The sequence below is a fragment of the Neltuma alba genome, unplaced genomic scaffold (genome assembly GCF_004799145.2).
Source record: "Neltuma alba isolate B1F8T4 unplaced genomic scaffold, ASM479914v2 tig00010885_pilon, whole genome shotgun sequence".
In the NCBI taxonomy this organism is placed as follows: domain Eukaryota; kingdom Viridiplantae; phylum Streptophyta; class Magnoliopsida; order Fabales; family Fabaceae; genus Neltuma; species Neltuma alba.
In genome coordinates, this window is record NW_021635673.1 from 250469 (window position 1) to 322557 (window position 72089).

Genomic DNA, 72089 nt, shown 5'->3' on the forward strand with positions numbered 1-72089 from the left:
AAATTTGGGACACATAAAATAATAAGCATTTCTTTGAGTCTTGACCTAATATTTGGCAGACTTATAGATCATATTTTTAACTTTAAATCAAGTGGTAGAACATTGAAATCGGAGTTTTGTGTAAAGAGTTATGCCCTTCCAGAGTTTGGCTAAAATACTAGAAATTCAAAAATTGACCATATGAACAGTGTACTTTGTCAAATTTTCTGGTACTATTTTAAATGGAAATAAGTCCAATGAGTTTTTTTTTTTCCCCTAAAGTACCCATGACAAGCTTCGTGTGAAAATTAGAACCATCCCGTTTCAATTTTTCTAGAATTAGTTATGAATTTTCAAAGTTAGCCCAATTTCAGATAAACAGTGTACGGATAGAATTAAATGTAAAATTTTGAAGTTGAAATTTTTTATCCGAAAACGTTGGAAAACAAGTCATAATGATTCCAATTGATGTATAATGGATAATAAAGGAGGTGTGACAGAAAAGTCTTTACAGCTCTTTAAAGAAAAAAATACTCATTGACATCCAGAACTCATTTATTAATCCCATATTTCGTTCACAGTGGTACTATTCATTTGGTAAGTTTACAATTTTTCAGAATTTATGCCCAACTTTGGAAGGCATTCCAAATTTAGTGAAATATTACTTATTTTAAAGCTAAAAATAAGATCTATAAACCCGTCAAATTTTAGCTCCAGACTCAACCAATTACATAAAATTTCGTTGGTCAAATTTTACCTTTAAAAGTCAACCTTTATCCCTTTAAGCCATTCTTCGTTTTTTCTTTCTTTTTTAAACCATGCACCTCTTTTGATCACTCATACCACATAAAAACATGACTTCTTGGTCAAATATACACATACATTCCATTGTTGATCACCAAAACAAATATCTAACGTAATTTACAATAATCCATAATAGCTACAAACATTATTTAAAGAGGCATTTTAATCAATTTTCTCCCAAAATGACCTCCTTCCCTTTGTCTTTGCTTGGTCCAACTCCTAGATGGTGAATTTTAAACATAAAGAGTGAGATTTCATAAAAATCTCAGTAGCAAAGAACCATAATCATCATGCAATTCATGCTATGTAAAAATGTGACATGTGCACATAAAATCAACATCATTATGCAACAATTTATATGCATATCATTTGCCATGGAAAAAGAGCAATCAATCAAGTCATCAAGCCATTCCTCATATATTTTCCTAAAGCACATTCAACATATAATTTCATACATAATCACATAATTTGTTCAATCACATCATAATAACATCAAACAAGTCACACATATACATTTAAACAAGCAAGAAAGTAATTAAATTATGAGTTCAATGGTACCTATTGAAAAGTCAATTTGGCCTCTTCAGAGAAATTGTGTTCCGCTTTGATCTCTTACAATATGCTTATCATTCTAAGCACAAACATATTCCAAATTACTAATGATTCAAGTATAAACACTAATATTTGACATTGAGCTCAATTAAAACCCATTTTTCCTTGGTTTTTGTCATAATTATTTATTCTTTGTTTCAATCAATCTCTTGGGCCATTTGTCACATCTCAAGAAATTTCATCTAGACATAGGGAATTGAAAATTAGGATGAGGGCTAATGTAAAAACTAGATGGGGGGATGAAACAAATTTTGATCTGAAACTCCGATAAGGTCCGGGTTGGCATTTTTGGAATTATTAGTCTAGGAAGGGCAAAACAGAAAAATTTGAGAAAATTTTTAGAAAATTCCTGAAAAATAGAAAAAGTGTAAATTAGAGGTTTTAAAAACTCAGTTGAGGCTCAAAAGGTGAAATTATGGTGAAGATAAATTGTTACGGAATTTTCCGTAAACGGAGGTTTTTTGAAAAAATATTGAAAAATAGGAAGAAAATAATTATTTTAATTAGTTAGAGGCCTCAATAAATTTGGAAAAAATAATGGATAAATCATATAAATATTTATTTGAATTCATAAAATTATTTTTAGACCTTGAAAACTTAGGAATTTAATTTTAGAGAATTTATTTTTTCTCAGATTTACCAATAAAGGCCTAATAGGAGAAAATTCAAAATAAACACCTAGAGGTGGCAAAAAATTCTGAAACTTTTCAGATCATGTTTTCATATTAAAAGGTGAATTATCATGAAGAGAGATGAATTTTTGGATGTCTGAAAAATTATGGAATGTTACTGGTAAATAGTAACCGATAAAATTCTAAATTGGTTTGGGATTTTTATTTTGGGATGTGGGCCATCTTTTGGGGTCAGACCAAGTCATTTTTGGGGCCCACATTGAGTCCAATAAGGGCCCAATTTTGTTGCTTGCTGGCTGCTCCACATAATTAATTAAATAAAATGCAAAATTAAGGGATAATTGTTGGAAAAGTTTAGAATTTGCACTTGGATTAATCTGATTTATTTTTGCTCTAAATGGCTGCCACATACCCCCCTTGAGGTGTCCCATGTTCGGCCAACAAGAGTAGGGGAGGGGCTGATTACAATTTTCTATAAATACCCCGTCCTAAAATACAAAAAAAGTTGGAAAAATAGAAAAACAAGAGGAGATTCTGTCACCTTAGTTCTAGCTCAAGTCAACCAAAAATCTTGGGGTATTTGGGCAAGGAATCACTCAGTTTTTATCAAGAGAACATCAAGGTGTGTTTAAGCATCCCTATTCCTAAGTTTCAAGCTTGTTTAGTAAGGGTTTTGGCTTAGATATTTCAAGTTGTGATGCTGCCAAATTTAAGCTAGATTATGGAAGGTTTAGGGAAGGATAGAAATCTTAAATATCATATGGAATAAGCATGTATAAGTGGTGTATGGATTGATTTTTGGAAGAAATCCAACCTAGGGTTTCTAGGCTTCATTTCGGCCTAGCACTGTTCATGTTGGAGGAAGTTGTTTTAGTTTGATTTGATGATTCCAATGGATTTAAAACATGTTTTTGTGTAGGGATATACTATTGGGAAGTGTTTAAAATCATTGGAATCAAAAATGAAATTTTCGGAAGTTTATATACCCTATTCAGCCAAGACGAATTCATAAGGAAGAAGTTTGATTTTTGAAAATCTGATTCTATATTTGAATTCCTCATGAAAAATTGTGTAGAAATGAGTCATGAGGTTATTGATTCTAAAGGAAGAATTATTTTGTTAAAAATCCAAGAAAAGGGGGGAAATTGTTAAATTAAAGATAAAGCGTTATGTTTGAGTGGTTTGGCTATTAATGTGGGCTATTTTTTATGCTTGATTTAATAGGCTTTGTGAGGAGGAATTAAGGAGGATCATTGTCCCCTGAGGAGACCAAATTAATCAAGTGATAAAAGGTAGTTTTGAATTATAATTTGATTGTTTATCTTGCTTGTTTAATGTGACTTGTTGTTTACTTGGATTGAGGAACTTGTATTGTGATATGGGTTAGTTGGATAACCTTGGTTTATGCTTTGGCCAAATGCATTGAATTATGTCATTTTGGAAGTGTTGATGTTCCTCTCCTAGCATGGGATTAAGCATGATTTTATGTTATTTGATTGTGCCCTGAGGTGTGATAACATGTCATATTGTAACTTGCTTGATTTACATGATAATTATAGTTCAAATGCTACTGAGATTTCTATGAAATCTCATTCCCCCTATGTCAATTTATTTATCATTTAGAAAGTGGCTCATCCATGGATCAAGGCAAGAAGTTGGTATTGAAATAAAGAAGCTTGATGATTATTATGTTATTTTGGAATGTCATGTAATGTGTTACCAAACTTTATGTCAAGTTTGTAATGGATTATGAATGATAATATGTTGTAAATTATATTGGTACGACATGCCCAAGTGTTGAAATATTGAATGGTGCAATGTCAAAAGAATGTGGAAGGAAGAAAAAGGGAAATAAATTCAAAAAATGGAATTAGGAGATAAAATTACCCTAAAAGAGGCTAATTTTGTGACACATAAAATAACAAGCAATTGTTGGAATTTGGGCATGAAATTTTACAGGAAAATAGATCTCATTTTTTATTTTAAAACAAGTGATAAACCATCAAAATTAGAATTTTGTGCTAAGAGTTGTACCCTTCCAAAGTTGGGCGAAAATACTAAAAATTCAAAAATTCACCATATAAACAGTGCACTTTGTCGAATTTTTTGGTACTGTTCTTGATGGAATTAAGTCAAATGAATATTTTTTCTCTATATAACTCTTAGCAATCTTCATGTGGAAATTAGAACCATACCTTTTTAATTTTTCTAGAATTAGTTATGAATTTTTAAAGTTGGCCCAATTTTGGATGAACAGTGTACAGACAGAATTAAAGGTAAATTTTGGAAGTTGCAATTTTCATCCGGAAACATTGTAAAACACATTACAATGGTTCCAATTAATATATAATGGGATAGTGAAGGAGGTGTGACACCATTCCTACACAATTTTTCATGTAGAATTCAAATATCAAATCATATTTTATGAAATCACATTCTTTCCCTTCCATTTCAGCTTGGCCGATTAGGATAGTATTACAATCCAAAATTTTTATTTTTTGATTCCAATGATTTTAAACACTTTCCCTTAGTGTTTTCCTATAGAAAAGCACTCTTTAAACTCAGTGAAATTATCAAATCACATTGAAACAAACTCTTATCCCAAGATATCATAGTGAATGAATAGGGGTTATATAAACACTAATGTTGATTTCTTCCAAAATTTAATCCAAATATCAATTAAACATATAATTCCAAGCTTATATTCATAGTTTCTATCCTTTCTTAAAGCTTTCTCAATTAGGCCGAATCATGACAGCATGACATCATGGGATTTGTCATGAAATATCAATCAAAACAACTCTTAAATCCAACAAAAATCATGTTTAGACATACCTTGATGGATCCTAACTTGAAGCTTGATAATGTTTCTTGAATTTGGAGTGTATGAGAAGCTATTTGGAGTTGAGTTTTGATTTTGGCAAAATTTCCCCCTATTTGGCCGAATTGTGCATGAAATGAGAGGGTATTTATAGACCAAGAATCTGACCTTTCTTCCCTCTTTTGTGGTGTCAGATTTGGCCACCTAAGAGGCCATGTGACTGCCATCAAATATCCCAAAGTCTATGATTTTGCCAAGTGTCTTGTTTCATGATTTTACCATTAATATTTTGACTTTGTTTGGGCTTAAGACTCCTTAATTGTTGGGCCATAATTTGCATGAAATTTTTGGGCTCTCTTGTCCCAATATGAGGCCTAAATCTGATTTTAAAAAAATTTAAAAAAAGTGGGACCCACATATAATATCAATTTTTGACTAAAACTCACTACTTTGGTTGCTATTTTCAAAAATATTTTTTGGGCCTCTAAAAATTCATTTATCTCTATCAAAAACTCTTTTCTAATATAGAAGAGTCCCTTGAAAAATGTCAGAATCTATCTCAACCTCTAACTATTTATTTTGAATTTTCTCCGAAATAGGGCTTTGCCAATAAGATTTTGGTAATAATTATTCTAAAATTAATTCCTGTACTTTCAAGGCCTAAAATCAATTTTAGAAATTCAAATACACCCTCACAACATTTTCCATATTTTTTCAAGAATTATTGAGGCCTCTATATATTTAAAATAATTATTTTCACTCAATTTTTACTATTTTTTTAAAACCTTTGTTTTCAGAAAATTCAGTAATAAGCTATTTTCCCTCCATTTTCATCTTCAGGGCGTCCATTAAGATTCCAAAGCCTCTAATTTATAAATTTTTCATTTTTAGAGAACTTTCTAGAATTTTTCTCAATTTTTTTCATTTTACCCTTCCTAAACCGATAATTTTGAAAATATCGGTCCAGGCTCTTTCTGGATCTCATATCATGCATGGCTTCCTCAGCCAGTCTTCTTTTCCTGGTGGCCCTTAATCTAATTTTTCATCCCTCTTATCAATATTAAATTTTGTGGGATGTGACAATATGCAATTAAGATATGTGATATGCAATAAGATACCATATGCAATTAGGTATCCACAATATCCCATTATAATTAGCAATATGTAAGTTTGAATCAACGATATGTAATTAGAATCTGTAACATACAATAAGATCTCATATGCAGATAGGTATCCACCATATGCAGTTAGGATCCGTGATATGTAAGTGAGGATCCGGCATATGTAATTAACATCTGTTCGGGCAATATGGTCTTGTTTCTACCACATCTACTGACATTTCAAGGGCCAACTCTTTTATATTTATTGCAAGTCTTATTTTCCAATTAATTTGTTAAGGAGGGACTTCTAACTAATTTTCCCTAGAAAGAATTGATAATGTTTTTGGAGATTGAATATGAAGGGGAAACAATTAGGGTAAGTTTCCAAATAAATAAAGGGGATGATATATCAATTTGGGAAATGAGTTGACATGATTTTTTTTTTGGCTCAATCGCATATTCGTGTATTATATGAGACTTGAAGAGTAAACTGTACTAGTGACAATTTGTTAAGAAAATTATATTTTATATTGACTTAGGAAATGTGATTATAATATTAGGGAAAATGACAAAAAAATATGTTTAAAATTTATAAACCCTAAATCAAATATTCAAATTTCAGTAATAATACCCAATGATTCCACTGGGTTGATTTGAAATTTGGACAAAAAATATCACTGCCCCTCACTATTTTTAATGCCACCTAAGCAACTCTCGCAAGCAGCCGGTGATTGGCCGACAGAGATCTAGCAGGCGGCAAACCCTACCTCATCGGCCACCGACCAAGTTCATATTACGATTTCTGACTTTTCAAAACAAGAGTAGTAAATATTCAAGTAAATGTAATAAATAGACAATAACAAGTATTCTGCATTAATTTATTGGAATGTAGATTTCCTGATATATTTTTTGAATTATGAAACAAGAGTATGAAACAAGAGTAGTCAATAATATAATAACCAAAGTAGCAAAAGTGAAAGTAAATAGTTAGCAGCGTAGGGCCTTCTCCATGAGTTTATTTAAGCGTGGGAGTAGTAAGGGAAGTAAATGTGATAATATAGTTGTGGCAGCATGGGCTTCTCATGAGAGTTCCTAACACATTTTTCAAATTTTCAAAATAAGAGTAATAATTAAACAACGAGGTAAATGTCATAAATATAGTAACAAGGGCCTTTTGCATGAATTTATCTAAGTACGAGTTTTCCTATTAGATTTTAAAAAAATTTCCATAAATAACAAATATAGAATAGTATATAGCGAAATAAACGTAGTAAACAGTTGGCAATAGGAGTCTTCATAAATTTTGTTAAACTGTGGGAGTTCCTAATATATTTTTCAAATTTTCAAAACACTAGTAGTAAATAATGAAATCAGACCAGTACACAACAAAGTAAATGGAGTAAACATGGGCTTTCTCCATGAATTTACTCAAATGTGGGCGTTCCTAATACATTTTTAAATTTCCGAAACAAGAGTAGTAAATGTAAATAGTCACTCCCTTTGCTTTTAATACTTTGCTTTCTCAATTTATTACTCTTGTTTTGCTATATACTACTTATTTTTCAAAAACTTGAAAAATATATAAGGAACACCAACAATTGAATAAATATATTTATGTAGAAGGCCCTTGTTGTTGAATATATACTATATTTAATTACTTCAGCATTGACTATAATTTTTTTTAATAGCTACTCTTGTTTTGAAAATTTAAAAATATAACAAAAATTTTGTTACTAGTCACTAATGGATCATCGGTACGAGAGATCCAGCCACTGGTCTCGAAGATGTGGCGCCGGTGGGGGGGCCAAGGGCAATATTTATAAAAAAAAAAAAAAGATAGGATGAAGTGGCATTCAAACAAAAGGAAAAAAAAAAATCAGTGGCGTAAAGGTCACTTGACAACATTTTCAAGTACCAAATTCGTCAGGTAGACGGATTTGGTATTTTTGATATTGAAATTACTTATTTGTCATTTGCAAATTTTAAAGCATTTTTTGTCATTTTCTCCTGCCTCTATATTTACTAAAGATGATTTCTATAACATAGGAATAATTGAATGAAAACAAAACATTTTACCCGTTTGACACTCGTTTTTTTTTTTTTTGAATGGAACAGAAAACGTGAATAGCATAGTCTTTATTAGTTTGCTGGCATTTAAATAAATAAAGATTTTATTCCTATAATTGTTAGCTGGGCATGTCTTTATTGCTGGCTTTGTTTAGCCTAATTATGAAGTTAATTATATAACTTCCTAATATTACTAACCACGTGTTAAATGTTGATTTTCTTTACTTTTGTTGTCTATATAAACAGAAGTTATTAGAAAGAATCTCAGGCTTCTTGGCAAACAACCTTGTCATAATATACCATTCAATGGTTATTAGAAAATATTGCTCGATATTTAATCAACGGGGCGAGTCAAGCTTAATAAACTCAATATTTGGATGATACCAAAACTAAACAAATGTTGTTTTGTGGATCATTAACTAATTAAATATGTCATTACACACACACACACACATATATGTCTTACATGTTATCATTTCTCAATTTGAGTTACATATCCATCCAACTCAAGTCACATAATCACATCACAACAGTTTTTGGAACAACGTCTATACCGTCAACATAATAAATTAGAGAATTTAACGGTGACCACACGACCGCCGTGATAAGTGACTTTCCATGTGATATTTAGAAATAACCATAGTGGGAAGTTCTCAAAATAATGCATTAGGGGTGATCCATGGCTCTATTAACTGTTGTGGAAAAGCAATTAATTACCGCAACAAGTGTAACTATCGTGGAAAGTTTAATTTTTTTATATAATTTTTCTTATTTCATCTGCAACCTCTTTGTTTTGAGTCAAATCAAACAGAGCAATTTCCAGTAACCCAAACAAGCGAATGTAGTAAAGAAATAACTACCATAAACATTCAATCTTATTTCAAAAACCAATTAGAGAATACCATTTGATAACTAAAACCCAAATCCAATAATAAGATAACCAAAATTTCTAATCTTAATTCAACCAAACCTATTCATCAATCAGTACAAAACCTAAGGGTGAGCATTTGGCTTCTTAGTTCGATTTTCCATGATAACCAAATTAACCTAAAAAAAAATCAAATAGAATCAATTTTAAATACTGAACCAAAACCGATTAACCAAATTAATTGAAACCAAATTAACTAAAATATTTTGGTTCAGTTATTTGGTTAACTGAAATATATAAATGTGAAAGGTGATTTTAGATTAGAAAACATGATAAAACATAATTACAACCATTAATTAATGATATTTCATTATTCAGTATGGTTTATTATAATAATATTTATTATAACCATATTTATTAAATATAATTATATTTAAATGCACCGTTCAAGCTCACATACACCCATATATATATATATATATTTATTATAACAACATTTATTAAATATAAATATATTAGATATGTATTTGGGTTTTTCGTTTCAAGTCGAATTTGTGTCCCAATAATCAAACCGAACACTAAAAGCCAAATTGTTAAAAAATAAAAATCAAATATTTGATCAAAAACCAAAATAACCAAACTTAAAAAATCAAAATTGAATTGAATTCAGTTCAGTTTTAGTTACGGTTCGGTTTTACTCATCCCTGGTTAAACCAATTTCTAATTCAACTAAACTATAATCAACTAAAAAACCTAATCAAGAATCAATACCAAAGTTTTGAATCACAATTCAATTACAGTAATTGTTCATTAACCTATCAACTCAGCTTGTTTTTGCCAAACCATCCCTTATTGTGTTGATGTTATTAGCTTCATATTCCTCTTCATTCTGAAATGCTTGCAAATTAGAAGGAACAAAATAATTAGCCAAGAATTAAAAATGTGAAAAAAAAAATTTTAAAAATCACAAAAATAATAGTGTCACTTCTATTTACCTCATGTAGTTTTTAAATGACTCATGTCTCAATGATGTCATTAATATAGCAGATCACATGGCATCCATATTTAGCACTCCCAGTTTGATGATGGTACTAGCAAAATGAAAAATAAAATTGAATACATTAAAAAATATTTAACGTTATATCTAATAAATTTATAAACATAAAACTTAGTTAAAAACAACTCACTTTATATCGTTTTTCTTGGTTTTATATCTCGAAGTGTCACATTTAAAGCTCTGAGTTAGCCCTTCATGCTCCTTTCAATATAGTATGTAGTTATTAGGGCACACATGTATCCTCTTATAGTCCAAACACATCAAACATAAAATTTTCTTTGCCGCATATATTCCTTTTGGAGGTGAATTCCTTTTAGGAAGTATATCACTCAACAATTCAAGAAATTTCGTAAAACTAACACTAGTCCAACCATTTCTTTCCTTAGAGTTCATGAATTTCAATATAGTTGTCAACCTTATATAATTATCTTTACACTCAGAGCACAAAAGCTTCTCTACAGTGACAAGCTTTCACATGCCAAAGGTAACTATGTAAAGGACTTTGTGTTAATATTACTTAAACATGTTTAGAATTATATCACCAAAGTTATCTTTCACAACTTTCTCTTTTTCAGATAAATAAGTATTTCTAATTTTACCATGTCATATATTCAATTTGTATATCTCAAATTTATCCTATCATAAATAAGATGCTCTCTTATCTCAAAACTAACTCCACTGGCCATTACTTAAGCACTTAACACAAGGATAACAATACAACCCATCACTTTTATTAGGCATATTTCACTAAGAAAATTCAAGAAACTTTTTAACCCTGTCACACCTCCTTTATCACCTTATTATATCACAACTGGAACCATTCGGAACCATTATATAAGTCTTAAATATGGAAAAATTTAAATATGAAATTTTCATTTTTGGTTGGCTATTCAATGTGTTCATAGCATTTTTGGTCAAATTTGAAAATTCATAACTAAATATAGAAAACTCAAAATGGAGTGGTTCTAATTTCTATTTGAAGCTTGTTATTCCTTCTATAAGGGAAAAATACTCGTCTCATATCATCATGAAACAGCACTAGAAAAGTTGACAAGTTGCACTGTTCATAGGATCATTTTTTGAATTTTTAATATTTTAGCCCAACTTTGGAAAGGCATATCCCTTAGCACCAAACTCCAAATCTAATGATCTACCACTTGTTGTAAAGCTAAAAATGAGATCTATAAGACCATAAAATCTCAGGTCCAAATTCAATCATTTGTTTATTATTTTATGTGCCACGAACTTGTCACTGTTTAGGGTATTTTTATCCCCTAATCATGGTTTTCTTGATTTTATCTTCCGTTTTCTGTGCATCACACCATTCAAGCATTCCATCATCAACATTTCCAGCATTGGGACACATCATATATACATAAGTATAAGTCAACATTATCCAAAACTCATCACTACATTATACTAAATTTCATCAAAATATTATATAAGCTTTACATAATATCATAAAATTCCTAAAGCTTCCTTAGCCCAACACTACCTCCTTGTCCTTGTCCATCCTTGATCCATTCCCTATTTGATACATAATTTACTATAGGAAGGAATAAGATTTCATAGAAATCTCAATAGCAATGAACTATAATCATCATGTTAATCAAGCAATGCATAATGTGATATGTCATAAAACTTCAAGACATCCTCAAGTCATATAAAATCATTTTATGCATCATATCAAGAGAGGAAACAATCACACTTTCACATTGGCATATTATTTTGCATTTGGCCAAAGCATATCAAGTATCATAAAATCAAAAAATTTCCACAATATAAATTCATCAAATCAAAGCAATCAAATAACACATGAAGCAAGTAAGTTAAACAATCAAATTATAAGTTCAATACTACTTTTCAGGCTTAATACAATTCAGCCTCCTTAAGGAATTATTGTTCTACTTGGTTCTTCTCCTCAAAACCTATCAATCCAAGCATAATTACAAGCTACATTAACAATCATTCAATTTGAATACAACACTTAACCTTAAGCTTTCTTAATTCCCATTTTTCTTTGATTTTTAACATAATTGTTCCTTCTTAGATTTCAATAATCTCTTGACTCATTTCTACATAATTTTTTCATATAGAATCCAAATATCCATTTAGATTTATGAAAATCAAACTCCTTCCTTCTCATTTAGTCTTGGCCGAAATGGAGTATATGTTTCTCTAAAAATTTCACTTTTGATTCTAATAATTGTAAACACTTTCTCTTGGTGTTTTCCTACATAAAAACACTTTTTAAACCTATTGAAATCATCAAAACACATCAAAACCAACTCCTACATCACGATTTCTTCTTGGCCAAAATATAGCATAATGAACCCTTCTTTGATTTTCTTTCAAAAATCAATCCAAACACTACTTAAACATAATGATTCCAACTCATTTTTAAAGTTTCTGTCCTGCCCTAATACATAGACAATTTACCCAAATTTATGGCAGCAAAACACCTCAAAAAATAATTCAATTTTCTAACCAAAACAAGCTTTAATCTTAACTAAACCAAAGCTCAAACATACCTTGGTGAATCCTTGATTAAATCTTAATGATTCCTTGTCCAAATGCACTCAATAAGTTCAGGTTTGAAAGTCAAGAAAACATTTTGACAGAACCTGTCCTTCTTTTGCTAATTTTCTACCTATTTTCATGTATTTAGGAGGTATTTATAGAAAAATTTGCTGCCCTCTCCCCCTTCACTTGTGGCACAAAATTTTGCCAACAAAATGGCCATATGGCTACCATCTAGTGTCCCAAAATTTCAGATCATGACAAGTGTCCAATCTCCAGAACATTCCTACTGATATTTATATAAAATTGGGCTTAATAGGGCTTTAATTGATTGGCCAGATTTTTGCACAAAATTGGGCCTTCTCCAGGCCCAATGTGAGGCCCACTTATGATTTAAGATGGCCCACAAACCAAATCATAATTCCAAACCATTTTGAAACTTTATCCGTTATTATTCACTTGTAACATTTCATAATTTTTTTAGGCCTCCAAAAATTCATTTCTCTTCATAAAAAATTCTCGTTTAATATAAGGATATGATCTGAAAATTTTTAGAATTTTTCTCCAACTCTAACTATTTATTTTGAATTTTTTCCGATTAGACCTCTATTAGTAAAACTGCAGGAGAATAAATTCCCTAAAATTAATTCCTGTGCTTCTAAGGTCTAAAACCAATTTTATAAATTCAAAAAAAAATATTTAAATAATTAATCCATATTTTTCTCAGAATTATTGAGGTCTCAAACTAATTAAAGTAATTATTTTTCTTTGATTTTTCCTATATTCCCAAAAAACCTCTATTTACGGGAAATTCCATAACAAATTATTTTCATAATAATTCCACCTTTCAGGTCTCAACTGAGATTTCAAAACCTTTAATTTACCTTTTTACCATTTTCCAAAAATTTTCTAGAATTTTTCTCAAATTTTTCTGTTTTGCCCTTCCTAGAGTAATAATTCTGAAATGTCAGCCCGGACCCTATCAGGGTTTCACATCAAAAGTTATTTCATTCCTCTGTCTACTTTCTATATTGGCCCTCATCCTAATTTTTAACTTTCTATGTCTAGATGAAATTTTTCAGAATGTGACAAACCCCATCCTTGTACTCTTTACTAATTCTCCTAACTTTCATCTAACTACAATTCATTATTCTACATAGTCAAAGAGCATAATTGTCAAGCTTAATTCTAAGTATCTAGTTTAGATATTACTTTATTTGAATCAAATAAATGAAACACTTAAGTATTAGTCAATAAGTAGACTTGACTAATACTTAGTTACAAATCAAATGTGCTGCCTTTTTTTTTTAAGGAATCCCAAATAATTTTCACAATGTTCAAATTGACCAACGAACCAACCAACAATATAAGAAATAATGCTCAAAAGCCATATTCTAAATAATTTTCACAATGCTCAAATCAACCAACTCATTATATAATTGTGCAGTCGAAGGGAAGAATCGAGTACTTACTAATATAGCTTGTGCGTTGGTGAATGAGAAAAGAGTTTATCAAGTATTTTGGGCTGATACCATTAACAGTACATGCTATATCTAAAATCAAGATTATATCAAACCCTATTGGACCTGAATACACCGATCCTTTGGTAGTTCTTCAAGCTCTAGGAGATGGAATAAAACTACTTTTCCAAGAGAATCCTATTCCATCTAGGGGAGATATTCATTTATTCAGTATTGGACCATCTATATCAGTCATATCAAATCTCATAAGCTATTCAGTAATTTCTTTTGGCTATAACTTTGTTTTGCTAATCTCAATATTGGTGTATAAGCTATACAAAGGAATGAAGCCTAACCTTACTCATTTACATATTTTTGGGTGCAAATGCTTTGTTCACAACAACAACAACAAAGAGAGCCTTGGAAAATTTGATCCTAGATCAGATGAAGGAATCTTCTTTGGTTATTGAAATCGAAGTAAATCCTTTAGAGTCTTCAACTAACATATTGGAGTTATTGAGGAATCTATAAACGTTGTGTTTGCTGAAATTGACCTCAAACAATTCCTCAAGATGAAGTTGAAGCTGAAATTATTGATAAGCTTGAAAATCTAAAACGTGATCAATTATCTAGTACATCCAAGTCTTAATAATCAGAAATCAAAGAAGATGACTCACAAGAAATTGCTACTCAACCTGAAACTTGAAAGCAACACAAGAATCATCTAATAGACCAAGTAATTAGTGAGTCAGGTGAAGGAGTAAACAAAAGGACTAAGATCCAAAATGAAGTACAATTTTTCACATTTATATGTGAGATAGAGCCTTCAAGTATTAAAGAAGCTTTATCAGATAAATTTTAGTTCTTAGCCATGCAAGAAGAGCTGAATTAGTTTGAAAGAAATCAAGTCTTGAACTTGATACTTAGACCTGATGATCATCTTATAATTGGAACCAAGTGGTATTCAAAAATAAGTTTAATGAATTTGTTGTTGTAACATGCTAATTTTTAATCCGAGGATTAGAATTAATTAAGCTTTGATTGGTCTGAAAAATTGAGGTATTGAGTACTTGAAATTGGAAGTCAAGGCCTAGAGACATTAAGATTGATGATTTGAGGTTATATTTCTAAACCTTTTTGAGTATTTTTAGAAATTGGGTACTTTAAAGGGATAAATGATCTTGTTTTTAAGTGATCCTTTTTGCATTGGAAAATAGACATCTCAAGCTTTTCTGAGAATCCTAATTTGTAATTTTTAGAGATTCTTAAAGTTAGTTATGAATTTTTGAAATCAAACCTTTTTATCTGTGTTTTGTTCGATGTTTGCTACAGCAAATAACACAGTGTATTAACATTGTCATTTCCTAAAGTTTCTCTAGATGTTCACTATAACAAAAGCGTCAAAATCTAGATTTATAAATTAGTTTTAGATGTGATTTTCGGGCGATTTAGGGAGGGGAACTCATAAGACTCCACTAGAGTTTAGTGTTTTTGGGCAAGGAGAGTATATTTGAGCTTCCAAATATCAAAGTAAGTATTCCTAACCTCATTTCTACCCTTTTCTCTTAAATTTTTCAAGGTTGAGATAGTTAAATCTTACGGTTCTTCAATAATTTTGAATGGACTGAGGTTTTGACCAGTTATTTTGAGTTTAAATAAATTTTGTGGACTAGCCTAAGCATTTGATTGGTTTAGTTTTCTTGGATTTGGATCTTGGAGGAATTTGAACTTAGAGTTTGTGATTTGTAGAAGGTTTAGTATGGTTAATGAATTTAGATTAAGAATGTTAGGACTTTGAATCAATTAGTGTAAATAGGAGACAATTAAGGATTCTATGAGTTGTTTGATTTATTAGGATAATGTATTCAGTTTTGGATTAGTCAGTATGAAATTGAGAGAAATTTTAGGCTAAGTTAGTATTTTGAGTCCTCAATTGTCATTGTTAACCACTTGATTAGTTTGTTAACTAATATGTGATGATTGTGCAATTGTGTAGATTGCTTGTGATTGGTATTCTTTTCATGAGGCAACTTGTTTATGGTAACTGACACTTGCTTAGGCAAGAGGTAGCTACTTTTTACTCATTATATATGCTAGTATGTTGTTTATGAGCAGTTTTATTGTTTTGGAATCATGAAAGTTATTTTGATGTACACTTGAAATTATGCTGATATATCAAAAATGAATATGTCTTGTAGGATTGAGTTTTAGAAATGTAATCCTTAGATTTGGGGACAAATGCTATCACTTTGGGTTTGATTTGGAAATAAATTATGAAATTTGAAACTGACCACTTGTTGAATTCTTGAACATGATGCATATGATAAGGTTTGGTGAGTGAATTGTATCTATTACCGTCACATGATGAGTGCCTCCATTAATATATGATGGTTGGTTCCTTACATTTTCCCCAAAGTGAGGGAATGTCCTTCTTGGCTTTTATCCCCCATACTGAAGGATCAGCCTTTGCTTTATTTTCCAAAGCAAGAGATTAGCCATTTTGACTTTTTACTTCCTCCATAGTGAGAAAATGTGGCAATTAGGATTACATTTGCATAATAATATTGATGTTTTGAAACTTAAGAATTTAGATTTGAGCCTTAAGAATATTGATATTGAGATATATATATTTATGTATATGTATACATGTTTTTATAATTGTTTCACTTGACATCTCATGAGTACATATCAATTTGTATGATGAGTTAGATTGTTGGTTACTGAGGCTTATTTCCCATCTCATGGTTATTAATGTTTCTATGTGAAAGTTCTAGGATTGCACTACAAGGGAAGAATCGGGAGGCCTAAGCTTTTACAGCTCCTTGTACTGCCTCCGTCTTTTTTTGTATGTGCTAAATGATTGTATATTGTAATCTAGGACCCTTTTATTTTACGTACTCTCTCGATTAGAGATTTGATTATTAAACTTGGATTGTGGATTTTTGAATTGTGTATAGATTAAGTGCCGGTGATATCATATCCTATTAATTCTAATATGGAAAATAAGGAATTTGGGATTGACTGAGGGCTAAGCAGCGTCGTAGGAAATATAGACGAAACAACTTTTGAAATGAAACCCGAGAAAGGACCTGAATGGCATTTTGAAAAGTTTTGGTTAAGGAATGGCAAAATTAAAAATTATGCCCCAAATTCCTAAAAATTCGTAGAAATTCATGAAAAATAGAATGAGGGGTGCAAGATAGTGTTTGAGGCCAGAAAGATGAAAATAGTATGAAAATAATTTATTTTAGAATTTTTTGTAATTTCAAGGAATTTTGGCTAATTAGGAGAAAATTAGCCAAAATGAATTATTTAAAATATATAGAAGCCTCAATAATTCTTGAAAAAATGAGAAAAATTATTTGAGAAGTCATTATGAATTTTAAAATTGTTTTTAACCTTTGTTGATGCAGAGGTTAACTTTAAAATATTTAAAATCAAATTATATTGGTAAAAGGCTTATTTCAGAAAAAATTAAATTGAAGGAGTTTTAGGTCTAAGAAAATTAGGGGAACCTCTTTTCATTGAAAGAAAGCCATTGGCATGAAGAAATAAAATTTTGGAAGTACTAGATTTAACAAGGTCTAAGAAAAATTCAAGCAATATTATGAAATTATGTAGTGTAATAATCACAAGCTTGGTAGGACAAAATTTTTTTCCCATTTTTGTAGCTGAAATGGCACCAAAAATGAAGAGAGAGGACCTAATTGAAATAATACATATTGTTAAAGGTTAAGTTTGGAAGAATGAAATTATTGAATAGAAAATTTTTATTTTTCCACATATGTGATAACTAGAACATGAGGTGTCCTATAAGATGGCTTGGGACTTGAATGAAGAGGACACCTAAAAGGCTAATGTGGTGTGATCATAAGGGGAGATTGAGCAAGATTTGCACAAGTGTTTTAAGGTAAAGGTTAATAGTGAATTTGAAAGATTACCATAACGTAAATTAGCTTGCATTAGAAATACCTCATCACCTCCTTCATGGCCAAAGTTTCAGCCAGTCCAAAAGCTAGGGAAAGAGAGAAGAAACTTGGTTAGGGTAGAAGGAAGAAGGAGGAAGAGAAGTTCAAGCAAAATCTGGGTCAAATCAAGTGCTTAACAAAGGTAAGAGCTTGGATTTTCTTCTAGTTTATGATGTTCTATGATTTGATAGTCTTAAATATGGTTTTGGTAGAAGTTAAAGGTTAGAAACGCTAGGATTTGGTGTTTTTCAATTTGGTTCATAATGAGATATGAATAATTTAAAGGCTGTATATGGATTAGGAGATAGAGAATGTTTATAAAATGGTGTTTAAACTTTGTTCTTGGAAGAATTTCAATTTGTGAAATTTAGGGTTATGTTTTGGCCATGTCACATCCAATTAATTTTAACCCTAGAAATAGGGAATATAAAATAGACTAAGGGTCAAGCAATGTAGTAGACAGATAGACGAAACACCTTTTGAACTAAAATATCTAGTTAAGATAAAACAGACTGAGAAAGTATATCAAAAATTCCCAAAAATAATGAAAAATAGAATAAAGGGTCTAAAATAGTTTTTAAGGCCTGAAAGATGAAAATAATATAAAAATGATTTATTTTGAATTTTTTTGTAATTTCATGGAATTTTTGCTAATTAAGAAAAATTGGACAAATTGAATTATTTAAAATATATAGGGTCTTTAATAATTCATGGAAAAATTAAAAATATCATTTGAAAAATTATTATAAATTTTAAAATTCTTCTTAATCTCTAGAGATGTATAAGTTAGCTTTAAAATATTTAAAACCAAATTATATCGATAAAAGGTTGATTTTGGGAAAAATTAAATTAAATGAGTTATAAGGCAAAATAAAATCTAAGAAAATTATGAAAATCTCTCCTCATTAAAAAAAAGCTATTAGTATAAGGAAATAATTTTTAGAGACAGTGGATTTAACAAGAACTAAGAAAAATTTAATTAATATTGTGAGATTATACAGTATAATAACCATAAACTTGGTGGGGAAAACTTTTTTCCTCATTTTTATGGTTTGTATGGAACCAAATGAGGAGAAAGAGGACCTAAGTGGAATAATACGATTTGTTGAGGGATAGACTTGGAAGAATGAAATTATGAATAAAAAATAGATTTTTCCCACATGTATGCTTAGATGTCCCATGAGGTAGCATCTTCATTTAATGGGAGGACACCTAAGTGGGCATATGTAGCAAAATCTTGATGGAGGAGAATGCAAGATGAAGCCAAGTGTGCAAGGGTTAAAATGGATGGTGAAAAAGGTTGCCACATGGTAAGATTTTGAGCCAATTTTATATACACAATTCCTCTCTTCCTAGCCATTTTTTTGACCAACTTAGCACGAAGGGAGGTAGAGAACTTTGGGCAAGGTGAGAAGAAGAAGAAGGAGAATAAAAACAAGGCAAACCAAAGTATATTCAAGTCCTAAATCAAGGTAAAAGCTTAGTTTTTCTTCCTAGTCTATAAAACTCTTCAGATTGATGGTTTTAAGCATAAGTTTAAGGGAGTTTGATGGTTCAAAATCCTAAGTGGAATTTCTATCTAAATTGGTTTGTGATGAGATATGATTGATTAAAAGTTTATATATGAATTAAGGGATAGAAAATAGTTGATTAATGGTGTTTAATCCTTATTGTTGGAAAGATTTCAACTTGTGCAACTTAGAGACACTGTTCGGCCAAAGCTGGTTCATTATGCTAGGGTTTGATTTTTTTTATTTTGATACTTTCAATGAGTTTAGAAGGCGAATTTTTGTAGGATATGTGGAGAATATGTGTTTGGAAGTATTGAAATTAAAAATAAAATTTTTAGAACCCTATGGATGCCTCTCAACCAAAAAGAAAAGTAAGGAAAAGAGTTGGATTTTGAAGTCTAAGTTCATATATGGATTCTACATGAAAAATCATCTAAGAAAGCATGTGGGAATTATATTAAAGAAGATAATACTAAAATCCTAAAATAATAGATAAAGGGTTAGGATTTTAGAGTTAAGTGTTTGACGAAATTATGTAATTAATTTGGAATGCCATTGTTGTTGTTGTTTGATAGGAATTATTGTTGATCAAGAAAGGGCTTAAGAATAAGGACAAGAGACTAAGGAATCAAGGGCATCAAGAGGTAGCATAGAACTTACAATTTAATGTTAGCTTGTATTGTTTATTGTTATGTGTTATTCCTTATTTATATGCTATAATATGGTAGAGCTAGATATGTGATAATGTGCTTAACTTCTTGCATTTTATGTCTTGGCAATATGCACTGTTGAGTTGATTATTGATGTGTTATATTTCTCTCTTTCCATGGCATGAATGTTAATTGTCATCTTGAGAAGAACATGTGACATACTTTATTTGTTTAATGTGATTCTTTGCTACAAAGATTTTTGTTAAATCTTGCCCCCCTTTTTATATTCAAATTATCACCATTTAGGGGTAGCAAGTACTCAAGGAGAAGGTAAGGAAGTGGCCTTAGCTTAAAGGGTGATTTTGATGTGTTTTGTATGAATTTATGAACAATGTGTGACAAGGATGTAATATCTATATCTTTTGATGACTTGAAATGATATGTAGCATAAGTAAAGAATAGTTTATATGGTGTGAAATATGGTTGAAGCATGCTTTGGCTTGTTATGGTATAATTGTTCAAAAGTTGACACTTAAAAGGAATGAATTTGACCTAAAATGAGCCAATAACAGAGTCCATGTGATTTTAGGCAAATAGAAGAGTTTGTTCATGAAATTTGGCAGATCAATAGATCTTATTTTTAGCTTTAAAATGAGTGGCAATTCACTAAAATTAGAGTTTTGTACAAAAATTTATGCCTACCCAAGGTTAAACATAAATTCTAAAAATTGGAAAATTGACTATGTAAACAGTGTACATTGACATAAAAAATAGACGCACATGAGATGAATTTATAAGCTAGAAGTATTTTTTTCCTTAAAGATCTTTCAGAAAGCTTCAAATAAACTTGGAACCATCTCATTTCTATTTTTCTATATTTAGTTATGATTTTTTTAAAGTTAGGCCAGTTTTTAGGTTTACAATGAATAGTCACTTGAGAATATTAATTTCAAATTTTGAAATTTTCCAACTTAAGGACTTAATGAGTGGTTTCAATTGCTTCTATTTTATATGAAAAAGGGCTATAAGATAAGGTGTTACAAACTACACCTAATTCATTGAGCTAGGATTTGATTTTTGTTATTTTGATACTTCCAATGAATTTAGAAGGTGAAATTGTATAGGGATATGTAGAGAACATGTGTTTGGGAGTATTAAAATTGAAAATAAAAATTTTAAATTCCAATGGTACCTCTCGACCAAGAATAGTTATGGGGGAAGGAACTAGATTTTGATAAATCTAAGTTTATATATAGATTATACACGAAAAATCATGTAGGAAAAGCATGCAAGTTGAAGAAGATGATACTAAAACCTTGAAATAAAGGTTAAAAGGTTAGGGTTTTTAGGTTAAATTATTTAATAGAATTGTTAAGTTGATTGGAATGTTATTGTTGTTTGGTTGATAGGTATTGGCATTGAGCAAAAAAGAGCTCAAGAACAAGAGGAAGGAACCAAGGAATTAAGTTTACCAAGAGGTAGCAAGAACTTATAAGTTTAGTATTAAATTGCATTGGTTGTTTATGTTATGTGTATATGTCGTGATGTGGTTGAGTTATAAATGATGAAATGTGTTTACCTCCTTGCATTGATGCCTTGGAAAATATGCAAAGTTGAGTTGTTAAATGATATGTTATGTGCCTTTTTTCCATGGCGTATTATTGGCATATTAATAACATAATAATGCATAAGTTAAATGTTTGCATATGACACAAACTAACCTTACATTTTGATACTATGATTGATATTCTTTGCTACTAGAATTTCTTTGAAATCTCACCCCCTTTATATGAAATTGATTAATAGGGGTTGGCTCAATAAGGGAGAAGGGAAAGAATGTGGATGCTTGAGGAGTTATGTTTGAATTATTATGCTTTCCATGTATTATGTATTTACGGATTTTTGTAAACCTTATGATAAATGCTTGTATGGATGATGCTCCCAACCCTTGGGAGGTATTATGGTGTTGAATACTTGCTTATTTGGATGGTTGTGAATGATTATGGAAGGTAAGAAATTAATTTCACAAGTTAAGGTAATTAAAAAGGGGTTTAATTGCCTTGTAAGCCCTAAGTTTTGGCCTGCAACATTTCTATGCAAATGATAGAATTTGACCATGAAATTTGGTGAGCTTATAGTTCATACTCTAAGCTTTAAATGCAGTGGTAGATCACCAAACTTGGAGTTATACATGAAAAGTTATGAATTTTTGATATTATGGTAAAAAGCTGAAAAATTAAAATTGACCAAATGAATAGTAATTTTTTTAAGCAAAATGGAGCCTGAATGGAATGAGTAATAAACTAGTGGCTATTTTTCATATATAAAGAATTGGAATAGCCTCAAGTAGAACTTGGAACCACTATATTTCTTTTTTTTTTTGGGATTAGTTATAAATTTTCAAAGTTGGCAAAATTTTTAAGTTACCAAGTGAATAGTAACCCGAGAATGAATTTTTCAAAGTATAGGTTTTTTTAAACGTAATCTCATACATTGTGGTTCTCGTTGACCTGTGTTGACTCGATATATGGTCTAAAGTTAAGATCTTATAGGAGGCCTTGAGTTTGTGCTTGTGACTATTATGAAACTTATTGATTATTTATGGTATATGATGTAGGCTATTAAGTAATCTCTTTTGTGTTTTAGGCTTGGTATTTCTTTTATTCCTAGGTATGACACTCAGAGGCCCAATTCAAGATGTTTGGAATTATGTTAATTGTGTTAATCAGGGCTTATTTCCTATAACCATTTGTAGGGATTAAATCATTTCTAACATGGTTTTGCATGTTCTTGTGATGTTAAGGTCCTTATTCAAGTATACTTTCATAAGTAAATTTATTCCTTCTTCTAAGCTTTGATTGTATGAAAGCTAACGAGGGTTTAAATATCTATGATAGACTTTCTAAGTTATTGATCACTTGTTTTCTATCATGGATTTTCTTTTGAAAATGAGTTGAATCTTTTCTACTATAGTAGTTTCATTAAACTATTTCCCTTTTCTATTAAAATAGTGATTTAAAGAACTTTAAAAGTGAGTAATAGTTTGTTTTTAGAAGGTGATTTTATAGCTATCACTATTAGAAATAAAGGAAGATTAGTGGTTAAGGGATACAGTTAAGAAGAAGGCATGGATTATGAAGAAACTCAAGACGAGAAGCTATTCGAGTTCTTCTAGCCTTTTCTTGTACAAAAAGACTTCAAACTCTTCCAAATGAATGTCAAGATGGCATTTCCTGATAGACAAATCATGGATGAAGTTTATGTTGAACAAGCTTAAGAAATCACTATATGGACTAAAGCAAGCTCTAAAAGCATGGTATGAATGCCTTAGAAATCTTTTTTGTAAAACAATGATTCGTTCGAGGTAAACTAGATACCACTCTTTTCATAAAGCATTTTAATACTTATTGTTCAAATTTATATTGATGACATAATTTTTAGTGTTACTAATGATGATCTATGTCAAGAGTTTACCAAGATGATGTAGGGAAAATTGGAAATGCCCGTGATGAGAGGATTAAATTTCTTTCTTGGATGTTAAATCAAATAGACAAAGAAAGGCATTTTCTTCTCTGAAACCAAATATCTAAAGGAATTACCCAAGAAATATGGAATGGATCAAGCCAAAGGAATGACAATTCTAATGAGTTTAATAATCTCTGTTGATGAGAATGAGATAACTATGAACATCACTAAATATAAAGGAATAAGTGGATCACTATTATATCTTACTTCAAGCTGACCTAACATTCAATTTAGTATTGAAATGTCTGCACGATATCAATGAGCACTAAATAAGTCCCATAAAGAAGCTGTTAAAAGAATATTTAGATATCTAGTTGAGACAACAAACCTAGAAATATGGTCTCCAAAAGAAGAAAATGAATACCTACTAGCATACCTGGACACTAGCCATAAAGAATACAAAACAGATAGAAAAAGTACTAGTAGATAGTGTCAATTCCTTGGTAGATCTTTAGTCTCATGGTTTAATAAAAAAAGCATAACACAATAGCTATATCTTCAACTGAAGCTAATTACATGGCTACAAGAGCTGTTGTGCTCAAGTATTATGGTTAAGACAACAATTACGAGATTTGGGAACTAATCTTAAAGAAATTTCAATTCTTTGTGATAACCAAGCAAAATCAGTCTCTCTAAGAATCTTGTACTTCATTCAAGAATAAAGCACATAGATATCATACATCATTTTATTCGATATCATATCCAAAAGAAGGATGTCAAAGTAGAATTCATTGCTACTAATCTTCAACTCACAGATATCTTCACCAAACCTCTTACTTAAGAACAATTTACTTTTATTCAGAAATAATTGGGAATGGTAAATCCCAATGAAGTGTAAGGAGTTATTTATTAGTCATTTATTCTATTATTTGTTCACTAGTTAATGTTTTGATGACTTTGTTACTAAGTTAATCTTCAGTATTTTACAGGATTGACTCAAACAATTAACGAACATCAACAAAGTTAAAAACAACTAGAAAATATTCAAACACAATCAAGATATGATGAGAATACACCTTCAGTTAATAGCAAGTTATTTTAGCCTTGCTTCAGGTATTATTTCTATTCAAGTTGTACCCTTTTTATCTTTTGCACCTTTTCTTTTTTCTTTTTTTACTTTTCCCACTCCTAACATCATATCATCTGTACTATGTCTCCGCTATCTTCCCTGAAACATAACATTTTGTAAATCTTTCTTCAGTTCTGAACACTCAACTCTCTAATAATTTTGTGGCACTCAATACACGATGATGACTTAGTGCCGGAACGTCTTAACCCTATCCATCATTTCATTTCACTCACCTATAAAAACCCCTATTAGAAACTGCTCTTTTTCTCACCCAAAAATTTCCATCTCTAAGAAAACTTCTCTCAAGCCTCTTTCAATGGCCCCCAAGCATCACCAAGAAGACTAGAGAATAAAAACTATCTCCCTGACCCCTTTATTACTGCCTTTGTCCTCCCGAACTCATTCAAAAGGTCGAGGAGATGCTTGAGAGTCTGAACGAGTTCAAGAAAATTGTCTCTTCCACGGAAGAGCGAATAAATGACTCGTACCACAAGTTTTTCCACCATACCAAGCGTATTCAGATTAACCTCTCACAACTCTTCGAGGATGATGACTCCCAAAACCACAACATTGATGATGATGCCCCCTAGGACCCTTTAGATCCCCTATCCCTTTCTCTTTTTGATGTATGACAAAAGGGGAAAATAGAGAAAGTAGTTTTTTTTTCCTGTTGAATTTGTTTTTTGTGAAAAGCATGAGAAAAGTTGTTGCACTTTTCTTTCATTTTGTTGCTCTGAGAACTTCTTGTAAAAATTTATAGTTTCAAAGCAAAAAGTTTATAGCTTTACTAATTCTCTCTATTTTTGGTTCTTTGTTCTCTACCATTGCTTATTTACCTTTTTTTTGTGTTAAGTTTTAAAAATACCAATCAACTTATATCTAAAGTATACTAAACACTATATAATTTTCTTGAGTGCAAATCTACCCATCAAAGGCGCCATCAATTCTCTTTACATTGACCATTTATAGGATTATGTTTAACTAAAAATTATGAGATAGATCTAGTTGACAGATACCTCATACCGCCTCTCCTTTTCTTTCTCCCCTTCTCTCTTCCTCCCTTCGTCACTACTCACTATCAAACTCTCTCCCTCCTATCTTCAAAAATTCCAATCTCTCACCCCCACCTTCTACTTTAACAAACTTGAGAAATTAAAGAAAAGATTTTGATGAAATCCATAACTTTCCCCTTCCAGATCTGCTGTTTTAGAAACTCCACGGTGGTGGTTATGGGTACTTCACGGCGATGACTCTACTATCATAAAGTTGACCTAGGTACACCGACCCAAACCCGTTTTTGCCAATTTTGTATTTCAGATCTGCATTGTTGTTATGCTATTCAGCCTTGAAATCCAACCAAGGACAAGATCGTACTCATATGGGCCTTCTTTGATCATGACTGGAGCTGAATGAGCAAGATGACTAGACCAGAGAGGGGAGAACGCGATTAGGAATGGAGACTGGTTGAGCATTAGCCTTAGCATCTTCAATGCGATCTGAGACAGAGGTGAGATGAGAGAACAATGTTGCCATTCTATTTTTCCTCTTCTACAATGAAAAGAAAAGAAAAATGGAAGGACCCTTTGTCTCCCGCAAAGCTTTGAATATATCAAAATATGGTTGCATTCTTTTCCTTGGTTTGTATCAAAATAAGCCCGATATCAAAATATGTTGGCATATTTTTTTTTCCTTTATTCTGGGTTTGTACCGAAATAAGCTCCAAGTTCATGAAAGCTAAACAATGAGAAACAATGAAAGAATTAAGGAAAAGAACCCATAAATTTTTTCCTCTTAGGTTGTGAAAGTATGTAGGAATTTATCAAATCTAAGGGAATGGAAAAGGATTGACAGGGTATGGGGGAAGAAAAGAAAAGTAGATCAAAATAGTTGTAGTTGAGGGCAAAACATGGAAGACTACTCGCGAATTTGAAGAGAATTTTTTTTATTTTTTTAAATTATAAATTAATATTAGTAGGGTTTTTATTTTTATTTTTCCCTCCACTATCGTTTAGGACGTTTTTCTTGCCATAACTGCTTCTAAATCAGCATTTTCAGTCAAGTGGGACCATTAAACTAAAAGAAATGAACATTTATTATAATTAATGGAGTTGTCATTTTTTCTCTCATTTTAAACTTTGATGGGTGTATTTGCACCTAAGAAAAGTATATGATATTTGGAGCAATTTTGGTATAAAATAATGAGTATTTTTGCACGGTTAACCCATTTTCTTATTCTGCTTAAGTTTATCTCCTGCCCTGTTTATTTTATTTGTGATGCTCTATGATTACCTGCTTTCATGCTAACGAGTTGCGTCTAAGTTTTGTCATCATCAGAAAGGGAAAGAATCTTAGACCCAATGTTCTGATTATAACAAAATTAGAAAAGGATTTATTTTGCAAGGAACTTAATTAAGCTAATTAATTAATTAATTAAAAGTTTATATAAAACTTATTACCTTTCAATACGTTTCAAAAGGCCATTTAATTTGTTTACAAGTCTTAAAAAATTCTACCTAGTGTTGAGTATTCAACTCACATGAATTCAAAATATGAATCGAGTAGAAAAATGCCTCATTCTTTATCCACACATATATATTTTGCTTGTATTAGTAACTGAGTCGAACATATTAAAAATTGTTTTTAACCCTAGTTCTATTCGAGTTCACTTCAAAGTTCTTCATTATATACTTGAGTATTTGACTCGAAAATATTCAAAATAGAGATCAAGTTAAAAGTGACTCTAATTCTATCCAAGTTAGACTAAGCTTTACACATTATATCTTATTTGCTTAACTCCATATATACTCCTAGTATTAGTTCTATATTGAAGAATTATTTTTTCTGGATTTGAAAAAGTTCTTAAAAATATTTTAAGAGTGACTTAGCAAAAATTATTTTCAAAAGATATTAAAAAACTCTACAAGATATCAATCTAACGGAAAGTTTAAAAGGAGTATATTGTCAGATAGCATCACGTTGAGCCGACTACTCTATACTTAAGCTTGAACGAGAAGTTTTATTTAACGTTCTCACCTACCTCAGACATAAATTTCAACAGAAACATTGCTTTGTGTCTAACAAACAAATTTAGAGAAGGACTACAAATAAAAGAACATATTAAATGAAGAAGAAGAGAGCAAGAAGTGAGCAAGCGAGATCTCAATCTATAAAAAGAACATTCTTTGCAACATTCTCTAAAAAAATTATTGAGTCTCAATGATTAGTATTTACTCTATTTAGAGGGCGATAGGAATCTAGAGGACAATTCTGTCAAATATCTTGCATGGAATTCAACTTCGAAGAAGCACATATTTTACTTGGTCATCCGTGGCAATTCGACAAGAAGGCTAGGTATGATGATTATAAAACTTGTTATTCTTTTCTCCTCAACAACAAAAAAGTTGGTTTGTCTCCTCTTAGTTTTGAGCAAGCATGTGAAAATGATTGGCAATTTTCTCTTGAAATGAGAGTGAAAAAGAAAAAGAAAGTGAGAGTGAGAAGCATATGATTGAGGATGATTTGAGTACAAGTAAAAAGGAGAGCTCCAACTACCTTTCTTATAGCATGGTTGTTTCACCTTTTCAGATGCGATAAAAGATACTTGATCCTTAGGCATCCCTTGAAGACTCTCAAGAGTTGAGGATGACTCTCTTTTAAGAGGGGAAGAATGATAGGAATCCAGAACGTAATTCTGTCGAATATCTTGCATGACATTCAACTTCCAAGAAGCACTTGTTGAAGAAAACAAATGAAAGATTTGCATAATAGGGCTTCCAATTAATTCATTTTATTTCTATTTTTATGTGATTTTATTATTTAAAATAGTCATTTTTTTATTCAGTATATTATTAGGAAGATTTGATATATGGGATATTAATTTAGGTAAATAAGTTTCCAAATAGGAATCTCAATATACTCATCTGATCCTATTTATAGGACAGAAATAGAAGACTTTTTTTAATCCTATTTATAAGACACATGGAAAATTTTTTATATGGATGTACAATTTTACCCTTTATTTATTATTGTGTTGACTTTGTTTACATAAGGTATAATGTATATTAAATAGGGATAAAGTTGGAAAGTTGTTAAATTTTAAATAAAAGTTAATGAAATTTAAGATTTTTCTTGGTATGTATGAAACATGTTGGAAATGAGTTATAAATAGGATCAAAAGAGTATTATTTAATATCTTGTTATTGTGTCCTAGATTTGAAATTTAGATAGATAGCATATTTTTAGAATATATATATTTTAAAAAATTTAGAGTAATTTAGGATTAGAAGTTTTGTCTGTTTAAAAACCAAGATGTACTCAATTATTTAGAAAATTGAATGTTATGATGAGAATTTTCTTTGACAAGTATTTACTTGTGTTCTTGTATTTGAGATAGGATATAGTTAAGTTACAAGAGTCTGATCAACTATTTGTGGAGCCTCTTTATAGCTATAGATCTAGAGACAAGTTCTTCTAGGATTTTAACTAATCAACTTTTATTATTTTCAAGTCTTTTTTATTTTTTTTATTTTTTAGGATCCTAGAGGAATCCGCATCAAAATACACACCATCCTGATATATTTTTATTTATTGCATAGAATCATTGAATTCTAAGTAGGATTATCTTTTACACATTGTAAGGGGGAGTGAGTGACTCAGGTATTGAGATGTTGCATCTAGTATAGAGGTGGTTGATATACTATGACATTAAAAGCCCGCTAAACCTTGGAGATACAATAAAATTCTTAGGTGAAGCTTGGGAACTAGACGTAGGTCACGTCGGATTCAACCATTGTAAATCCCTATATGTATTTTCTCCTATTCTTCCTTCAAATAACAGGTGATATCCTCTCCTCTCTACTCTGACTATATTTGTTAAGTTCAATTATTTTATTAAGTGAAAAAATTTTATTGACACTCAATTCAACCCTGTTCAGTCATACTAATATATATGGCTTGATGGATGGAGTAAATTGATTAAAAGTAGAAGATGAATTGTTTACTAACGATATTAGTATATGAATATCACATCCCAAATTTTGGGTCTAAAAGTACCAGAATTAGCCTAAGATGGATAGGCTACCAAACCTTTTTTGGCAGAGATCCCAGAGATTTCCAAGAATGACAGCAGGATTCCCAAGGACTAAATCACAAAGAGAAAATTTTCTAAGACTGAGAAAAGAGAAAGTTAGAGACTCTAGTAAAGTCTCAAGGCCTAAGAATGAGAAATAGAGATGAATGTAGGCCAATAGTTATGCTGGAGGCCTCAATGAGGTGAATTTTGAGGTTCAGCCAAACCATGGGCAAAATCGTAATTTTGCAAAGTTTCAAGCTGGTAAGGGTAAAAATAGAAATGATGTCTGAAAATCCCAGAAAAAGGGAAATGGTAGGTTAAGGCCTGAACACTTCAGAAAAATTCCAGAAAAATAGGAATAAGGTTCAGAGGCTTATATAAGGCTAAAAATGATGAAAATGCTCCTAGAAGGAAATTGTGGAATTCCCAGGGTTTTGACTAATTTGGAATATTTTCAAAAATGAATTATTTAAGTTATAGGGAGGCCTCAAATAATTGGAATAAAATGAGAAAAAATACTTGAGAAATTATCACAAGTTTTAAAAATAATTCCGTCCCCCAGACAGTGAAAAGGTTGGCTTTAATAGAATTTAAAGCATATTTATACACTATCTAGGGAAAGTCAAAGTCAACTGTCTAGAGGTTGACTTTTGACTTAAGAAAAATTAGAAGAATTCCTTGTGATGAATAAATACTATGGATACCCAGATATAGATTCTCGGAGTTATGGACTGTAGAAAGAATTCGGTTAAGATCACTCCAAAATAAATATGATCACTTATTCTAATTATTTTAATGGAAGAACAAGGGAAGAGCATTACTCTCTCTTTAGGCATGTTATATAATGCCATGTAGATTTATTTGAGGTGAGAAAATGATGCCATAATATGTCCTAGTGGTCCCGGGAAAGTGAGGACCCTAAAAAGTACCATATATGGTGCAGAATGGCAAGATAGGTGGAGGAATGCCTAAGGGTTGCATTTTGCACGAATTTTATATTAATTTCCTCCCTATTTTAATGCCTTAATGATGAAGGAATATGGAAGAGACAAGTGTACGGTTAGATGGGAAAAAAAAAGTATTACGTGTATGGCTAGATGCAAAACACGTGTACGGTTGGATTATAGGCATGTGGCTTGATGATGTAAGCATGATGTTATCAAGATTATGTAAGCATGATGTCATGGGACACTTGTCACCAGATTAAAAGAGAAATGGACGGTCCAGATCAAGCCACATATTTTTAAGATCAACGGCCCAGATTTAGTCTTATTTACTATAAATACCCCCTCCCCACTCCTCATTTTAGTGTAAGCTCATGGAACCATGGGAAAACTCTTGCAAAATGGATTCTAGAGAGAGAGAAAAGAAGGAGGGAGAAAGGCCAAGTGACCCCATGCAAGATCAAGTTTTGAAACAAGGTATGTTCATGATTTTTTATATAGTTTTCAGTACCCTTATTGTTATTGAGCTTGGTTATGGATTTTAATAATTTTTGGGAGCTTGAAACCCTAGGGGGCATGCTGCACGAAATTGTTAAGGATAGGGGAAGATGAAATTGATGTTAGAATAATGTTTAAAGGCTTGAGAGGAACAAGAATCAAGTGGTTTTATGTTGAAATTGGTTGAATTTCATGATTGTGCAACTTGAGTAGTAATTTGGCCAGGCCTGGTTCTTATACCTAGGATGTTGTTTTGATAATTTTAAATGCTTCCAATGTGTTTAAAATGAAAAATTATGTGGGCTAAAGGTAAGAAAACAAGTTTGTAAGCATTAGGATTGAAAATGAAAATTCTAGACCCTAAAGGCATACTATTCAATCAAGACTGGTTCATGGAGAAGGAGTTTGATGTTGAGCTTGGAAATGGATTCTATATGCAAAATTGTAAAGAAATAGCATGTGGAATTAATTTTAGAAAGATTGTAAATCAAGCTCAAAAGTTAGAAGTTAATATAGTTCAGAGAAAACAAAGTATTGATTTTGTTGATTACCATGGCTCTAATGAATGAATTTGATGCATTTAGGGCCATGAGATATTGAGAAAGATAAATGGAAAAGGTTGAGCAAGCAACCTTAATGGCTGGTAGCAAAGGGAGCAAGAGGAAGTAAAGAGAAAGTTTAAAGACATAAGGTAGCAAACTTGACCTTACTCTTATATGCTTGGTATTTGCTTGCATGTATGACATGTTTCTATGTTATATGATGTTATGAACTCATGTGTTGTGATTGTGAACGCGTTTGAAATATGTCATAGGCCTATATGTTTTATGATAAATGCATGATGATTTTCAAACATATCATTATGTTATAAAGATGTGAAGTTGCAAGCATGTTATGAATGCCAAGCGTCATGTATGTTTGGGTGGTTATTGTTTGCTACTGAGATTCTCCCGAATCTCACCCCTCCCTAACCAACCATTTTGGTCAAGTATGATGGGCAATGATTGCATGAAGGAGAGCATGAGAAGGAAGGAGAAAAAAGTGGAGAATTATTTATGTTAATGAATCAAACTATTGGTTAATGTATGATTCTCTTATTATGTAAATCATGTATATAAATGCCAATGATGCAATGTATTTATTTAGAATGTTTATGATATGAATGCAAATGTATAAGAATGAATGGGAAAGGATAGGGCCAAGCTATGCATGCCAAGATAATAAAAAGAATTAAAACAAGAATTGTCTAATAGATAAAACGTAGGACCTAGAGCAATCAGCTTCCAGCTCTAGTTTGATCTATCAAATGTATGAGTTAAGCCATGAAACTTGGCAAACTTATTATACACATCCCAAGCTTTAAAATGATAGGTAGATTACCTCAATTGGATGTGTACACTAATAGATACGAATTTCCAATGTTGAGCCAAGAAAACTAAAAGTTCTAAAATTTACCAAATAAACAGTGAATTTCATGGATTAAACTGTATGAATTGGCTTGAGATAAGTCCAGTTTGATTTTTTTTTCCTGTAGAGAATTGAAAGAGCTTCGAGTAAAATTTTAGAACACCTCAATACGATTTTTATAGAATTAGTTATAATTTTTCAAAGTTGAACTAAAAATCTGAAATTTAACCAATGTACAGTAACATGAGAACCAGTTGCAAATTTTTAATCTACGAGCTTGTTTCGTGAATCGCGTAAACTGTAACGCTTCTGAATACGTGTTCTGAGAGGTTAAAAGAAGAATGTTTCAATGAAGGGAGAACGAAAGTGATAGAGATATGTTATAGAAGTGCAAAACTAGTAATATAAATGGAGACATCATTGAAGTGAGTAAAGTAAAAATGAAATAAGGAACTTATTGGGTGATGAGTAGGGTGTTGAATTTTGGGGATAAAAATTTTTTAAGGAGCGGACAACATCTTACTTTTAGAACTTGGAAATTTAATTGTAATACAGTGTACATGAAGGATATATTATGCTTTATGAAAAACACCGTATCATATCAAATTAATTCTACACATTAGTATGTTTATATGGGAAAATGTGTATAAAAAAAAGCAAATAAAATATCTTATTAGAATGAAAGGTTAAGATACAAATTTTTTTGGAAAGTTTTTACTCAAAAGTATTGGATCATGAGCCTTTGTAGTGATTACCTACCAGCACTACTAATCTTATGGCAACTTAGATCCACATGCGTAGCTGTTCAGGTGATGACTACAAAATCGCTTGCCATGACTTATTTTATTTTAGCAGTAGTTGGTGTCACTACTACACATCTACCTTGTAGCACTTATTACCACTACTAAACTACCAAAATAATCACTACAAAATTATTGTTTTTAGTAGTGAGAGTACTCGTCATTAGAAAAGTTTTTACTCTTATTTTACATTGAAAAAAAACTGTTATTTCTTAAAGTAAAGTAATAACAAATCTCATGGTACGAAATCTATGTTGTCACTAATAAAGGTTTGTTGTTTTATACAACTAAAGTTATGTTTTAAAGTGAAGTAATCATTGATTTCATGGTGAAAAACCTAACTATTCAATATAGTATTTTGTCACTGATGAATGTGTTATTATTATTTTAGATAATTAAAATTGTCGATTGATAAAGTGAATTAGTTATTTCATATAATTTGAATTTGATAGTTATTTTCATATACAATTTTACAAAATATTACTTAAGACATTTAGTTGCCTGATTGTCATATGACTTTTTTGGAAAACCAAAATATGTAAGATCAAATCCCACCAAAACCACTCATTACTCAAAAATTCTCTAACCACCTCCAATAGTTGGTTGACAATGTGCAGCGACTAGAGTTCAAGTGTTATTTGAAGGAAGATCAATGACAATGATAACTTGGAGGAGGAAGCTTTTATTTACAAAAGAAAAAGTAAAGAGACTTGTGTAAATGCATCCACCTTAATTTCATTCAAGCCCCTTAATATTACATCTTGTTTGGTTCCCTCAATTGGAGAGAATGTAATATAGTGTAATACAATGTAATATAATGATAATTACATGCACTTGTTTGCTACACAACTAAGAAAAGACAATGCATATGCATAAAAATATTTGATTGCATTAGCACGAACAAGAAAATAGATAGGAATAAATAATAAGTTAAGAGAAAAAACTACCCTAATCAATAATGAATTAAAATGATGTATTTGTTGCCTAAATATATAATAATTTTTTTGAGTTAAGATACAAAAATACCTATTAACTTTTGTCAAAATGTGCTTAACACCGTATATTTTTCTTAAGTGTAAATCTAACAATACAAGTGTAGGTGCAAAAAAATCAAGACAGTTTAAACAAACTAAAACCCGTTTATTTTAATGGTGGGGCCCACAATATTTTTATGAAAGTACAGTACCCCAACTAAAAAAGCCTCTCATCTCATCTCCAACCCCTCGTTCGCTTGTCCAAAAAAAAAAAAAAACCTCTCCTCTCCAACATCTCCAATCGCAGAGCAACTATGCCTCATTCTGATCGAGATCTGAGACGGCAGAATGCCGACGATGACGGCGAGGTCGGAGACAATAGAACACCGATGATAATGGCAAGGTCTGAGACGGCAGAACGTCATTGGTGATGACAACGAGATCTGAGACGGTAAAACGCGGGGTAAGACGGTGAGATCAAGATGGCAGAACCATGGCCTCTGCAATTTTTGTCGAAGGTTGAAGAACACAGCCTAACTACCACTGTTGCATCCCAACGATTTGAAATCCCAATAGTGTAATCATTACCTCCATGTGCCAACTCCCTCTCTCTCTTCCTTCTCTTTGGAGGTACAATTACCACCTTCTTCTTCTCCTCCTTACCTCGATCAATGAATTATTTTGGATTGGGTTCAAGCATTATTTATCAAAGGTTGAATCTTTAATGCTGAAGGGTTTAAGTAGAGGTTGAGTTCACAAAATGGGCTGGAGAAACATTGTTTTTTTGTTGATTCCCATGTCATTTCTCTCTCTTCATTTTTCCTTGTGAACTTTGTAATTCACTCTTTCTTTCCCTTTCTCACGGCTAAGAGTGATGCAGGTCACTTTTTGAAGATCCTTCGTGTGTCTATGCTTTATCTTTGTATGTGGTATCTCAATTGATAATCCATTTATGAGTTTTGAAGGGTCATTGTACCCCTTTCACTCATTATTTTCTTTCTGGGTGTGGTTTCTATGTATCCAAAGTTAGATGAATTCGAGAGGTTGGGGAAGGAGAGGTTTTTTTTTTTGGGGGGTTCTTTTTTTGGGGATTGAGGGCATTCCAATACTTTCATAAAAATTATGTGGACCCTACCATCAAAATAAACGGCCGTTAGGTTGTTTTAACGGGGTTAATATTTTTGTATCTATTTTGAGCTTGTATTAGCAGATTTGCATATGAGAAAAATATATGATGTTAAACACGCTTCTGAAAAAAGGTGGGTATTTTTGTACCTTAACTCTAATTTCGTTCATACATATATATACTTTTTTTATTCTAAATATAAGACGTATTTTGTAGTATAATATATTTAGGAATATATAAAATAAATTAATAGACAAAATTAGCCTAGCTAGTTCATATATACAATGAAAAATTGAAATTTGAACCGAACCAATAACTTAAGTCATTGCACGTAGGTACCTATATACGTACATACATAAACTGATATACACACATATGTAGTAGCTTGGTTTGTATATTGGTACAATTAGATTGTCCATTTATCTCATTATTTTTTTTCTTTTATTAACTTGTATACAAAAAATATATAATTGAATTAAAGTATAATGAAATTTTTATTAATTAAAATTGTGTTATATATATGTTATCTAACAATCAATATAATTTCTATATAAATTGAAACTGAGTTAATAAGTGATCGATAGCTTTATGCATCTTTCATTAAGGGCACTTTAATTAATTTAAAAAATTATGATAGCGATAATGTCTTTTCTGTTTGATTATGAGAAGTACCTCATTCATTAGTTCTAACACTGTAATGCCCTTTACATTATTTAAAGTAATTAGAAGTATAAAATATAATTCCCTTTACATGAGTCAAACCAAATACTTGGATAACTCTGTTTCAATTATGATTATATGTAATCCTTTTTCGTGTAAACAAGGCTATTAAGTTACTTATTAAATGGAACCATTTTATCATATCTATATTTTTGTGGTATTTGTATGCCATTCTCCTTTTTTTTTCATGCAATTATATGACATCCAATTCCACTAAATCAGAGTTGAAAAGTGTAGCATTATTAAAATAAGGAGATTTTTTTTTTCCAATTTACCAGATTCCAACAATAATCTTGTTTTTTTTTCCCACCAAAACGCTAATCTTCCTTTTTTCGCCCAAAAAATATTAGGGCTTAAGAGAAATCTATTTTTTTCTGCAGAAAAACCCAATCCCATTTACATCATCCAATCACCATTGTTTCCTTCATGAAAAACCTAACCTTAACATGGACCGTTACAGCACTTGTTATATTTTTTTATTGGGAAAATTACTGTAGAGTCCCACAGAAGACAATTTACTACCAGAAGGTCCTATGAAATCCCCAAATTCCTCATAAGTCCCCAGGGACCTCTGGGTAAATAATTTGAGTTGTGATATTACGTACTTGCCCTCAGTCATTGATAAAGGAAAGAAAAGAGGGAGAGACGCTGATTGGCTTCATTTAGTGCGGTTGTTTGTTATGCATGCACAAGGAAGAGAAGCTTCTGAAAGAAAGAAGGGAGTTATGCGCTGGTACTCCATCGCAGGCAAGCGACATTATTTCTTCATCTTCTTGGTACGTCTCATCATTAACAACATTTCTCTTCTTCTGTACACAACCAGTGTCAAGTTTAATGTTGGTCTGAAAAGTTGATTGTGTGTTGATATGTGGGTATTAAAGATGTGATTCAACTCACTAGAAATATTAAGGGAGGCTCATTTTAGTCATATGTGGTTTTAATCATGTTAGGTGTGGTTTTACTATGTGTGGCTAGGGTTAGAAAGCAATGCTCTGTTTTTCGGTGAATGAGGCTCTGTTTTTCGGTCACTGATGCTGTGTTGCTGATGAAGATGAGTGGAAAATAACAGATATTTATTATTGTAACCCCTCAAATGCGATGGTTAAATGTGTTGTTAATGGGTACATCGAAGGTTGTTAACATAACTGTATGACTTGTTATTAACAACCAGTCGCAGCTTTAATGCTGGTCAGAAAAGTTGATTGGGTGTTTATACGTTGGTATTAAGCATGTGATTCAGCTCTCTAGAAATATAAAGGGAGGCTCATTTTAGTCATATGTGGTTTTAATCATGTTAGGTGTGGTTTTACTATGTGTGGCTATGGTTAGAAAGCAATGCTCTGTTTTTCGGTGAATGATGCTCTGTTTTTTGGGCAATGATGCTGTGTTGCTGATGGAAATGAGTGGAAAATGACAGATATTTATTATTGTAACCCCTTAAATGCGATGGTTAAATGTGTTGTTAATGGGTACATCGAAGGTTGTTAACATAACTGTATGAGTTGTTATTAACAAGTGATTGTGGCAGGTTGATATCCAGGATGGCAACTTCCAGTGCAAAGCAATTGTTTTGCTACCTCCATATAGGAGGACAATTTATTAATGGTGTAGAAGGTGAAACGCAGTATGTTGGAGGTGGTGTGAGAACAAGAATGATAAAGGAAGGGACATCATATGGAGAATTTAGAACAATGGTGGCATCAATTGTGGGAAAAGAAAGTAATGGAATGGTTATGAAATTCACAGTAACCTTTGATGAGTGTACATTTGTGGACCTTGTAGATGATGAAGGAGTAGAACATTTGATTAACTTCAATGGCGACAGTGGTCATGTATATATAGGAGAAAATGGAGATCAAAATTCACAACTAACAAGGGATGTTGTAATAGAAGAGCAACATGTGTAAGTTGTGTTATTTAAATTTCGAAGTAATATTAGCTATTGTCAACTGTTGTGCATAAGTTGTTATTATAGTGATCGAAGGTTGTCATTAACGACCCCTTGACCTGTTCTGTTATGTAGGATGGAAGACTTGTTCGGAGGTTCAGATACATTGTCCATGTCTCCACCTAATGTGGTTAGTGAAGACCCACTATTGTTGCCATGTGGTTCAGAAATGATGCCAACCCCAATTCCGGAAATGAATTCAACAAAGTGGAAGGGTTTGGTTATCGGAGAAGGACAGATTTTTCCTAATGCAGTGGCTCTTAGGCAAGCACTGTATAGGTACAGTATTGCTGTGAAGTTTTCATACAAGTTTGTGAAGAACAATCAACAAAAGATCATTGTGAAGTGTATGGCGGAGGGATGCCCGTGGTATATGGGTGCATACTCAATGGGACAAAGACAAGATTCTGAGTTGTTAATAATTAGAACCTTAAGAAGTGAGCATGTGCATTATGCACAGGACAGCTTGGTTGTATCTCACTCTAGAGGGTCAAACTTAACATCATCAATCATGATAGATTCTTTGAGGTGTAATATAGACAAGAATGCTAATGAACTTAGAAGAGATCTGTATAGAGAATATGGGGTGCGACTGAATTATAGTCAAGCATACAGGGGTAGAGAAAGAGCATTGAGGGAAATACATGGTCGTGCACAGGATTCATACATGGCGATTCCCTGGATTTGTGAAAGGCTCATTGAAACTGATCCAAACACAAGTGCTCGATGGGAAGGGTTGGATAGTAACAGATTTCAGAGGGTGTTCATTGCTTATGGATGCTCAATTAATGGATTTTTAGAAGGGTGTCGACATATACTTTATATAGACGGCTGTCATCTAAGTGGTCCTTACAGGGGGACATTGATTTCAGCTAATGCATATGATGCAGACAATGAACTATTTCCATTAGCATATGCTATAGTTAGTGGGGAGACATATGATGATTGGGCTTGGTTTCTCCAGAACATCAAAGACATCACAAGATCAGTGGAGACAACGATAGTTTCAGATCGGAATAATGCCATTATAGGTGCTGTGCGAACAATATTTGGTGGCGAGAGACATGCTTTTTGTTATAGGCATGTGAAAGAAAATTTTAGTGCACATTATTTAAAAATTAACCGAGGCAGGGGACGAGTTTCAGGTACTTCAAAGGACGTTGCATTGAAAATGCTGGATGGAATCGCCTATGCAAGGATTGAGGATGAATATGTTGCTGCAATGGGGAAACTTAGATCATTCTGTCCACAATTGGCTGATTGGGTTGACACTCAAGGAGATGTAGATCGGTGGGCTTTAAGCAAATTCCCGTTTAAGCGATGGGATAACATCACCACTAATGTTGCGGAGTCGTTTAATGCCTGGATTTTGAAGGAGAGGAAGCACAATGTGTCAGTTCTCATACATGAGCATATGGAGAAATTAGCCAAGAAGATGGTTGCAAGCAAAATGGCAATGGAAAATTGGACAAATGGCGTTGGGCCAAATATTGAGTCCAAGTTGCAAGAAAAAGTAGCAAGAGCGGAGAATATGCATACTGTATATTATGGAGATAACCGAGTTCAAGTTGATACTACATCTCCTACTGGAATAATTTGTGTCACTGTTGATCTCACAGCTCAGAAATGCACTTGTTTAGCATGGCAAATGAGCGGAGTACCTTGTGCTCATGCCTGTGCAGCGATAAAGCTACTTCATGGTAGTGTTTATGAATTTGTAGATGATTGCTATAAGCTGTCAGCCCAAGAGAAGATATATGCAAGTAGTATGAGGCCAATTGCGACACATGATTGTCCTCGTCCCGAAGCTCTCACCGTTACGCAGATGATGACGGGAACATTTTTACAGCCACCAATCACTAAAAGACCCTCAGGGAGGCCAAAGAAAAGAAGGATTGAATCTCAATTTCAAAGTAAAAAACTTTACCACTGTGGAAGATGCCATGAGCCAGGCCACACTGTGAAGACTTGCCAGAACCCCAATCCAAGTTGAGCTTTGCTGGTGGCTTGTTGATATTTCGTTTTGTGAATGCTTGTGACAGCATTTTTTTTGTAAATGTCATAACCTACACCTCAAGTTGTCCGTCATTATCCACACATGCAACACGTATGCTTTTTTGAATAGGTTGTAAATTTGGTGTAGTTATGTTGTACATATATATATCAAGTGGTAAATGACACCTGGTTGTAATCTGATATAACATCATTTCTGTATTTTTGATGTACTGGTGAATAGGTTGTAATGGACTTGTTATCAGACGCCATGCAGGTTGTCATTAGCAGTCTCAATTATGTTACTGATATAAAGTGACAATTTCTCCTACTTCCAGTGTTCAGTGATTTCTTAAGACATTCGAGCTGTGTTAAAGTCATAATATGATATGATTTGGTTAGAATTAGATCTCATGTGGAGGTTGTGGTATCCCCAGCGTCAGTTGTCAGGGGCAATGCGAAGGTTGTTAACCAATTCTGTTCGGGTTGTCAACAATCCCTGTTGAGGTTGTAAATGAATTGCTGGAATAAAAATCTGCTGTAATATGATTTGGTTCTTTTAAAGCTGTTAATGACTTTAAAATGCTCCCAATTTTTGCTATTAAGGTCGTTATATGTGCTCATAATATAATTAAGTTAACAGCTGTGTTATACCCCGAGTGAGTTGTTAACCAATTCTGTTTGGGTTGTCAACAATCCCTTTTGAGGTTGTGAACAACCCCTGTTGAGGTTGTAAACAGATGTGGCAGAGAGGACTCTGATATATGCCTATCATGTCACCGTGGTTACCATTTGTTTATCCAGTCTTATTCAGTCTGCATTTGTGGCCATGATGAAAACACATGAATGCCTTTACAAAAACTTGATAACCAGTAAAGGATATCAAAACACATTAACATATCTTAACATCCAGGATTCATACATGCTCAAAGAAAAGAATAAAATGTGAACTTGACGTTCAGATGTCACTATGCTGTCAAATAAATAAATGTAAATACAATATATGCTTGTCATTTATTTCTTCCTCTTGCTTTGGGGGTTTCCTCGCAGCAAAGACAGCACTTCATCGCCATGCAGGTTGTTCCGATGAGTCACGAGCCACCACAAGCATCCAACCTTCAAGTCATGGATTTCTTCAGGGGAGTACTTAGGCATTGTGTAGCCGTCATCACCATACTCAGTGCCGTCCCATGTTTGTAACCAGCTCAACACATGCACCCCACAAGAGTCCCTACAAAGGAAAAACAAGTACTTTAGTGAATGAACATTAGCTCCCAAAAGTTGAGACACAAGTACTTGTTGTGCTGAAAAATAACTCACGTGTCAGATTGCACATGAACTTTTGCCCATGTGACTTCCTCGTCAATCTTGTCCTCCTCCGCAAACAGTGATGGCTTCAGCACACGAAGCACTTGGCAGAAACAATCTCTCTGCAAAAAAGGGACAAACAGAAGAAACAAGTTTGACAGTTGTGAATGACAAGTTATCAGGAAGCATTAACAACCTTCGCTGTAGCCAATGACAAGTAATCAGCAGGCATTAACAACCAGGACAGTTAAGCAGACAAGCAACCATAACGCATTAACAAGTTATAGAATGAATGTAAAGTTGTGCATACAATCCCTCTCGCCATGAATTGCTTAGGATCTATCTGTCCTCTCTTCTTCCCTTGCTTCCTTTGTGGTTTCTTCCCTGTTTTCATTGCTTCTTCTTCCTCTCTTTGTAATCTCAACATCGTCAAATTGTCCACCAACGAGTCAAGGGCATAGAAACGCATGGTTCTTACATCCATCACGTAACAGAACCAATGGTAATTGAAAAGGGTGGGGCCAAATATGAAGTCACAGTCTCCAATGTTATATCCTATGTGCTCCGGTAAGATTTCATGTTCATGTTTTTCCAGGCTCCACCTAAGAGGATTAGCGGCCATTGTTTGCATTAACTCGGGTGAAAAAATGTGCCTACTGACACGACCGTGGTTCTCTTTTTCATCTCCCACCAAGGTTCTCGCCACCATAGACATGAACTATATCACACATACAAACAGTTAGTCATGATCATAATGACATTCGCAGTTCTCTATCTATATAAACAACTGTCTTACCCTGTCGTTCATCCATTTCCTGTCTTGTAGGCAGCAAAGCTCAGCACGTGTCAAGAAGTACCCATACATCTCTACAATGTACCTGCAGCAAAAGGAACAATGAGCACAAGGGTTGTATGTGTAAAATTGTTGTCAATCAGTTGTCCCAATTACAATCAGTCCCAACACTTACTTGGCACCTTCATCTTGATCACATCTTCTCGTGCACATCTGGAATAATTCCTCTTTCTCGTCAGCTTTTCTCTTGCCACGGCCTTTTTTCACCTCCTCTAACCAGGGAGATTTGATTGCACGGCTTCTCACCCGTGTTGATCTTCTTACATCCATTTGCCCTTGTGCTTGCTGGTCCATTTCATCCTTTTCCTCCATTTCATCGCCTACACCCTTATCCTCTTCTGCTGCTGCATCACTAGACTTGTCTTGTGTTTTTTCTTCTCCATCATCCTCTGATCCAGAGTGACTCCCTTCTCCTTTCTCCTCAGGTTGAGATTGACTCTCTTCTTCACGCGAAGCACTTTTGCCCTCTTCTTTATCATCTCCTTCTGGTTCACTCTGTTGTTCCTCTTGTGACAGAATTGAATCTTTTGGGCTTCCTTTACCTTCTTCACCGGTTTCTTCATCTTCAGTTGCCTTCTCTTTGTCATCTTCGCTACTTACTGCTTCCACCACATCTTCCTTGTCAATCTCATCCGTCAACCTCAACTGCAGGGAAACCAACTCTTCTCCAATTGTCGACACCAACCCTTCAACCATGGTCATCAACCTTTCATACGTTCTCTTGATTTCCTGCAAAACAACAGTAATGAAAGTTATCATTACTCCAAATTCTACACAGCACCAAAATAAGCTTCACATGATTTACTTACAGGGTGGGTTAGCTTTATTCCTGTGTTGGATGCACTTGTTGAAGCCCCACCGACACTCGGAACGCCATGCAGTATGCCTCTGTCGCTATTCTTTTCTGATTTCACTCTTGCCTTCACTTTTTCCTCATCCCAATAAGTAATGGCATTTTCATTTTTTGCCGCCTTTTCTTTTCCAAGAGGAAAGTGTTGTAGGCAATAAATCTGCATGTGAAGTTAATGATAACTTAGATATACAACAACATCATCCAAACAGGCCACTGACAACATAAACAGCGGAAAATCACAACCTACACACTGCCCAATAACAACATACACAGTGACCAATCACAGCCTACACACTGCCCAATAACAACATACACAATGACCAATCACAACCTACACATAACCCTGTCACAACATACATTTGCGCCATTCACAACATGTACAGCATCCAGTGACAACCCATACTCAACAGAATGACAACACGAACAGACTGCAATTACAACCTATACATAACCAGGTGACAAACCAACACAGCCCAATGACAACCTGCACACAGGTCAATAACAACCTCCACACCATCCACTCACAACATATACATAACCAGTTCACAGCGTACATTTCCCCAACTGACGACATAGAGTAGTAAATAACAACATACACAGTGACCAATCACAACCTACACATAAGCCTGTCACAACATACATTTGCGCCATTCACAACATGTACAGCATCCAGTGACAACCCATACTCAACAGAATGACAACACAACAGACTGCAATTACAACCTATACATAACCAGGTGACAAACCAACACAGCCCAATGACAACCTGCACACAGGACAATAACAACCTCTACACCATCCAGTCACAACATATACATAACCAGTTCACAGCGTACATTTCTCCAACTGACGACATAGAGTAGTAAATAACAACATACACACTGTCCAATCACAACCTACACATAAGCCTGTCACAACATACATTTGCGCCATTCACAACATGTACAGCATCCAGTGACAACCCATACTCAACAGAATGACAACACGAACAGACTGCAATTACAACCTATACATAACCAGGTGACAAACCAACACAGCCCAATGACAACCTGCACACAGGACAATAACAACCTCCACACCATCCACTCACAACATATACATAACCAGTTCACAGCGTACATTTCTCCAACTGACGACATAGAGTAGTAAATAACAACATACACAGTGACCAATCACAACCTACACATAAGCCTGTCACAACATACATTTGCGCCATTCACAACATGTACAGCATCCAGTGACAACCCATACTCAACAGAATGACAACACGAACAGACTGCAATTACAACCTATACATAACCAGGTGACAAACCAACACAGCCCAATGACAACCTGCACACAGGTCAATAACAACCTCCACACCATCCACTCACAACATATACATAACCAGTTCACAGCGTACATTTCTCCAACTCGACGACATAGAGTAGTAAATAACAACATACACACTGTCCAATCACAACCTACACATAAGCCTGTCACAACATACATTTGCGCCATTCACAACATGTACAGCATCCAGTGACAACCCATACTCACCAGAATGACAACACAAACAGACTGCAATTACAACCTATACATAACCAGGTGACAAACCAACACAGGCCATTGACCTGAGTAGCAGCCACTAACAACCCACGCTAAACCAAATGACAACATGCACACCATACAGTCACAACCTACACATCAGCTAATCACAACCTACATTTGTGTCATTCACAACATGCACAGCAGCCATTGACAACCCACGATAAACCGAATGACAACACGAACAGAAGGCAATTACAACCTATACATAACCAGGTGACAAACCAACACAATCCATTAACAACCTGCACACAGTACTATAACAACCTTGACACCAGCAAATCACAACCTATACATAAGCAGTTGACAGCGTACATTTCTCCAATTGACAACAGAGTAGTAAATAACAACATACAGAGCAACCAATCACAACCTACACAGCACATTGACAATAAACTAACATCAAAGTAAATGAATCATACCCACACTTACCATTAGGAAGTACATGCAACCTCCCACATTTTTCGTCCCATCAGCTTTTCCTTTCTTCTTTCCTTTCTTGAACTCTGCAATTGAGTTGCAGAATTCTTTCAAAACTAAGCTGCTCCAATCATAGTGTCCTAAACTATCCTTTGTCACCACCATGACTTTCAACACTTTATCACTCACCCATACACTAGAGCCAGGACACAAGAGGACTCCTAGTGCATACATAACAAAAAGGAATTCAAACTTTTCTTCCTCTTTTCCTTCAATCAACCATGTTCCTATTGTTTTGTATGGCACTTTCCCGTAGTCACTCCTTAATTTCTTGAACGTTTCATCTTCATTCTCCACATTTATTTTAATATCTTCCCCCTTAAATGGTAGACCCATCAATTCATTTACATCTTCGGGCCCCACTAAATGCGTCTTCCCTCGAATTGAAATTTGCCTACTTACAGGGTCAAACACACGGATCAATTCACCACAAAAATCTCTATAGATCTGTGAGCAGCATATGTCAACCAATTTATCAAAACCAATTCTTTTCAGTCTTTCCATCTTATCTTTACTTTTCTTTAATTGCTTGCAGACTTCCATAAATTGTCCCGGAGCACAGCGTGTGTGAAAGGGAACAATATAATTCTTCCCTTTTGGTGGGACTCTCATTTCTTTAGCCCTTTCACCATATTGTTCTTTCTCCTCTTCTGTTAAGTTCCCCCAAGCCTTTTTCACAGAGTTAGTGCCCTCTTCAAAAGACTTAAACTTCTTCTTGTTCTGCTCATAAAACTCTTCAGTGAATAATATGTATCCGGAGAAATTCCTAGCCCTTTGTCCATCTTTACTCTTACTCTTTTTAGTCATTTTGTTCGACTGCAAAAAGGAAAAAAAATACTGTCATCAACATATATTTTAAAATAGTAAGTATCTTCAACACCACCAAATTATTCACTAATCAACAAAATCAAAATATATCCCTTTGGATGACAGAAAGCAATGAACGGCAGTAAATAATATGGATCACAAATCAATCCACCAGAATGAATTTCCCTTCATTGGTTATAGTATAGAGCCAATAGGTGCTATATCCAACAAGCAATTCCCTTTCTGACCTTATGGCCAAATTAACATTCCACCATGGAGCCCACCATAAAAAGCCAAACAAAACCTTTATTATTTTATTGCCGAACAAATCAATTACATAAAGTTCTCCCTTTTAATTCAGCAATATTAACAATAACTGATTGCTGCATTTAAAAAGCTCTACCAAATCAAATTTTTGACAATTTTAACCAGTGTTCTTCAAACTGATCTCTAATATAACTTAGTACCAACCAGCCCCAACTTTTGCCCCTAACTTTGATTCGCATGTCAGATCATTGTAATATCAACATACTTCACATTTCTAATATCACAGTGAAAATACAAGTCACGGTTATCACTGGTTCCATATATAAACACACGAAACAACCGAACATTCCAAACCACTTCAGGTCATCGAGCAGCTTTTACGAACAATCAACAATTCAAATGTTCAAACATTCCAAACCAAACATTTTTCAAAATATGACCAAGAAGCTTGAAATTGTCAAATATTCTAACCGAGAGAGACTAGTTGTCTGGAGATTGAGGCGTTAGTAGAGAGACCACCGGACTGTACCAGAGAGTTCACGGCGTCGGAGCAGACGGCAACCGAGTGCGGACCAGAGAGGGATGGAGTGCTGAGCAGAGTCGGCCGGACCGTGCTGGAGATTGAAACCGTTCAATGCGTCGGAGAAGACGGCGACGGCGGGCGGACGAGAGACCGACGGACTGCGGACGACAGACTGACGGCGTGCAGACCCGAGACCGATGGACCGCGCAGGGGATTGAAGGCGTCGGACCAGAGAGTGACCGAATGCGGAGCAGCGACCGACAATGTACCAACCAGAAACTAACAGACCTCGCCGGAGATTGAACCTGTCGGAGCACACAAGGATAAAGCACCAACGACACGGCGGCGGAGTGTGAGCGGGCGACGGAGTGTGAGCGTGCGGCCGATTTCGCGAAGATGAAAACCGAAACGATTTTGAGTGTGCTTCGGTTACTTTCTCTAATCAAAAGGGCAAGAAAGTAATTGCAAGTTTCAAATTTTTTGCTATAAGATCCCTTGGGACCTCATATACATTTTCTGATTTCATGGGACCTTCTGGTAGTAAATTGTCTTCTGTGGGACTCTACAGTAATTTTCCCTTTTTTATTTTACCAGAAACATTATTTGCTTTTTACAGCTGAAGAAAAGAACAAGTGATTCAGGACTTTCCAATTCTTTTTTAAACCAAAGAACTCCCCAAATTTAACTGAACGTGAGAATTTACAGGGAAACAAAGAGGAACTTAATGTGAAATTGCCATAACATTTTTAGCTGAGCTTACATCGGTGATGTCCGAATCAAACAGCAAAAGAAAAAAGTTGAAAGGTAAAAAAAAAGCCTGACAATGTGGACGAACATAAAACTCAGCTTAGGACTCGAGTCTTTCTTCAACAATTAACAATGACAACACATATTGTAAAAAAATATAAACAAATGAATTTACCAAATTCAAAATCTGCTTCCATTAGCAATAAGATTCTGACCCTCCTCATATAGCATATACTCCTTCTAGTTCAAAATATAAACTAAATTTTATCTATTTACGTTTATTAAGAACCTAGTTAAAATCAATTTAAAATAATAAATATGTAAGGCATATAGTTTTTTTCCCCAAATATACTCTTATTAATGAAGAGAATAAATAAAAGAATGCAATAGATGAATCAAGAAGAAAAGAGAATATATAGGAGTAACATTAAAAAAAACTCACTAAATACTTAGAATAAAGTAAATATTATCTTATTAAAAAAAATTAAGTCCTTACAACAAAATTTAGCTTATATTTTGAATTGGAGGGAGTACTTTCTACTTTCTCGTCTACTTCCTCCTGCAGCCTTTTGCATAATTAACTACCACAAATGCTCCACATCTGTTCGTGCAATCTCCATTATTCTACTCTATTCGTACATGTCAGAATTGCTGATTTCATCTTTTCTTTATCCAATGATGTTTGAACCATCACCTGTGCAAAATGATTTCTTTTGATTATACGTCACCCAAGAAAAATATACTATGTAATATGAATAATAGATATTTAAAATTCTGGCAAGAATAAATAGATATGTAACAACATGCCTTCATTTGCAATCGTGCTGCTTTAGAAAGGAAAAAAGTGGACCACAAAAGGCGTGTATAGCTAGAAGATTATACAACATTTCAAGAGTAACTAGAGCATATAAATGTTCACTTTTACAATAAAATCTGAAAGTCTTATCATGATTGACACAACAATCAATGTGTCTAAAATAAATTATTGTGAGGTCTCAAGAAAATAATATAATTATCAAAAATCTTAACGACAAGTAAGAGCACGCAAGTGTCATTATTTTCTGCGCCAAAACTTGTCAACCACTTGTTTTAAGGCTTTGTGATTACATTCCTTCCATTCCCAAATTCAAAGGCTCAGACATTTTTAGCCTGGTGACTGGGTGAGTTCTAGTAGTGCAGAGTGTACAATGAAAGAACATGCATATTCTTTGGGGAAAAAAACAAGACAAGTTTGCGGAACTTAAAGAGGAATTTGTCATGCCATAACTCAACATTTTTGAGATAATAAACAATCTACAAAAAAGCAAGCGGTCGGATGGAAATATACTAGCTAGAGAGACTAAAATATTAAATTTAGTAAAAGCAAATCTATTCATCAAATAAACAAAAACCAAATCTGCAATATCACGCTTATCAGCATCAATGGCCCTTACCTCTTGTATTCTATTTCCAGATCGAGCAAGCAGCTTGTACTGATTCTCAAACATGGAAGCCATATAAACCTGGAGACAAATTAAAATTAGAAAAATAATTTTAAAAAAAATCTAATAAAAGAGGTACTAATAGCCAAGAAAAAGGTGCTAAACTCAGCCAGAATCATAATCGAGAGTTATGGTCCTCTGTAATCCACTATTCATGAACAGACGAGATCTTAAAATACAAGGGAAGGAGTGCTATCCTGTACTTAAAAATATAAAAATGAGAATTCCGTTAAGTTGCACATGTATGCCTAAAAACATGGCTGCTCAAAAAGGGATGAGCGAGTAGAATAATTAATGGATGGTGAAAACTGAGCCCATTGCTGTATTATATGAAAAATGACTTTCTAGGAGAACCGCAGCTGCACATCTTTAGTCAGAGAACAGAAGCAGAATTTTACAGGGAACCTTCTTTATTTTCATGTACAGAACCCATATGAAAATTCATTGATGTATGCCTCCACCTGACCTCTTGCAATTCCAAAGATGATAAAATGATGCAAATATTATCAGCCAAATGCATAATAATAATTACATAGCAAATTCTGACAGAACAAATGAGATAATACCAATTCAAGCGCATAAGCAAAAAGAAGCAAAACTACACTCAGAATTTAGTCAAATTCATGTCTTTTGGGCCAACAGATCATGCCCCGTTTGTATTGTAGAAGTCTACCTGAAATGTTGGAGCTAAACCAGGGCTTCTGAAAAAGCGACCTTTTGCAGCAGATTGGATACCATCAATCTGCTGCAATTCCTGGATAAGAGATTCAACTTCAGACCACTGCATAAAATTGAGCATATTCTGCATTAGTAATACAATTAATGATGCTTCAGTGGATGCACAATCCACACCCCACCACATATAATCATTTACGGAATTATTGAGATTGGGAAAAAAATATATGCAGATTGCAGAATATGAGATAGGATCCCAAGCGTAAGCCATAGGCCAGAAATAGCAAAGTAGAACAAAATGCAGGTACCAGCTATTAATTATTATGGAAAAAATTATATATCTGTTATATTTATTATTAGTATATTCAGACTATATAGGCTACCTCTGGATTTAATGTATTTATTTGCCTTTCATGTCTAAATTACCATACCTTGTAAATTTCAATATGAATAAAATGTAAATAATTTTCCTTATCAATCCAACATATACCCAATAATCTCATACAATCTTGTGACCACACAAGCTCATCTTAAAGAAACATTTCACATACTTTCTCATCCTCACATCAAAGCCTCTTATTCACTTGCATCCACCATGGACTCATCACCAGGGGAAGCAACATGACATGAGCCAAATTCTAAAAGCAACGTAACTCTATTCATTTACACCATAAATAATAACTTGATCTTTAACTACAAAAATAGGGTTCCGTAGCAGCAGCACCCATTCCAGATAGATAGGCAGTCAATAAGCATTACATAGGAGCTTATAAATATTATTGTTTTGTCCGGTTGGGCCATTTCAGAGGGGCCTAGTCAGAAGGTCAATAGCTTCTCCATCAGGTTCGATCAGGCCATTAGTTACTGAATAATTTTATTTTGTCAGAGTTCAACTTTACTCTATCCATACAGATAACATATGCACAACTGACCAATGCATACCACAAACAGCATAATTTCAAAATAAGAACACATATATTCTATTTAACAATACCAACACCTGCATGCAATTCATAAAACAGCAGGTCCTATAGATCAATCCTTCAGCATCATTTATCTGATAATGCTGACTGCTCTTTTCTCATATAAAGATTTAACATGTTTACCTCTGCATCACTTTCAGCTGCTTCCAATCTCTCATCTATGGGGTCATGATCCCCAACTACAGACTCCAACGACTTCAACAACGGATCAGGCTGCCACAGAAAGGAATGCATTTTTGTTAATTTCAAAGAGTAAAGAGGTAATGATTTATGTAAAAAGTGGCATGATAAGTGGATATGAGTACAGAATAATGAGAAAATATTCATTGTAAATAGTCACAGGACCACAAAGTGATCAGGAGCTGATTTCGCGAGATATGACTTAAATATTACCCTAACACATGTAGCTCTGTATGTGTAATTGTGTATATATATAGAGACCTCTATACATGATATTTTGAATCAACGAAATCAATGAATTAAACCCACAAAAAGTAAAGCTAATGACAAATTATCTATGTAGTCTAACCCTAGTTTAAAGTAAAAGCGTAAATGAAAACACATAAATACATATATTACCATGATCTCCTTTAATGACAAAAATATGCGTTCATGCGCAAAGTCTAGTTGGTGAACTTTTGCCTCTACAACCTGGACCACAAGAAAAGCTTAATAAGGAGTACAAAAATCATAAATGCATAATCAGTTTCACCAATGTTGAGCAATCTGATAATAGATGGAAAAATCACAGTTGTTCATGGGATGCATCCATAGTCTCCCTTTTCATTTAGTACTGAAACGTAATCTCAAATTTCCTAGTCTGAAATACCATCAACAACGACAACAAGCCTCGTCCCACTAGGAGTAGTGGGCTGCATGGATGGTACGATGTCCACTGTGCTCTATCAACAACCAAATTCTCAAATAGGTTGTTAACCAAAAAGTCCCATTCCAGTCTGAAATAGCATCACGGAGGAAAATACCTGACCAATCTTAAAATATGATGCTGGGTCTAAAGTCGCATCCCATGATACTTCTGTCTGATGAATGAGCGCAGGAACTCCTTCAACCTACATTTATATTGGGTCAAACATCACAAATTTTTTTTTTTTGGTTTACATTACAAATTTGTCACCTTCATGCACTAACATAAAAGGCACTCCCCCTTGACTAAACATATGGCCCAGCAAGCCATTCAAACTATCCTAGGTGATACAAAACGTAAGATAGTAGTAAGAATTAACTTCCCAACGGAGAATCAAATGCTTTTGCATACCTCAACAAAAATGCCAAAGTAAGTTATTTTCTGGACGCTACATTTTACTATATCACCAACTTGAAGCCTAGCCTGGCATTAGAAACAGCAAAAAAGTTCAAGACCATTTGGTGTCATATTCAATCAACAATGTTGATACAAACATTTTGTATATCAGTGTGTGTCTGTGTTTTCACTACTTACCATGAGATTTCTCTTCTTCTGAACAAACTCTTCCTTCTCTTTTGGTCTGACTGACAATATGAGCTTCCTTAATTTCCTGTCTGCCGATACTATATTGACTTTAACTTTCTGCAGTCATAGTATATGTATTAAGATTGATGGTATTCAAGTTCACTTTCAAAGGAAACTATAGAACTTATTTGAAAACAGTATATAAGTTTTGAATACTGGACCTGGCCAATAAATGATGACAAGAACCTAATTTTCTCTTGGTCATAAATCCTCAACAGATCTTCCAATTTCATATCTGGTGAAATCTTCCCTTCAAGTATACTATCAATCTTCATGTCTTGAGGAGAATTAAGAGGGAAATACTTCTTTTCAGCATCATAACTTGTAATAACGCTTAAGTTTTGCTTGTACATTGATGGATCCAAGCCCTTTCGTCTCAGCCAAGACTCAAAAGCAAAGAACTTCCACTTGGCAGAAAGATTGCGATATGGCAGAAATCCTACCAAGGAACCAAAAGATGCCTGTAAAATGTTTCAATCAAGTTCAGAAGAGATATATGAAGAAAATGCCATTCCAGACAGAGTGGAAACCCATCACACTGCCCCTAAGAACTTACAACAAAGCCTCTGGTACTACAGCTTATTAGTTCCACATCTGCCCTATCTCCAGTCTTAACCAAATCCTCTGCCCTAGTCCAATCAGCATCTTCGCTTTCCTTTAAAAAACAGAGCAAAGGTTATCATCGAGCATTTGTAAATGCATCACAATTAAAATAGTATATTAGTCACTTATGGAACATGAATGGTCTAACCTGAAAGTTCGTCACAACTAGAAGATTTTCTAATTCAACAGTGCTTCTGTTATCTCCAGAATTCTCAAAAGCAGTCACTTCTCCAGTAGATTTTGAAGTTTGTTTCCCAGATCGGTCTAATCTATAAGATAAATACATGTAATCTGACAAGAGTTGCCACTATATAATGACATTATGTAACTGCAAAAGTAAATTCACAGACCTTTGTGGTTTTCCCTGTAGTGCAGCTTCAACAGACAACTTGACTCTAGAATCAGCTGAATTTAAATCTGAATGATGACTGGAATCAGTTTGCTCTTGATGTGATTCCAAATTTCTCTGCTCGTATTGGTCCAATCCCTAAATAACCAAGCATTGAAGAAAAATTCTAGCCTTGCATAATTAACTTCTCTATAGCAACGAAGATAATACCTACATCATTTGGGACAGTGACGTTCAGATCTCCAAATTCCTCATCCTTTTTGCCCACTGCTTTGTCAGAACGTTCAAGCAAAGTCAAGTTTCCAGTTTTATCATCTAGTTCTTCTTGTCTCATCTGCATATCATTACCATTGCTTATTTGGGCATTCACATTCTGATCAGTCCCCTTTGGAATTGATGGCTCAGGCTTCTTCAATAATGTCCTATTATCCGGTTCTTCTTTTCTCATGTTCAAATCATTATCATTGGTCATTTGGGCATTCATAAGAGCAGAAGGCTCTTGCTTCAGATCATTCTCCTTTGCAATTGATGGTTCAGGCTTCCTCAATAGTGTCATATTGCTAAACTTGTCCTTTGATTGTCCATTCCGCATTTTCAGAGACAGATTTGGTTTTATTCTCAACTTTGATGAAGTGTCTTCATTGCCATCCTCCTTATAAACAGTTGGCTTTCTTAAGATAACATTTGGTACACTACTTTTTGTTACATTCACTGCCTTACTTGCTGGTTTGCTTGGTTTCTTAATCTCGGATGAGGTTTTGTTATCCTCAGATTTGAAGTTTGTTCCTTTCACTGGGACAGGTCGTACTAAACCCAAATCATCCAACGAACCTGAAGATTTCCTCTTAGACCCCTCAAATGGAACTTCCTCTACCTCAACGAGTTTACCTTTATTCTTATAAAAGGATTTCTCAATATCGAGATAAGAAGCTTCCGGGTTCGCCTTTCTTCCCATTATCTGAAGCACCAAATACAACCATAAATGACAGATAGAGTTATATGCAAGCACATACTGAATCATTGAATGTCGTAGTTACCAGACTGATTCAAGCTCTCAGTTTTACTTTTAACATTTCAATTTATATCAAACAAAGTTATTTTATAAAATTTATTTTAAAAAAAAAAGGCCAACATACAAGCAGAGTTCGCCTTACTTCCTTCAACCCCGTTACCAATTACCGTCAGCATCACCTCTTCGGTGGGACCAAATACGAATGACCAAACGGATGGTCTGAGTACACGACCAATTTCACTCATGTCCAACATCTTCGACATTTATATCAGATTTAGACATACTTTAAATACATTTAAACACTAATTATCCCAATAATTGAATGTTGGTATCCCTGCTGTTGCTTCTTGAAGTTTTTCGGGTTTGGATCCTCTCAGAATCCTTCTTTCTCCTTTTCTTCTCAGAATCTCATCTCTACCATTGGATCCAATAATAGATGGTTCAGATTTAATATTTTAAAAAACAGATGTCCACCTTCTCTCTCCTATTTATGTAAGGTTATAATAATAGTTTTATAAAGTATGAAATCTGAACCATTCATTATTTGATCCAATGGTAGATATGAGATTCTAAGAAGAAAAGGAGAAAGAAGGATTCTGAGAGAATCCAAACCCAAGTACACTTTGAAATGAAAGGGAGAAAGAGAAGAAAAGAAACAGAAAAGACCTTGGCTAGGGTTAGCTTGGGGTCCTCGCCAATTAAGCGCCCGAACTTTAGTTCCATCTGGTCGAACCTGTCAAGCTTCGGGGCCTCATCCCGTGAGGCACGAACTGTGAAGGTATTTGATCTTTTATTGGAATAAAGGATTCTGATTGCACTTCTTCTCTCTGATGAAAACGAAAAAAGGCGAGTTCGGCCAGTGAAGAAGGGTTTGCCGGAAGTGGCTGTGGTGGCGAGAGCAAGACCGTCCATTTCCCTTTAGAGCTAACACGATTATTCTCATCACAGTTCACAGGGCAATAATGAAATTGCCCACTGTTCTTCTGTGTCGTGTAGGTTTTCTTGTGACTGAGCTGCCAGAGAGAGGTGATTCTGAGAATACGTTGGCGATAGATAAACGGCTAGCGAAAACTGGAAGAGAGGGGTTATCGGTTATCCTGCCCAAAGTGACGTGGCGGCAGTTTACGATATGAATCAGAATCCGTACATGTAGTCTACATAAACGAGCTTCATGTCCATTCTATTTTATTTTACTTTATTTATCTCCCACCAAACGAAAACATCGGAAATTTGGAAGGGAAGGGATCTTTTTGAGACGGAGTGCCCCTTTCCTGGACATTAAAATCGATGGTTGAAATTGATAATAGACCTCGATTTAATAAGTTTACGTAAGGTAACTAGTGAAAATTCTGGTCCAAAAAAACTTAGTTAAAATTAATTTTGTGAATATTAAAATTAGTTTCGATAAAAATAGTTTGTTCAATTAATTAAAAAATTTTATGATTTGTTATGATACCCTTTTATAATAATGGGATGGTGTAGTTTAAGAAATGAAAAAAAGACAATAAAATAATCTAGAAATTGTCAAATGATAAATTAGTGGGGAAAAATTTTAAAATTTCAAATCAAATCTATTGTATTATTTTGAAACTTTTAAAATCTTACAAAATGATGCAAATGCCCTTCACTATTTTTTTCTTTTTTCCCCCAAGAATGTTACCTTAGCACCCCTAGCCAATTTCTTGTTACTGGAGCTTGAACACCGGCGACCCCTCCAGTGGCATGTCAATGGACCTTCAGCGGCCTCCAATGACTACTCTTTGTGTAAGTGTTGACTTCTCTTGTTTAATTATTAACTACATTTATTTCTAAAAATTCGATGGTTGCTCTTATTTAGCTATTGACTACTCTAGTATCGTGATTGACTATTTTTGTTTTTAAAATTTTAGTGATTACTCTTGTTTAACTATTGATTACTTTAATTTTGCTATTAACTACTTTTGTTTCAAAAATTCAAAAATTGCATTAAGTATTTTGGAATAGTGAATACTTTTGTTTTGTTATTTGCTATTCATTTGCAGTTAATAGCTATACAAGAGTAGTCATTAAAAATCTGAAAGTAAAAGTAACCACTAGCAAAAATAGTATAGCCAATAGCTAAATAAAAGTCATTATTGGGAGTACAAGGGCAATGTTATCATTTCACAACATTTAAAAATTTCAAAACAGTAATGAGATTTGATTTGAAATTTTAAAATTCACTCACCCTAATTTGTCTTTTAGCATTTTTCAAGATATTTTTGTGTCCTTTTCCCTTACGAAATCTATTAACATTAGTTAAAAGTAATAAATATGTAAGAGATATACTTTTTCCCCCCAAATATGACCTTATTTATAAGAGGATAGGTGGGAAAAAGAAATAGTGAGAAAAAAGATGAAAGAAATTATATAGGGATAAACAAGGAAAATGGACCAAAAAGTACCCTGCAAATACTAAATTCCAACCAAGTGTATAAATAGTTACAAATGACAGAAAAGGAAGGAAAGCCTAAATTAGTATTATGAAAATCCGAGAAATATTTCATACAGTTGAGCTAGAAATATCAACACCTGCAACACATTTTAACAACTTTCAAATTGAAATTAACTAGTTGCTTTTTTCTAGCATCAAGAATTAGCAAATTGGGAAACAAATTACCATCTCCATGAAATGCCTATAATTGATTTAGCAGCAACAACATCTCAATATATTTTAACAACTTTCGAATCAAGATTAACAAATTATTTTCTCAATATCAAGACTTAGCAAATTGGGATGTAAAATCTTCTTTTCTCTATCTTATGAGTTTTACAATGTGTAATTCCCACAATTGACCTGGCAATAACAACTTTCCAATACAATTTACCAATTTTTCATCAAGACGGAATTGTAAGGATTACACATCATGAAACTCGCGAGATAAAGAGAAGAAGATTGTACATCCCAATTTGCTTAGTCTTGGTATTAGAAAAAGCAACTTGTTAATCTATTTAAAAGTTGTTAAAATATGTTGTGATGTTATTATTGACAGCTTAATTGTAGAAATTTCATGGAAATAGTAATTTTTTTCCAATTTACTAAGTCTTGATGTTAGGAAAAGCAACTTATTAATCTTAATTCAAAATTTGTCAAAATGTGTTGCGATATTATTATTGACAGTAATTTTTCCCAATTTGTTAAGTTTTGATGCTACAAAAAAGTAACTTGTTAATCTCAATTCGAAAGTTGTTACAAAGCGTTGTGATGTTATTATTTTCAGCTCACTTGTATGCATTTCATGAAGACAATAGTTTTTCCTAATTTGCTAAGTCTTGATGTTAGAGAAAAACAACTTGTTAATCTTAATTTGAAAGTTGTTAAAATGTGTTGCAAATACTGCTATTTCTAGCTCAATTATAGGCATTTCATGAAGATGGCAATTTTTTCCGATTTGCTAAGTCTTGATGTTAGAAAAGAATAATTTATTAATCTCAATTCAAAAATTGTTAAGATATGTTGCGATACTGTTATTTTTGGTTCAATTATAAGGATTATGCATTTGCTAATATTTAGATGTTTCTGCCATTTTCCCACGTTTTCATATAGTTAATTCAGGCTTTCTCTCCTTCTCTATTATTTATAACAGTTGGATGTCTCACTTGGTACCCGCCGCCATATCATGTCCAATCTTATGTCCCAACGTCTTTGCTAAAAAAAAAAAAATGAAGAAGAGATGCACTTGATAACACTGATTACATGGAACACAGCACCATATCATATGCCAACCTGTGATTAGCATCAATATTTATTCTCAAACATCCTTTTAAATAAACATACGAAGAGGCATAGTCAAAGGGAAATATATACATCATATTTGGAAATTTTGGTCCCCGACATTTTCCCATCCCTTTTCCCTCTTTCAGCTTCAAACTAAAAATTAGCAGAGAAAATGGTGTTCATTTTATCTAAAAACTCATTCATTCTGCACTGGACAGCTTGTAACTTAATCATATACAACCGTCATAGCTAAAAAGTAAGTATTATCTAATAATCAACAAATGGTTAAAACAATCTGCAGAAGTCCTTTTTAAATTTTTGATCACGTTGCTTTAGGATATGTTATTGAAACCAATATTCATAGCCAAGCACTAATAATCACCAAATGGTCACTCTCTCTTCAAGAGAAGAATTTGAAAAACAAAATGTCCTCTCCAATAAAATTATTGAGATGTTTCCAGCAATAGAATTGCTGAATGGGACTATCTTGGGGCCTGTGCACTGTTAACTAAGATTTCATCCCCTAGCCAGAAAAAGAAAAAAAAAATGAGGGGAACCTTATGAGCTATTATAGTGTATACACATTAGTTCCTTGTATGTACACTATTTGATAATTCCAAAAAAAAAAAAAAAGAGGTAGCAAAAATATTAGGTTGATCAATAATATATCACCACTAGGACTAATCCAAATGGTGGGGCGAAAAAAAAAAATAGAGCAAAATTCTCAAAAGGCCAAGAAATAGAGACCAAAGTAATGGCAGAAGAACCCGAATACTCCTGGTCTAGTAGTGACTGGCTAGGTCACAAGGGAGGCGAGTCTCTGCTCTTTGAGAGCGGGGGTTCGAATCCTCACTTGTTAAAAAGAGTACCGGGGAGGGCTCTCCTTATCGCATGGCCCGAATCCAGACTAGTCGATCGCTCGGGTACCTAGTCCAAAAAGAGGCCGGGGCTCAGAAAAAGCGTGGTTGGATACCGGGTGATTCTTACCGAAAAAAAAAGTAATGGCAGAAGAAAAGTGAGACAAAATTTTGTTTTGCATTTGTCTGCAACCGTTATAGATGCGTGTCATTTAAGACATTAGAAAATTAATCCACTCTTAATATTTACTATTTGTCACTTGTTTCTTAGGGTTGTATAAGAATTTTTATATATCGCTTTAAAATATAGAATGAATATTTAAGATTTTTCTTAAAACCTTATCATAAATAATAAGACAAAATCATATTCAAAGATATTACTACCACAAAAGGTCAACTTTCATCTATTATGGAGGCTCATATTCATCTGTTTAGGGGGAGATGTTGCTAAAGAGATGTAGATAACAAGTATATATTCTTTTGTTATATGAGTATGGAGAGACCATATTCGTCTAGTCCAAAACAGACAAATATGGAAGCCCATATTCATTTGTTCCCCATAAAATAGACAAACATGTAGCCTTTTGTTCACCTGTTTTGGGTGACCAGACAAATATATTACTGCATATTCTTCTGGTTTCTCTTAACAAACAAAAATGTTTATTTAAAAAAAATTAGTTGAATATTTTTGCATGCCCATTTTTTATGGCTCATATACCTGTTTGATTTAATGGACCAAATGAGTATAGGGCTTCATACTCTTTGGTCGGGCCCAACATACGAGTATGGGGTCCTATACTCATCTATTTAGTTTAACCAGATGAATATAGGATCTTTTTCCCCCCCTCTATTTTTAATTTTAGATGAAAATATGGGACAAAAAAGAATATTTTTATAGTAGTTTATCTTTCTGTGCATGTAATATAAACATTACTTGATGTCTTTTGATCATATAAGCATCTTAACAAACTTTAACTATGCTACATAGGTTTATAAACATTGCACAATACATTTATTTGATGAATTTGTATCATGTTTATAAACCTTTTTTTTTAAATTATAAAGGCAAGCTCACACTTGATATAAATAACAAGACCGAAACTAGAAAAGGCATATGCCTCCCTTACTCATTGAAGGTCTTCCAAAAATCTTCATCTGCAACTCAGATTGACCTCACTTGTAAAAGTTGTCTGCAGTCCCACCTGATGAACATTTCTAGCCAAAATATCAGCACCCTTAATGGTTTCCCTGTCACTATAATTCACTTGAACAAACATTGCGCAAGACATAAATAACCAAAGCAAAATCGCATAGTGTTTTGCAGGAAGAGTAATGAGCTTCAAGAAGTCTAAAATGCTAAAGCAAAAATAAAGCAAATTAGAAGACATCAAATAAATATATGAAAAGACACTAGGGCAAACTTCCAATACATAAGATTTAGAGGAATTAGTTATATAATTCATAGGGTTAGGGGTAAAAAATACTTATAAAAGTTCACCCAATACTATAAATTTTTTTTGGGCTTAAATTTACCAATCTAAGGTTAAAAAGAACCAAAAAATGCCAGTGTTGTTAAAATGAACAAACATCTATTACTTTTGTAGTGAGACCCACGATATAACATCACTACTTATTAACTAGAACTAACTATGATAGAAAGAGATAAAACTAGTAAACATATCATATCATGGTTATTTAGAAGCAATCACACCACTAAGGGGTTAACCATAATAGAAAAGTATTCGACCTCAATTAAGGCTATCATAGTTAGAAAAAGAATAACCTATATCTGTAATCATAGCTAACAAAGTTATAAAACAATACGCCTCAATAACTTATACTAGCAGTTCAGATTTGATTATATAGTCAATACTAGCAACAACTAAACTTGCGAAAACTACCATTATTATATCATGGATCCACAATAATTCAATTACATGCAATCTAAGGGCCTCAAGCCCACTACCAGCACTCTAGTCCAATGTTCAGACAAAATAAACCAACGATAGAAGGTATAATATATTCACTAAGCTAAACGACATAAAAATATGAGAAGATAAAATAAGTCCCAAATGAATGCAGTCCTAATGCGTGGCAATATACGAAAAGATTACATAAAATAAGGTCCAGAAGCTCTACACTGTCAACTACAGCTATTGAGCCTCAGGAGTCTTCCCTGAAGGTCCCGCTAACGTGTTGTTTCCTAAAAATAGTAAAGCAACGGGAGTGAGACAACGTCTTAGGAACTAAATTACTATCTATCACATAACCTAACATGAGCTAGCGAGGTGTCAGGTAGAATACACAGAATTAATAATAGTTGATAGACATCTATTTAACATTTAAACTCACAATAATTATATAAGACAAATATTTCCACTAATCTCATGTAGTTGATACATTTCAAAAGAAATAACATACTTTTCATTTATTTAAAAGATATAAATATCAATGAATATCCTATGTCATATGCAATTCCTGAACCCAAATCTATCATTATATCCTCCTTATTTCTGCCAACTGGATCCATGGGCTAAATTTTTCCCATTTGACTGGCAACTTTGACAAGCTCACCACATGAGTGATGTGGACTGGTCAACAACTATAGAGCACTCGGTGGACCATGGGTCCCCCCTCGAAGAACTAGTGGGGTGTCGTAGTCCCTCGAAGAACTAGTGGGACAATAATATCGGCCAACCATAAAGCTCCGTATGGAGGCCAATACGATGTAGCAAGTATATGAATATCAATAACTCCAATTATCTCCTTTCCCTACCCAAAATAGATGCACAGGGTTCAAAATGACACATTTATATGCATAATCAACCAAATTTCATAATAACACATCATAATCATGATCACCAATTTCTTGCAATACAAACTATGCCAATCCTTTTTAAAATAGTATCCCACAAGACAGTTCATATAAAACATATACTTCTATAGAATTAGTTATAAAGCTGCTCACCAACTTCATACTAGAGCATGTAACAAATAGAAATTTAGTTACCTCGTCTCCTAGCTAACAGTCAAATACAACTAAAGTCCAACCTCGAAAATGCAACAATAGAGTTTATATCTACAAACAAAATTAAAATGTTATCTCTATAGTATTAGAGTAGGCTACTCACAAAATTCTAGCCTCTAACCCCTCCTCTAAAAGCATTAATTTTTACTCAGAATTCTAGCCTAAAAGATATTTCTCTAAAGTTTGGAATGAGAACATATATATACATGATTTAGACTCGATTCCTAAATTTTTCTTGCTTAAATATCTTTTAATTATTAGATTATATTGTTAGAATCATCAAATTCATAACATAAATAGACAAACCGTAAATTTATAACTTATGTTCTATCTTCAAAAGACTTAGACAAATAGACTTAATACGAATCAGGTTATTCTCATTACAGAAGTAAAACCCTTAATCTAACGATTGAATTTAATTTCTTATATATCATGATACTATCCTTCAAATTATAGCTCAATCTAACGGTTAACGAACTTAAAAATGCTAATTTACTATTTAGGACTCTATCTGCTAAATCTAAAATATAAGTTGCAAACGTACCTAATAACTTGTAACTCGGGAGATTAAAATGATGATCCAACCGTTGAAATTAACGACTTGGATGTCCCAAATGGGCTGACCAAATTTTAGTTCAATCTAACGGTTAATAAATTCAAAACTAGCACTTTTCTGAGACTACCTCACATATATGCGAAAATTATTTACTCACTTCAAACTCCATCCACTACCTCCTATATATAGGCTCCTCAAACTCCTTCACTTTAATGATTAGTTGATGTGGGACTTCTATACCATGGTATAATTTTCTAAAGTATTATCCACACACACACATTTACACACACACAAAAAAATATTAATAATAATAATAATTTGCCTATACCTAAATTTTTATTAACTTAATATTAAAATATATTTATTTATAAATTTAATTGAATACTAGCTATAAAAATAAGGATGCTACGCATGATATTTTTAATAAAGTACCAAAATACCTCCAATTAACAAAAAGTTAAGGGCCAAAAATATCTATGAACTTGTACCAAAAGTTTACTAAATACCATATAATTTTTAATGAAAACCAAAATATCTCTAATCTCAAAGGTTTATTGTGTTAAAGTGTGTGAGATATTGTTAATTATAATAAATTTTTATAATTAAAACAACTCGTGTAAAAAAATTTAAGCTTAAATTGAATTGATCTTCAACGATGAATTGTTTATATCCCAATTTTTTTTAGTAGAAATAATGTGTATCTTTTGAAAACATGTTGTTTGTATTAACGACATGTGGAGTTGTGTTTTATTTCAATCAAACTTTAGAGTATCTCATATAATTTTTTTCCTAGATTTGATTATGATTTTTTAAATTGAATTAAAAATATAAAAAAATATCAAATGAATACTAATCAAAAAATTAAAATGTAAATATTTATTTTGTTTATTTTATGTAACAATTCTCTGGAATTAAAATATTTCGGGATAATTAATAATGGTGTTAAAATATAAAACACAATAAGTTACAAAAATATTTAATTATTATGTATAATATTTATGCTATTAAAATATTTTCAATCCTAACAATTAATATTATAACTATAATAATTGGATGATTTTTATTAAAAAAATAAAAAAATGGATAATTAAGAAAAATTTGTTAAAAAACAGTAATAATATTTTTTAATTATAAAGATTGGGATATAAAAATGTATTATAATTAATAATCTTTAATACACTCTAATACAATAACGCTTCAAAATTGGAAATGTTTTGATACTTTCATTAAAAATTATATGGTATTTGGTGAACTTTTAGCAAAAATTATGGGTATTTTTAATCCTCAATTTTTTTTGTTTTAATTAGGGGTATTTTGATACTTTTTAGAATATCATGGGTCCCACTTCAGAAGTAATGGGCGTTTGTTCATTTCAATGACGCTAGTATTATTGGGCTTTTTTTTTTTAATTTGAATTGATAGATTTGAGCCCTAATAAAGTTCATGATATTGAGTAAACTTTTAGTATATTTTCATAGACATTTTAACCCTTAACCTAATTTATATTATTCAAGAAAATGTTACAAAAAGGATATATTGTAAGTTAAAGTGATTCTCCAAGCATTTTTTTTCCTAATCCCAATAGTGTACATTGTTTATTCTATTGAAATAACATTAATATATTCAAAAATGGATGCATCATTCTATTACAGACCGAACATTTCCTTTCCGTCTAAAAAAAAAGATAGAGCATTGCTTCTAGAAGTAAGAAAGTTAATGTTCTTTGTATATTGCATAAGAAGGGCTATGAGGCATAGCAACAAAAAAATTGCTTATTAATATATTACATAAAAAAAGTCATTTCTTGTCCATCAATGCTCCTTGCCTAAACCACTGCAACTTAGCCTGCTACCTCACATCAATATTTTCATGTACCCTAAGGATGTTGACAAAAAAAGTCTCCACTTTTTTAATCACTTGTTCAAAAAAAAAAAGTGGAGACTCATTTTCTAAAAAAGGATGGTGGCTTAACTTTGCTTTTTTGCTGTGAATTAGTACTTTTGTGTTATAGGCATATCTTATTTTATCATCCATTTCAACCATTCAATTTTATAAACATGTATAGTACAATTCTTAGTCGAAACCCATTTTGAAAAGAGTAAAAACATGGGAAGTTATAAATGTAAAGTAACAAAAAAAAAAGGTATACTGATTAAGAAGAGGCATAAATGAAGACCAAAAAAAAAAAAAGAGGCGTAAAAGAAGGGAATGATTACAGTCACCATGATTAATGTTTGATAATCACCAGCAATACAGTGATTATGAAATATTCATAAATTTAACTATATATATCTCAAAATATACACCTATTTAATTATAAAATATGCACTTATTAATAAATAGAAATTATACAAAAATTATTTTGTAATATATTTAAATTAAAGTTAAAAAATTCTTTTATTTATTTCCTCAAATTTCCAATTTTTTTTAATTTTAGTACACTTTAAAATAAGACAATATATCATACTCCTCCAGTCTTTAATATAAGACCCATTTAACTAATTTGATTAGATTAAGGAAGTTAGGTAAGTTAGTTAATTATAAGAAATGTGACATGTTTTTCCTAAAACACCATAATCATCTTTCTTAATACCCCCTCTCCCTCTTCTACTTGATTGTGGTTGAGGGGGTATCTATAAGGGTAATTTAAAAAAAATTGATAAATATAAGAAATGGGTCTTATATTTAGGACCAAAACCAACTCAAGAATTGGGTCCTATATTAAGGACAGGAGGAGTATTTAATAGCGAAGAAAGCCATATGCCTATTGTTGTATGAAATTGGACAAGGCTCAAAGATTCAGAGATATTGGCTTAAGAAAGGCCCAAATGACACCGAACAAAACACATGCTAATGGCCTCTTAAAAAAACCATAGCTCATATTACCCCAAAAAAATTAGCTAAGAACCCACCACTTCATTTTTTGGTCCATTAATGTCTAGATGCTTCAGATAAAAGTTACTATATGTGAATAGAGATGGAAACAGGCTAGACGGCCTGTCAAGAGCCTTTGGCCTAGCTTGCTTTTGACCTGGTCAAGCGAGGACTATTAAAAAATAAGCATAGACTTAAGCCTTTTTTTAAGGCTTATTTTGCCTAACAGGCTAAGCCCAAACTTTGTGAAAAGCCTACGCAGCCTATTAGGTGGCCTGGGCCAGTTATGAATTTAAAATATTATGTATTTATGTTCAATTATATAAAATGTGAGTATCAAACTCTAGACCTATGGGTGAAAAGATAACAACTTCACCACTAGACCAATGCATTTTTTGTTATTTGTCATGCATGAATTATAATTTAAAACCCAATTAGTTAAGTTGGCAAAAACATTATTTAATGTGCTTCCTTAGTTTTCTTCCACTATCTTCTTCTAATTCCTTTTCTAATAGACCTAGCTGCCTCTCGACTCAAGCTCTGCAAACACATTCTCTATCTCCATTCTCCAGTCTCAACTCTTCTCTTCTCCTCCAAGACTCCAACTCTCCATTGTACATTTGTGCTCTCCTCTTGCTAATGTCGTTCATGATATCTAGCTCCAAGCTCGCATGGTCAGATACCATAGCATCACTGTCATTCACTCTTCAGCTCCGAGCTCACACGATCAGAGATTGCACACTATCCCAATCTCTATATCTCTCCTCCTTCTCAATCCTCATCTAGCTCGCGTGTTGTCTCTCATCAATAGGTAAGCTTTTTGTTACTTTTCTCTATCAAGGGAGTCATAAATAGAATGCTTTAAATCCAGTCTCCAAATGCTCAGCGATTTTTGGTTTGGAAATTGAAACTCACTGCAATTTTGATTTCTCCTCCTTCTCTGTAAGTTATTGTTGTTTGTTAAAGCTTTGTTTGAATAACTTAAAGGTGTATTTGTTTGAATAACTTAAAGGAGGAAGTAGAACATATAGGAATAAAGAAACAATGAAACCAAGTGGATGGCAATAGAAAAAACCAATATGAGATTTTTGTTGCTACTAATTATTTCTTCACCTTCTATATCTAAGTTTTTTGTTGTTGTTGTTGTTATGGTACATTTATTCAAGGCTACAATAGAAATAAACTAGTCCTTTTGTATCTTGTTTGTACACTATTTAACTAATAATAATAAAGTACTTAATTGATAATGTTGGTGGTTGTTTGAAGGCCTAGGCCTTGGCCTGTTACCCTATTTATTATTTTTCAAAAAATACAAGCTTTTAAATAGGTTTCATGCTAGGCCAGGCTTTTGTGCACGCTAGGTTTAGGCTGTAAAGTAAGCCTCTAACAAGCCATAGCCCACGTTCAAGCCAATTTGTTACAAGAAAGGCCGGGCTTGTCAAGGGAAAAGCGTGGTCAGGCCTCTTTCCACCCATCTATGTTAGCCCATATTATATGTAGAGTTTAATATGAGTTATGTTATTAATAGTTTGTAAATAAAGTATTTTAATTTATATCTTGTATTTTGCTATTAAAAATAAGCAAATCAATATCAGTATTACTACTAATAGGGGTTGGGTCTAATAGAAATGGTTAATGGCGAATCAAGATTCGAATCCCCGTTAGGAGAGGCGTTTACATTTAGTGCATGATGGTGTTTTGTAAGAAAATATTTAAAATTAAATCTTTTTTACTAGTCTTCTAGCATGGGCTTTGAATTTTGTGCTTTTTTTTTCCTTTTGCTCTTTTGTGTTTCTATTCCTCTTTATTATTTTTTTTATAAAGCAATTCAATTGTTAATAGTAATGGAGATTTTTTAAGTAGTTATAACCGAAAGAAATATCAAAAGAAATGAGTAATATTGATTATTTATCACATTCAATTAAATGTTATTTTGGAAATATGAGTCGTTTTTTCTTTCACCTCCTGCAAATGAGATAATTTTTTTTTTTTGATGACGAAAATGAGATAATTTCAAGAACATAAACTCTTATTAACTACTAAAAACTGTTAATTTGAATGAATTATAAATAGAAAGGGATTAGTATAATTTAAAAATTTAGAAAATATTTCAAACTCCTGCACTTTGTTTATCTTTAATGAAAAACAAAATAATAAAAAGAGGATAAATGTGCATAATCCCCTTATAGTATGGACATATAAGTAATGGAATGGAAAAAGGAAGGAGGGGGAGGGGTTTTCTTTGTTCCAATTAAGATTAACAATTACTCTTCTAGTCCTATTTATAGGGTAGAGGAAGATATTTTTTTATCTTACTTATAAGATACTGAGAGAAATTTTTTATATGGATGTATAATTTTATCTTTTATTTATTATTATGTTGACTTTATTTATGTGAGGTATAATGTATATTAAATAGGGATAAAGTTGAAAAGTTGATGAATTTTAAATAAGAGTTAATGAAGTTTAAGATTTTTCTTGGTCTGTGTGAAACATGTTGAAAGTGACTTATAAATAGGATCAGAAGAGTAATAATCAGTAATTATTAAGTAGTTAATAAATAAAAGGAAACAAACCATTATTTTGTTTTTCACCATCTTTTGATCCCAAGGGGCATCTTGGTTAGAACACGTGGCTTCAGAGCTTCTCTTGTGGACTCTGCTTCAATATGTGAAGATCGTCCTGAAATCTATTTTCGTCAGAGATGCTATAGTTCTATGGTCACAACTCTCTTGGATCATGCTATTACTTCACCGTCCACCATTTACCGATCCCATGGCCAATCGCAGCTCTGGCAACAAATAGCAGTTATATACGTACTTAATTATTTGCCTTTTTAATGTTCATTGGGATATGTTCGAGCTGATTTTGGGATTTACTTTAATTTTTAATACCTGATTAGCTTATTCTCTGTTGGGACCAACATATTCACGAGTGAAATGTATGTTCAGGGTTATTTCTTTCACTGTGACATAGATGAGGAAAGTTTTCTTCTCCTGTACCCTAATTAGTTAATTAGCATAGAAATGAAGGATACACATTTGGTTGAATTGGCTTTTATAATTAAGACATAAAGTTGAGATTATCATTTTTCTTTGTTATATTGCGATGAGCCTGAATTCACTCGACACCTCAAGTTAATTTGAACACATTAAAGAACTCATTCCAAAATGATGTGACTAAGAATGGATGTATTCGCAGTCGGCTTTAATCATAGGGAATAAGAACGCAACTTACTAATGTATCAATGCATTTATCTTGCCTATATTTATATATGTATATATATTCTTAGTCACTATTAATCATTTTCTTCCTCCAACGTTGTGTTTCCTAAAGAAACCCTAAACCGTATGGCCATCTGTGGCCTGCAATAGATAATTCCTTTTGATGTTCGCAATATGGGATATAATAGTAGCAGATTTGTTTCATACAAATAAATGGAAGTGAGGAAGCTCCAACAAATTTCACAAGTCTGAAACAATATTACTCTAGAAGACATCTCCAACCACCTGAAAAAGAATAAGACATACCTTGAAACATCTGAAGTAACCAATCAAAAGATGCGTGGTAATAATGTAGGCAATTCAAAGCGAGTAAAATTTTTATGTGGCCGCTTTTCTTTTTTATCTCCCCATCCTTTGCTAAATTGTTAACAATTGCCATTTGGTTATGATTGACAATTTCATATTGCAGAGAAAGTCTTAATTTTTTTATTTATATTATTTATCTCTTATTTATTATGTTGCCAAAATATATATTATTAACAAATTTATTACTTCAAATAAACATATATTATGAAATATATCTTATATGTAATTATCATTTACACTTATGTTCTTTTTAGTAATTTCTACATATAAAAAAGCACTTTTGACAATAATTATCCAAACACTCTCACTTTATCAGAATCACTTTTTCAGAAAATCTATTCTTTCAAAATCTATTCTCTCAGAAGCTATTCTCCAAGGCTACCTTTTTTTTTTTTTTTTAACCAATCTAATCCAGATTGGTAGCCGATCTAATCCAGATTGGCTACCTGACAGCTAGAGAGTGGACATCAGGACATGAAAAAATGGTCCAAATATGGGAGCTGGGTACAAGGTAGTAGATAGCTTTAATAAAGTAGTGATTTAGATATTATTGCTGGATACCATTGGCTATTCTTGTCAGTTCATCCCTTTTGTGTTTTATTTTATTTTAGTAGCAGTTTTGATTATTGCTGAAGATTCTAGCTTGCTTTTATTTGGGATTGAAGCAATAAACATTGCCACTATTATACTGTCATTTTCATGTTTCTTAAACTAATTTTGTTGAACCATAATATCATTTCATTTAGTCGACTTTCAAATGTAGCGGAAAGCATGTTTTGGATATCTTAAATCTGATTGTATTTGATGGGGCCTCAAGCTAACTCCTCAATGCTTCGATCACGCATGAAGGGACCATCACATGACCACCTAGACATTTCTATGAAGTTGATCCCTACTCACATGATGACTTTAGTGTATGATACATACATGTGTCATCTTATATCCTTAGTTTTGTAGGATTTTGTTGAACATTAAATCTTCCTTTGGTTTTTTGAATTTAACTAAATTTGAGTTAACGCACTAACGATGTCCTTGTTTTCTGGTGAATCTAGAAATAAGTTTGAATTTAAATGAAAGTTTGATTGATTCTAATATGAATATCTTCACCTATTAAATATTCAAAAACAACAAAGCCTTATCCTACTAGGTAGGGCTATATGGATCGCATGACGTCATTAAATCCTATCCAAAGCCAAATCTTTAGATATATTGTTAATTAAAAGATCTCGCTCAATAACTTTATTAAGTGTTGTCTTCGACCTTCTTCTACTTCTTTTTAGAGGACTTTATACTGTTTGATCAACTTTTCTTATCGCGTCCCAAGGCCTTCTTTGCATGCGACCAAACCATCTCAATCAATTTTCTACCATTTTCTCATCAATAGCAGTGACTCCAACTTTTCCTCGTATATGTTCATTACGGATCTTGTCTTTTCTTGTATGACCACACACATATCTCAGCATTCTTATCTCGTCAACTGCTACTTTTTGTTTATGTTGTCCCTTTAAAGCCCAATACTCATTGCCATATAGCATTGCTGGTTTTATAGCAGTGCAATAAAACTTTGCTTTGACCTTATTAGGTACTTTCTGATTACAGATAACTCTGTTGTTTTTTCTATTTAAACCACCCAGCTTGAATTCTATGACTAATATCTCCATCAATTTCACTATCTTTTTGTATAATTGATCCCAAATATTTAAACTCCACTTGTGGAATGACTTGATCTCCCAATTTGACCTCCAAATCTGTTCCAACTTGTCTCTTGTAAAAAACACAATGCATATATTCCGTCATGCTTCTACTCAAATGGAAACCCTTTGATTCCAACGTTCTTCTCCATATCTCAAGTTTAGCAGTAATTTCTTCTTTTGACTCATCCAATAGAACAATATCATCAGCAAAAAGTATGCACTTAGGGATTTTTTCTTTGATATGCTCAGTCAGAACATCGAGAACTAAGGTAAACAGATAAGGGCTCAAAGATGATCCCTGATATAGGCCAATCCTTATAGGAAAGTCTTTTGTCTTATCGCCTGTCGTTTTAACCCTAGTTGTAACCCCTCATAGACGTCTTGAATGATTTTGATATAAGCGACACGCACACATTTCTTCTCCAAGGCTCTCCAAAGCACTTCTTTAAGTACACGGTCATAAGCTTTTTCCAAATCAATAAAAATTATATGCAAGTCTCTTCTGTGGCTTCGATACTTTTCCATTAACCCCCTCAGTAAATAAATCGCTTCTATTGTCAATCTTTTTGGCATGAATTCGAATTGGTTTTCAGAAATACAAGTCTCCAATCTCAACCTATGTTCTATCACCTTCTCCCACAATTTCATGGCAAGGCTGATGAGCTTAATCCCTCTGTAGTTAGCACAGTTTTGGATATTTCTTTATTTTTATAAATAGGTACTAAAGTACTTTTTCTCTAATCATCAGGTATTTTCTTGGAGCGCAGTATCTTATTGAATAACTTAGTAGGTCTCAGCACACCACTTTCACCCAAATATTTTCAAACTTTAATAAGAATATTATCAGGTCCAATTGTTAAATATTCATAAAGACATAATTCTATATTTACTCAATACTCTTTCAAGGCATAGCAAGAATAAGGGAAAATCTTAAAATTTCAAAATTTTAGTATGGAGTCCTCATAGGGACCTAACGCCGTCACTCTCTTTGCAATGGCATCAGTTCAGAGACAAACGGACGCCGTTATTAATAAGGGAAAATCTTAAAATTTCAAAATTTTGAATATAAAAATATTATTATTTATTTTTAAAATATTTTAATTGTTATTAAAAAATAATAATCAAGACTCTGAAATTTTAAAATTTAAAAATATTTTTTTGGGATTCTTCCCATTAATATAATGGTCTAGATTAAAAAAACGAAAAGACTTGCGCCAAAATAATGCATTTCCCTTCTGCTGCTTCACGATCCATTTGCTCTAGGGATCTCTGACTCTCACCCTGCCCTCATCGTTCTTCTTCAGTCTTCAGTGCCGATGTGAGTCTCTTGTCTCACCGTCCTGGGTCTCTTATCTCGCTGATTGCCGCTATGAGGGTCTTGCATCTCACTCGTTCAGTCCCGAGTTTTAGCTGTGCCGTCATAGGTCTTGCTCTTCCCCCAATTTTTGAGGTCGCGCTCTTCTAACAGGTCTTCTTCTTCTTCTTCTTCGAGTAAGTGGTAACCGTCTGATTGTTGGACTTAGGGATTGTCTGATTCCTGTCCCGAAAGGAGAAAAAAAAAAAGGGCTTTACTTACTAAGGTTTGTGTTCCTC

The 72089-nt window shown here is 33.0% G+C and overlaps 4 protein-coding genes across 13 annotated transcripts in view; 2 read left to right on the plus strand and 2 right to left on the minus strand.

Moving 5' to 3' along the window:
* Positions 1 to 36915: 36915 nt before the first annotated feature.
* Positions 36916 to 40124, plus strand: LOC114759708 (uncharacterized). Its single transcript, XM_028948930.1, has 3 exons — positions 36916 to 36959; positions 37712 to 38086; positions 38207 to 40124. Exons 2-3 carry the CDS (start codon positions 37725 to 37727, stop codon positions 40122 to 40124), a joined length of 2280 nt encoding a protein of 759 aa, XP_028804763.1. The 5' UTR covers positions 36916 to 36959; positions 37712 to 37724.
* A 958-nt stretch (positions 40125 to 41082) lies between these two features.
* Positions 41083 to 42056, minus strand: LOC114759729 (uncharacterized). Its single transcript, XM_028948963.1, has 3 exons — positions 41742 to 42056; positions 41444 to 41553; positions 41083 to 41354 (listed from the first exon to the last, which is right to left on the minus strand). The coding sequence occupies exons 1-3, from the start codon at positions 42051 to 42053 to the stop codon at positions 41138 to 41140; spliced, it is 639 nt and encodes a 212-aa protein (XP_028804796.1). The 5' UTR covers positions 42054 to 42056; the 3' UTR covers positions 41083 to 41137.
* Positions 42057 to 48088: 6032 nt separating this feature from the next.
* LOC114759720 (uncharacterized) lies at positions 48089 to 55198 on the minus strand. 2 transcript variants are annotated; one of them, XM_028948955.1, is made up of 14 exons: positions 54828 to 55198; positions 53364 to 54107; positions 53151 to 53287; positions 52949 to 53069; positions 52754 to 52852; positions 52359 to 52658; positions 52147 to 52254; positions 51964 to 52035; positions 51671 to 51757; positions 51267 to 51338; positions 50811 to 50900; positions 49703 to 49810; positions 48982 to 49050; positions 48089 to 48242 (listed from the first exon to the last, which is right to left on the minus strand). In XM_028948955.1, exons 1-14 carry the CDS (start codon positions 55071 to 55073, stop codon positions 48168 to 48170), a joined length of 2328 nt encoding a protein of 775 aa, XP_028804788.1. In that variant the 5' UTR covers positions 55074 to 55198; the 3' UTR covers positions 48089 to 48167. The 2 variants fall into 2 exon arrangements, with proteins under 2 accessions (XP_028804788.1, XP_028804789.1); XM_028948956.1 differs by lacking the exon at positions 51267 to 51338.
* A 16623-nt stretch (positions 55199 to 71821) lies between these two features.
* The window catches only part of LOC114759718 (uncharacterized), a 20178-nt gene continuing 19910 nt past the window's right edge, over positions 71822 to 72089 (plus strand). For 6 of the 9 annotated variants that reach the window (XM_028948940.1, XM_028948943.1, XM_028948939.1 and 3 more), the window contains exon 1: positions 71822 to 72076. The gene's annotated coding sequence lies outside the window, so the exon portion shown is untranslated. The remainder of the gene's footprint in view (positions 72077 to 72089) is intronic. The other 3 variants (XM_028948941.1, XM_028948942.1, XM_028948948.1) reach the window with 3 other exon arrangements.

What these genes read in the sequence shown, in the direction of transcription:
- LOC114759708 (XM_028948930.1), top strand. Translation starts at nt 37,725, where the DNA reads ATGGCAACTTCCAGTGCAAAGCAATTGTTTTGCTACCTCCATATAGGA. An exon ending in GTAATAGAAGAGCAACATGT is followed by an intron (nt 38,087 to 38,206) that starts GTAAGTTGTGTT and finishes TCTGTTATGTAG; the next exon opens with GATGGAAGACTTGTTCGGAG.
- LOC114759729 (XM_028948963.1), bottom strand. Translation starts at nt 42,053, where the DNA reads ATGGCCGCTAATCCTCTTAGGTGGAGCCTGGAAAAACATGAACATGAA. An exon ending in AATTCATGGCGAGAGGGATT is followed by an intron (nt 41,554 to 41,741) that starts GTATGCACAACT and finishes CCTTTTTTGCAG; the next exon opens with AGAGATTGTTTCTGCCAAGT. An exon ending in GTTCATGTGCAATCTGACAC is followed by an intron (nt 41,355 to 41,443) that starts GTGAGTTATTTT and finishes TTTCCTTTGTAG; the next exon opens with GGACTCTTGTGGGGTGCATG.
- LOC114759720 (XM_028948955.1), bottom strand. Translation starts at nt 55,073, where the DNA reads ATGGACGGTCTTGCTCTCGCCACCACAGCCACTTCCGGCAAACCCTTC. An exon ending in GTAGTACCAGAGGCTTTGTT is followed by an intron (nt 52,659 to 52,753) that starts GTAAGTTCTTAG and finishes AACATTTTACAG; the next exon opens with GCATCTTTTGGTTCCTTGGT. An exon ending in GTTTAGCTCCAACATTTCAG is followed by an intron (nt 49,051 to 49,702) that starts GTAGACTTCTAC and finishes ATTTGTCTCCAG; the next exon opens with GTTTATATGGCTTCCATGTT.